Below are 72,089 nucleotides of genomic sequence, written 5' to 3'. Positions count from 1 at the left end.
TGAAACTGAGGAAAAACTGGGAAGCGCATTTGCAAATCCTGCAGCAGGAACAAAAAGAGCACCTGCCTCTCCCAGGTCTGCTGGCAGCTCGTACCACCAGGGGACTTTGCCTCCACCAGCAGAAGGTTAACTTTCAGCCTGAAAAATAAAAAAAGTGCCTCTCAGGCTTTTAAGAGAAAGAAGTTTAAATCCCAGACCGGAAGCCTTAATTATAAAGGATTTGTGTGAAAGTTGCCAGATCTCTCCCTGCTCTGTGATCAGGGCTGCGCCAAGGGTCTGCTTTGTGTCTCACTAGCAACTGTGTTAAGTTCAGCAGAGCAACTAGGTCAAAGATGTAAAGGCAGAACAGAGATCAGTGATTAGCCCTAATGAGCCCCTGCGCTGCAGAACGACAATGCATTCATTTCAAGGTTCTTGCTGCAACTAAAGGTAGCACACTTGCATCCAGTGTGTGCTGCTCAGAACGCATCATTTTGCATTTCACATTTTATGCCGTAGAAAGTCTCTTCATGTCACCATGACCTGAAGACAGCAGATGAGAGGAAACAGTGAGAACTGCTGTTCTCACTGGGAGAACTGAAAGTAGCTTGCAGAAAATGAAGGAACGATTAGAACATCCCAGGAGCAGCCCTTCTAAATATGCAGCCCTATTGCTCTCAATCAGTGAATTCTATCTACTGCAAGCATGAGGTTACAAAGAATACTGATCTTGTGTTCAAGAATGTACAGGTACGTTTGCACACAAATGTAACACCAGGCTTTCTGAAGTTCACCCAACCTTCAAAGAAAACAGCAGAAACAAAGACAATTACTTTGTTTTTCTTCGTGTCTTAGACTTCCTCTAGGACGAGAAAGTGAAAATACAGAGAGTCAGTCCTAGGCTTCCAGCTAGCTTTACCTCATTCAGAATCAGTTTGTTTCCAGCTGATAAAGACAACACAGCAATTCACCTGGAGCCCACTATGACTGATAACAGGCAAATGTCTGCTGTCAGCCTATGGATAGGGGGAGCATGAGCAGTTGCACAAAGGATGATCTTATGCAAGATAAGAACATTCAGTTCAAACATTACAATATATCACAATACAAAAATTACTAGATAGATTGATAATCAAGGAGAGAGGGGAAAAAACATTTCTACCACATCCTTCTACTCTCTAGCCAAATGCAAAAGTGACAAGACACAGCTGATCTTCTCAAAAATTACACACCAACCCTGGGCCACTGACTATCCAATGACACAGTGGGCATGGAGCCACTGTCAGCAAAGCAGTGGATGCTTGGCACCAGCAAAGGAGTTCTATGTCAAGAGCACAGGATAAAACATCTCTCTTCAGGATACAACTCTAATACATGCAAATTTCATCTGGAAACACTCAGAACATTAGGACATATGAAAATTATATTAAAGTGCTGTGAAAATGATGCCTTGTAAGAAACACCAAGTAACAGCTAAATACTGCAACACAGGCCATTATGAGAAAGACCACTCTGCCAGAAACACTGGGACAAAACTCACTGTGCTTCCCACTGCATCACTCAACAGAAAAGGCAGACTCCAAAAAAGCAGCTGCTGCCTATGGAATGCCCAACTTGCAACACCAGGCAGAGATCTCTCAGGTGTTTCAAACTGTTCATTTGTAAAACATAAGCACTTGAAGGCTGTGGTTTAGATTTTGAAAATAGTGTTCAGCCTCAGAAATTTCAGGTACTAATAATATTTTTTTCTTTTTTTTATTATTTCTTTAATATTAATATATTAATTTCTTTAATTTAATTTAAAATTAATTTAATATATAAATTTCTTTAATATTAATATATTAATATTCTACTATTTCTTTTTTTTATTATTTTATTAATTTTTTTCCTTAAATTTAAGTAATTCTCATACATCAGCTATTACATTTATATTCAAGAATGGCACAAGAATTTTTTGTTAAAGCACTCTCAACATTCAAACAGATGAAAAAATCAGTAATTTTTCAATAGTTTAACCAGGCTATTAATTGATATTTACTAAGAGCAGTATTTATTTACAGCATCATGACGGTCAAATCTGATGGGAAAAGAGGACCCAAAATGCTAAGCTATACCACGCAGCCATGATTTCACAGAAGACAGCTGCCAGTTCTATATCTGCACTGTAGAAAGATTGCCTTCTTCTCCCTCACGTGTACTCTACTGAGAGATCACAGTAATAGCAGTGTTTTCCCATTAATGCCTTCCCAGAAATCCTCCTTTGAAGCACAGCTGATACCTAAAAAAGGGTGGCTCCTTAATAAAGGAGCTCTTTGCACTCACACGCTCAGAAATAATGGTGAAGAGGAGAGGTGGAATAGGCGTCCATTCATTGCACTTTTCCCCCTCTAGAAGGATGGCAGCAGAAAGCAGAAATAAGCATCATCGTTATCTCCAGCGTGCGTTAGCAGCCACACGGAAGCCAGTCAGCAGTGTCCGGCATTGTTTGGTGGAATACAAAAGACTCTCTGTTTGGAAAGTTCAGGAAAGAAAACGGAGAGTCTGTGGCTTGGTCCTACAGTCAAAAGGCTGAAACAGAGGCAGAGAAGTTCTCAAGCAGAGGCTGATCTGAAGCCCTTTGAAGTTGATGGGAAAACTCCCATGGACTCCAGCACACTTTGAATCACATCTGAAGTGCACAGAAGGGTGCAAAGCGACAGAAAAGGAGAACCAAACATCTGCTAGAGGAGAGGGTTTTAAATAATGTAGGAGTGACCTAACCTCTCCACTGTTATTGGTATGGTGCATTTTTTGTGATGTTCAAGAAAGTAGAACTTTATTGATTTTCTAAGTCTTTTCATTAGGACATAGCAGTGGCACATATATATTAATCATTATTTTTCACCTAAAACACTACGCATGCTGCTCTAATATTTACCAAGGACTACAGCATTTAACAAACATCTCTGAGGAAAGGGGGGAAAAAGCTTCTTTCAAGTGTTGCACTTTAATTAATGTTTTCTACTTTACTTTACCCCCAGCCACTCCCAAAAGGACTAGTTGAAAACCACAAAAAACACAATCCAGGACCGAAAACCTTATTAAGAACAATGCTGTCAGCATCATCTATTCAGAAGCAGCAGATTGAGACAGAGCCCAAACCAGAAGCAGCACATTCTCAAAACAAATGCTAGGGGATCCCAAGAGCGCAGAGATCCTAAATCCTATTTTCAGTTAAGATACAATTAATTTTTTCATTAGAGTAGAACATAGCATCATCCAAGAAAAAAAAAGTATGCCGAATTCTGTAACACTTCCATAATTACTTTCTTGTGTATAGCTGTAATTTGTTGCAATGGTTTTTTGGTGTTTTGTAGGTCCTGATAATGTTTTCTGGGAATCAATTTGTTAGAAAATTTTTCTTGAACGCTTCTTGCAGCCTTTGCATAAGATTCAACAAAGAGCCAAAGCTACTCTTTTTTTTTCCCTCCCAAAAAAATGCAGGATGTTTCCTCTTTTCCTGGCTAATAGAATCCAACTGTTGCTGCATGACATCATTCCCCAGAGTTAGGGAATCCAAGCTAGCACAGACACTCGGCTAGGAGTAAACACCACAGAGGGGGAAACAAAAGCACTTTAAAACTGAAGGAAGTAACATTAAAAAAGCAGTTTTTGTTACCTGAAATTTGGAGCATTTCCCTTTCCACTCCATTCTCAGATTTGTATTTCCCAGACAAAACTCTGCCTTATTATGTGAAGCAATCAGCAAAACCGGTCGCTGAACGCCTAATACCTGCTGTGCTTCCCAGAACTCCTTCATATGACCTTTCGCAGCACTGATTCCAGCTAAAATGATTGCAAAGAACACAGACTGGCCAGGCCAGTTGTCATGGAGATCTCTCTCTCTCCTTTTTCATACACACGCGTGCGCACACAGATTTAAACAATTCTGGGGAGACATCCACAAAACAGCATGCCTTTTCATCAGCTAAGTTTGTGAAGCATTCCACCCCTCCTCCAAGCCCTCCCTTGAGTCAGCCCAGGAAGCTGAGATTTGGTCATGAATCGATTGCTGAAAATCAGAGATGTCGCCTTTAAGAAGAAAATAATAATTCAGGGGGAAAGAAAAGAAAGAAAGAAAGAAATCACAACACAGAACTTGTTTTTGTCCTGGGAAGGAAAAGAGAGATTTTCTGCTTTTCAAAGCTTTGAACTAAAAGCAAATCTTGCATTCGAACCTGCAGGCTATTTGCCTTTACCCAACTTGCTATGAATTTGATATCTGAAAGCACTAAGACTTTGTTGAAGCACAATCACGCAGATTACATGAAATGCTGCTGGCATTGCCTGACTGCTTACCTTGCTCTCACCCAGTACCCAGCCAGTGATTTAATTAGCACAGGTATTCATTGCGGTCACTCAGGACTTCCTGCATCCTTTCATGTTTCTGTAATTAAGAACAAAATTCTGCTGGTCAGGAACACGCAACTATTTTTTAACAAAGCAAACAGAAAACAATCCCCCATCCAAACAAGATAAAACAGACGCACTGGAAATTTTCTCATACTGACTGTAAGTTCACATGCCTCTTAACTAAAACTCACTAACTTCAAGTTTAAGGAGAAACCCACTTCAATGACATTTGAGAATTAATTAATTTACCAAATTCATTGCCACCGTGGTTGCAAAAACAAAGCTAATTCCACACATAAACAAAGAGAGGCAACATTTTTACTTTGACAAAGGAATCCTAAAATAATCCCCAGCAACGTCATATAGAAAAGCCTGGTCTGATTAGCTGAAAGAGAAAAAGAAAGCTTTAGAAAGAAAAGAAAGAAGAAGAACATTAAGAAAATTCAGGAGAGTTATTTGGGCTCAGAAGAAAAGCACTGTGCCCGAAGCTTTTCCACTCTGACAAATAGTGGGGAGACTTACTCTTTAGAGGATTTAACTGGAATCAGTCATTCAAAGCTTTAAAGTTGCTTAAAAAGTACTCAAGGGACTGCATGACTGCTTTCTGCAATGAGTAGTATAAGCAACAGTCCCTCTAGTGGGCGTAAAAACGTAAAGCTGACTGCAGCACAAAATAGGAACTCAATATATTTATTCTCTCTCAACTACTTCTCTTTGCTGCTTTGTTATTTCTCATCTAAATTACATATTTAGAATAAAACTAGCATTTGCAGCCATTTAAATGTTATTGATGGGGCTCAACAAAAGGAGACACATTCATACATTACATACCAGCACACCTAGGTTTATGCACAGAGATCTAAAAAGTTCCAACGTATTTCTGTTCTGCTTGTGCTTTTATCCCAAGGTGGGATAAGAAAAACTCCATACAGCCTGAGATAGTCAAGATGTCTTAAAGGATCACCTGTCTCTACATATCACTACTGTAAAGTATAAAGTAGACTGGAACATAGCATTGACTACACTTCTGAAAACCCTACATTTTATGAATGACAGAATGAATGGATTGCAGACTAAATCTACCTCTCTTTCTACCAGAAACACTACACAAAAGCTACATGAGGCATATTTTACCCTAAGAACTGCATGCAGACATATTCACAGGTAGATGAATACAAAAAAAAAGCTGCTTAAGCTGTCAAGAATCCAGAAGATGCTGAAATTACATCACATTAAGTAGTTTTTCTAGTCATAAAAGCGGCATAGGCTAAGCTTGCAAGTTCATGCTAAGTTCCCTCATGAATACACCAGTGAAGCTCAGCAGAACCTTAGGAATCAAATATGAAATATTATGACACACTTTTGGCTTAGAAAGTTTTCTTTGGTTTTTGATTGAGTTAAACTCACCGCACACTGCAAGCGGGTAAAGATTCAGCATTGTAACTGGGAAAAAGGGGAGGCAGGTAATTCCTCCCAAGACATGAATGTTTTACTTCACATTAATACAAAGGCGTTGCTCAAAGACATGAAAGCAATTTAAAAAGCAAAAACGACCTATGTGTTGACCAATGAGCAGGTGAAATGATTGAGTCTTGTCCATCAGTCTCAGAATTTCTATAAAGCCTACTGATGGTAACCCCATGAGTGTCCATCAATGATGTACATCATGTCCTATTCCAGAATTTATCACAAGGCTCTGTAGCACTTCATTGTGAGACCACTCTGCATATATGGCAGGTATCTAAGGGAAGTATGTGCAATAGCATTTATAAACAATTGAAAATGCTTGTAGCATTACATATCTACTCAGTTACAGTCAACAGTTTCATACTAAATAAAGTAGTTAAAATATAAAATATATTATGCATGTACAACTATGCAAGTACAAAGCACAGCATTAAAACTATGGCCTAAGCTTTGGTCTTAGGAAGATAACTTCCTCCAAAGACCCCAGACAAGCAACTTTCTGTTCTGCGTCTCATGAATACACTTGCCAAGAAGAGGTTTTCGTTCACGTTGGCCTAGGTGAAACAACAACCATTTTTAACCTTTCCCTCTTTTTGGCTGGACTTTCCACGAACGCATCAATATCCCAAAACAAAATCTGGGGTCATGGAGGACATAATGAACAGCTTATACTAGGTTAGTTACAAAATAAAGAAATCAACGTCATGGCTACACTATAATTGGAAAGTGTTAGAATATGCATCCCCCTCCCTTGCAGCAGACAAACAATCCATTACTCACATATGACTGATGTTTAGTTTCTCATTTCAAATACACTTCCCATTTCTCACTGGTTGAACATGCTCCTTGTACGCTCCATGGTCACAAGCACAAGATGCGGGAGCCACATGACATCAGCAGGAGCAGACATGCACTACAGAGGACGAGTGTACAGCCAGAGTCCTCAGTAGGGCACAACTGAGGTCTGTGCCCTTAGGATTGGGAATGGAAATATGAGCGGCTCACTGCAAGCTGCATGGCCTGAGTTTATCAAATGCTTTTCAAACCAAGCAGTCATCATTAGCAACAGGAGAGAAAATAAACATCAGCTTTGTTCCTAAACGACTCATGAAGTTTTATCGCTGTCAGTAGGTAAAGTCACAAATTCAAGGTTTAAAAAGACAAAAAAAAATTAAGCTGCCTACAAAAACTGCTCAGATCTCCAACAAGTGTAAACAGAGATCCATCGCTGAATATTTTTCTTTTCATTTTTTTTTAAATAGAACTAAACTCCATATAAAATTACTTGTGTACAATGATTTACGATTATCCCCCTTCTCACCATAACTTCCTGCCTTCCAGAAGGATGAATCTCTCAGCTCTACACCATCTTTCCAGTGACCTCAACTAATAACAAAAAATGGATCAAATTGAACTTAAATAATCACAAGACACAACAGCAAAAAGCAAAGAACAAGTACGCTGACCCAGTATGTTTTTAACTCAATGCCATGGAAAGGCAAGTGCTTGCAGCTCCTGCTGACCTCACAGGGAGAGGCAGGGAACCAGGTGACACTTCCTCATCACTTGGCAGTGACTTACAAAGGTAAGGAAATAAGGGAAAAGGCCCCAACTGTCTAATAATACAAATATGAATGCACAAGATAAACTGTGCCCTTTACTCTCTAGTTAGAGCACAGCACTCAATACGTTCTCTTAAGACATTCAGGCATTCTCAGGTAGGGCAAGAGTACAACACCCAGTGCAGCAAGTCATACTTAGTGGGACTTGTCCAAAGAGTAGGTTCTCGAAATTAGGTCTGCAACTAGCCTTTACCTTTCAACACAACAACATAACAGCACAGCAACAAAGCAAGTCGAAACACCTTTTGTAGGCAGCAAAGCTGTAGCACCTTAGAGTCCCTACTGGGGATCTCCATAGTGAATAAAGCTTCCCCTGACTTCACTGACACATTACTATCAATTTGGCCTCACTAAATCATGCTTTGATGCAACTAGTCCTATCAGTACTCTATAGTACTTACTACCATAGTAATAATACAATGCCCCTGCAAGCAATAACACAACAGATTTGACCCAACACACAAGACCCTTTGGTTTTGTGGGACTGCATATGTCTAAGATCAGTGAGCTATGGACTTGGTTTTCTTCCCCATTTCAGTGTCAGAATCATTACTCATCGTGTTTCCACAACTCTCTCTCCAAGCAGAATTAAAAATTTCCATGACTTCTTTAACAGCCCAACAAGGATCTTGTTTGAAGCACTGTACTGATTTCACTGATCCAGGAGAAAAAAACATACATATATATATATATATATATATATATATAGACATACACACACACCATATGTAACTAGGAAATGACTAATCATAGTTGAGCACACTTTGAGATGTTGCCAAACCCTTTATGGCTCCATATCCCAATTCAGTTTGATCTCTTTCTGCATATGAAAGCCTGCCATACTTTGGTCTGACTATGGCCTCTCATCTGGGTGCCAGATAATTTGCCAAAGTTTCTAAGTGATTCAGTGAAATTAAGATGATGTCTGTACCTGGGAGGTCATGACAAGAACCTGACACACACTTAACTCCTGTGTGAACACTCATCCAGAACTACAGCATATTTACATTATGGCTATTATTGCTTTAGGACCTGATTCAGCAAAGTACTCAAACACTGACTTCAAAAGAACTTAAAAATACGCCAAACACGTGCTACAATATTTTACCAAAGTAGTGCTTTATTTGTATATTCTAGAGAGGACAGATGGAAATAGTTTTTATTTTGCCATTAAAGCTTTAAGATGCTGATTGATTACATAATCAGGACACGCTCTCCATGCTATATGTACTGATGAGGTTGAAAAACTGCTGAGCAACAAGCTGAATAAGTCCTTAATAAAACAACATTAACAATGTAGAGTTAACTCACGTAAAAGCCTGGTTTGAGAATTATCCATACCTACAACCTGATTCTTGACAAGAGACACATATTACAGCTCACCCTGCTAGGAAAGTGGTGCTAAGCCAAACCAGCCATACAACCTGGCTCCAGGCCCAGCCAGCCAGTTCAGCCAGCCCGCAACATCACAGTACTGTAAACTGTTTCAGATGGCATCAGGCCAAGCCATAGGGATAGCCAAAAGGTGGGAAGCTCATGTAAGTAAGCCCTTCTCCTTAATTCTCCTGAGCCAACTCTGTCTCCAACTCATGCACTCCAGCCAACATCCTTCCTGTGTGAGGCTGTGCCGTATCCCAGGAATGCCTGAAAAGGGAAAGCAGGAAGCAGTAGGACACAAACTGATGGGTGGAGGAAGCTCCCAAGGAGAGACTACTTGTTCTATCTGGACACAAGAAAAATTTGCGCTTTGTAGGTGTTAGTTTCCTCCTGCACCACTTTTTACTACATATATATACCCATCAAACACGGATTTATATCCCAAGAAGGACAAATGAGACAAGCAGACATTCCCCTGGGAATAAGTCACATCAGGAGAGATGTCAATGGGTTGCTTGAAATTCCAATGAAATTCTGACTTGACCCTACATGAATGCAAGATACCTTAATTTGTCTTCACTACTGCCTCTTTTAAGTAAAAGCCAAAGGCCAAGTTTCTACTGCCCTTGTTCATGGTGCAATAAAACATGCTGTGCAAGGGACTAGAAGGTAACTGAAAAAACAGATCCCCACACATTTGGAATTGCAACTCAAGCAGGACTCACAAGAATACAAATTGGAAGAGCTAAATCGTGTGCACAGATGACCAACTCTGACTTAATGCAACCAATGGGGCAAAATCCTTCTCAGAACACATAAACAATGGGAAAATATAGATCCTTTAAACTAACCCCCCAGTCAAAGAGGCGTTCTTCAAACTGCTGTGTGTTCCTGTACCAATGACTTTCACTCAAGTAGTGCCACAAAGATCAAAGAAGCTTGTTAGGAACAATCTCTGTTACATTGGCTCTACAAAGCTTGTAAAGTGAAGAGCATCTTTCAGCTTTAGCCAAGTAAGCAAAGGACACAAGAACATATATATTCAACAGCGCAGTGATTGCTTCTGAAGCAAACATGTGTGGTGGGTGGCTTTTGTGTGTGTTTTTCCAATCCCTGTGAAAAAGCTTTTAATTCAAATTCAAAATAGGAAATAAGAGGGCCAACTGACTGAGCATCCAGTGCAATTCACCTTGTTTATATTAGAAAAATCACAACCAATACTGCTGTGCTGTCTGAGAACTTCAAAATAAATAAATAAACTGACAAATAACAGCAACATGTTTTCGGATTTCTTTTGATCATAAGCTATTCACAGTTCACAGGAAGTTTATGCAACCCCCTCTGACTTATCTTCTAAGGCCTATTAGCCAAGAGACTCTAAGAAGAAAATGTCAGCCTGACATTCCTTTGGACAAAAAGCAATGGCTTAGCTGTGGGATAACTTCGGTAGTTCAATCATGACTTGAACAGTCAAGTTGGCTTGGAGACTCTATGAAATGCTGATAACTTGCTGGGGGGGTGCCTGTGAGCCCTGCTGCGTAGTGTTGGGAAGGAAGGGAGTTGTGAGCACTACCCAGCACTCACTCCTCCAATCACCTACATCTCACAGAAACCAAAGCCAGCAATGGCACATGTTCTCATAGGCATATAATGAGTTTGTCTTGCTTACTGCCATAAGCATAACAGCATGCAGATTTTACAAGCTGAAAACGATAAAGCTATTTTCTTCTCTATTTTGTATAGAACAGATAAACAAAATATTGCTTTGAATATATACACTTCCTTTCATTCTTGGCCCTCAGTGTGCTCTACAGAGCTGGGTAAATGTCACTGCTGTCCAGCTGCTTGGAATAAAGGAGTTAAGGATCTGTGTGTGAGACTGCACACTGATCCCGTAAGAAAGACTGCATGACTGAGCTCTGCCCACAAGGGTCTACTGCCTCCTATGAGATTGTATTTAGGCCCTTCAAGGCAATCAGGATCAGCCCGATTCCAAGGAGCACTGAAACATTTTCCTCCCCGGAAAACATTTTACTTGGGCATGGGAAACTGCTGAGTTTAAGTCTTTCTTCTACCTCATTTCCACTGCCATGCAAGAAAAGAAAGTCAGCGAAAGCTGAGCGACTAGGACCAGCTTGAGACCAAAAAAAAATAATTCCAAAACCAGAATACACAGTTCAAAAACATTTGGTGAATCTTCCAAGCACCTCAGTGCTTCTTGGGTTAAGCAATGAAGAGACATCCCAATGAGCCACAACCACAAGAGCAGCCCGGGGCTTGAGCTAGCACAGCTGAATTGTTTTCAGAAAGGAGGCCGTATCTCCACACAGTGCCCCATCACACTGTGGGGCTGTGCAGACCTCCTAGAGTCAGCTCCATGGCTCTCTGTGACAAGTTCCATTGTGCAGCACACACATCCCCTGAGCAAAATGCTGCAGACCACAGAGGAAGTAAATATGTCCCATCACTGGGAATTCAGCTCCAAGTGCTCGAGCTCCAGATGAATGCCTTAAAAGCAAGGTCATTCTTCCTCCTCCAGCTCAGTGAACTCTTCCAAAAGGAGGTGGGGGATGCCTCTGAAGACAGCTTCACATCCAAGGAAGGACTCACTTGAATCCCTGGGTTAGCCTGCTAGTAGTTACACACCCACCAGTCTCCTCTTTCACCATTAAGAGTAGAAGTTAATACTTAAGAAAAAAATAAAAAGTTAGAAGTAGTCATTTTGCTTTACTCTCATCAACACAGAAGGTTCAGAAATAAGATTTTGCTTTCTGCCATTAAGCAGAATAATTTCTTATTTTAATTATATTCTTTCCCTTCCCATTTTAAGACAAAAGAAAAGCAAGAATCAACTGTTGTTTTTTTTTTTAAACATCTGACTGAAAAGGGTGGAACTTGGGAAAGTACCAGTATTTTTCTTCCAAGTCTGGGAAAACTATACAGCCTATATAAGCCAGGACACTGTTATGGATATTCTTCTTTAAAAACACTGGATTAGGTCAATGTAGTCACACGATGTTCCCCATTGCTGTATACATTGCTTTAAGGGGACAGACAACTCCCCGGAACCACTGCTCCTGACAACTGATACTATGAAAATGGTGACATCTTGCAATGCCAGCTGAGAGGTGGTAATTCAGTGGGCAAAGAGCACATGGAGCACATGACTGTTCCCAATTCATCACACAGTTGTGCCAAGATTTAAACACATAAGTATGAGCTGTGACACTCGCAGCTGGGCATGTGTAAGCTCATTGCAAACACAGGCTAGCGCCTACCATGCTGGAAGCAGCCTATGGAAAATCTGAACCAGAAGATGCAAATCATTAATAGCACGCATCAACACTTGCTTTGGGGAAAATTCCCCATTCAAGAACAGACATGCTGATTATGACACCAGTTTTCTCATTTCCTGATGTATGAAAGTCCCATCAGTAAATATGAGATCCGTGTGCTTACCGAAAGCACAAAGCAGTGCTCTCAGTTTGCCAGAAAGATCTGAAAGGGCCTTTTTTCATGTTTACATATGGGTGAAATCTACACTGAAGGAAGCAGAGCAGGGACCCAACAAGGAGTCAGAAGAATCCAATTGGATTCCTCTTACTCCAATGCTGTTCTTGATTTTAACCCCATTCTGTTACATGACCTTGGACAACTTTCTTTACCTAGTAACAGAATACATGTTTGGTTTTCTGAAGCTCTGACAAATGACAAGCTAGCATTACTGAAGCAACACAGTAAGCTGCAATCTCACTGTAGATGTCAAACCATATGTACAGTTCCTCGTGTTATACAATTCTGGACATAAACCAACCTCCAAGGCTATTTCCAGTTTTTTAACCCACTCCGCATCTATTTTTTATATTCCCTCCAAGGGTCAAGCACATAGTTTTCTTCATCATCCCTACCACCTAAATCCGAAACTTTGCTCCCACTTCCCACAGCACAACAAAAGCAAAGGTAATCCGGAGGGAAAGATTTAGACCATGCTTTCTCCTTCTTGCTTATGAAATGAAATCACAGATTTGCACCATTTTTCTTAGACAGAAGTATCTGATCACACTCTAAAGTATTAGATAGTTACACTGCAAGATTAAAAAAAATAAATCTACAGTATAGATTTTTAAAATCCCTTCCATCCAGCTGCATTCAGAATAAGCTCTACTGCACCTGCCTTACACAGTGGTTAAAAAGTTCCTACACAGACTGGTGTTTTATCACCAGTGTCATCTCTGATTTACTGCACTGTGACCTGGCGCAAATCTTAGCAATCCTTATAACTCATCTCTTTTAGAGCAACTTCCATGTGTAACACTCATAACTTGCAAACCACCTGTAAGTTGTTCAAATCAGGAGTTTGCCTTCTCCATCCCCAGACATCGAGGACACTCGTGGAAAGCCAGAAAGCCAACAAGATATACACTAAGACTATTTTTAAAACACCGTGCCATTTTACATTCATTTGGAATGGTATCTAAAATACATTAGGAAACGTAGCCCTCCCCTGCAAGCTGCCATAAGCCACAGGTAACTGAATACACCTTGGTTTTGTCATCTCTAAAGATGTGGTAATAAATGAAGTTTATTAGAAATACTGTTAATATGAATGTATTAAACTTCATAGAGTGGCCAGAGAATGCTGGAAGGAAAGCATTGCTGTTCTGAGAAAGAGGCTGATTTTATCTCTTTGTTTAACCACATGCTAAATACTAACCCCATTTAAGAGAATGTATTGCCATAATTCCCTAATGTTTTCACTATACAGTTCTAACAACCTCAATTTGGGCCAGGGTACAGAAAAGACATCTCATGCACACACAGTGAATGAAAGTCAACTGCTTGAACACCATCTCCTGAAAGAAGGAGCAAGCCCATTAACAAAAGAGGGTGATCAGCCAGCCACCCCATATGCAGCACTGCACCTCAAGGACAACATCAACAGCAGGCATGCGAGGTGGAGAACGGAGCAGACCGCTATGACTCATGCTTTAAGTCTAGTCAGTGAAAAATCTGGCAGAAATGTATTGTTTGACTATGTCTGCACATTCCCAGGAGATTTATAGCTGCTTATTAAATCATCTGTTCCTGTTGAAACCAAAGAAATTGTATATGTTTCACTGAATTTTACATCTGGTAGAAAGACCTCTTAAGCATTAATATAGAATAGAGGTTTTTCTATTGGGTGAGCCACACAAAAGGTTTTAAAGACCTTATTTGTGACAGGAAATAAAACCTGCCAAGGGATGGGCTGGAGAGGAGACTGGAACCTGCTGCATCAGCAGATGGGTCTCCCTGCTTGCTTCTCTGCTCTGCTACATTAACTCTCAAAGTCAGGTGGGTCTTTTGAGTGAAAAGCAGTTTCTACTGAAGATAGGAATCAAGTAATTTCTACAGAGGAAACGGTCTCATCTTAAAACCCAATGAAACAGTCAAGGAACTGCCTTCAGCCCTGCTCTACACATGGACACGGCGACCTGAGCTCTTGCTGGCTTTTGTACAAGTGACAGAGAAGGAAAGAGCATTTCCTTCTGTGTAGGGAGGGATATGTAGACAGCCATCTTAATCCATCCTGTTCAACTAAAGCAGGCTATTTTGTTATTTCAAAATGCTATATAGAGCATCTCCACCCCCTACCTTTCACACACATTATCCGCTGAAGAAACCTGCACAAACAAGCACTTTCCTTATCCCATCTTCCCTCCTCTGTTCTCACTTTTTTGGGGGTTTTTTTTGCCCTTGGGTGCATCTACAGCTTAGCTCCCTGAGATAGCCATCTCTCAGCATTATTTAATGTTATTAAGTAGAAGCTAATGTACATTAATGTTCTGAATTCCCAGAAGGTAGGAAAAATGTGCTCATTCTATATTAACCCCTTAAAAATAAACAAAAGTCTAGGCACATTTGCTGAACACCCAAGAATGTAGAAATATTGTATCCATGGCTACTTCCGTGCTGACATTGGAGCAGGGACGTACTTTAAAAACACAGAAAAAGCCTTTCTGGGTGAAGCCAGCAGCACATCTAGCTCAAACTCCACCTCCGAAGGTGGTGAAAGGCAATGCTGGTCAGGGCAAGCCCCTGACCATAGCTGCTTTCTATCTACTTTTCTTTGTTTGAGACTGCAGACCATGGATAAGCAGGGCCGAATAGCAGAAAAATTTGCAACATTTTTCTACAGTGCATTTGTTGCTCTCCCTGAATAAACAAAATGCTCCTAAGCCTTTAAAGTGAAACACAACAGAGAGCCATGTCTGAACTGCTATACTTAGCATAAAAGTCAGCAACTTGGGAGTTTTGGAGCGTAATAATAAGGTCAAGACCCACACCAGTTCACACACACAAAATGCCCAAAGCCTACAAAGCAAGGTAGCCAAGAACCACCATGCCCATGGGTGCCACTGTGGCAGATGTGCTAGCACACACTGGATGCAGGGAACAAGGGATGGGTTTTCAGCACGTTTCTCTTTCATGTTTTTGAAATGCTGGCTTGTTTTCTAGCAAGCTGCCTTTTACGTGACCCAGATGAAGGTAGCTTGTAGATTCAGCAAGACCTATGCCATGCCAAACTGATTTATGCAGTAAATCAGGTGTACTCTCAGAGCACAAAGGCAGAGCTCTACAAACTGTTTTATACTGTTTATTTTTTTGTCAAAAAGACAAAAACTCTCTGCCCTCATTTTCTCTCTCTTCTGTCTCTTTTGGACTGTCTTCACTCTAGCACTCTTGTTCAATGAAAAAGGAACAAACACACATGGCAAATCTGAAATCCCAGCAGCCTGTGTGAAAGCGGGAGTCAGCACTTTTATGTTCAGTAGGGTACAGTCAGCCTACAACCCTACAGACCCCAACCATCACTTCATTCCTGCTTGTCACAGTAACTGACTTTCTAGGGTGTCAATCAGTTGTTAATTAAAAGAATTATCAAGTGATTTGTTAACAAACTGATTTACAGACTTGATCCATAATCAGGATAACAACACCACGCTTGAGCCCATTCCAGGTGAGACATCATGACTAAGGCAGACCATCACTGCAACTGACTGCCCAGTAAGCTTTGGACTGGTCACATGTGACAAGTCTCACTTGGTGCTGTTGGAAAATCAAGAGCGTCACTTGATCCTGAATAATCTTCCTCATATCTTTTGATTTGGTTCTTTTTCCTTAAGAGGGAGGCAGTTACGCTAATTAACGTAACTTTGACCTCTGTGCCACGCACACAGTCACACCGTAACACACAGCCAGTGAACCTGGAGCAAACATGAACCCAGGTCAACTCCTTCTCTATGGTATCAGTGGGTGTCACCCCACAGACACACATCCTCAGTGATCCAGCTACATAATACGTGATTTCATAGCACTGCAAAAGAGAGATTTGTACTGCTGAGGAAGAGAATGGGTCATTTTATTTCACGGAAAACACACAAAAACTGCTGTCCACTTTCACTGGGGAACATTAAATGAGAAGTGATGAGACCTGGGACCATTTTCAAGTGTGAGGTGCAGAATCCCACTCAATGGTTGCTCCAATAAGAGGCTACAGAAATAATTTATGGGGGCAAATGCTCTCTTTGCCAGAACCCTTCTGTTCTTCTCAAGCAATTGTTTCATAAGGAGTGTTTCTGTGCCTTGCATCTGCAAACACTGAGAACAGCTGCCAGCCACAATAGGAAGTGGTTGACACTGACTGAGCGTATTTCTGAAACCCCACCAATTCTATTCCACAAGAAGAAAAAAAAGAAAAAAAAGATATACCAGTAACAAGAAAACCCAAGAGAATTTGATTGTCTTTATTCTGTGCCTTTGCTGAGAAGTAAAGATCTTTGTTTTCTCTCTCAGCCCTTCCTGTTATTCACAAAGGGAATTACAGACCAACCAGTTCTATAAGTGGTTGTTCCCTGAGCCTTGTGGTTTAAGTCTTGGTCAAAGTAAGGTCATTCACACAGGAAGTATGACTCTTAGGTGGCAAAGCAAAGCTGTTCTGATTCCCAACAATCTAACATTTAGCTTATTTTAACTGTACTCATCTGCTGCCTCATCAGCACCTGTTCCTCTAAATGATTGAGAGGCAGACACCAGAAGAAAAAATTAGCAAAAATCCTTAGAAAGAAAGATGACCTACAGGCCAGCACAGAGCTGGGGACCGGGCATTTCCACCCCACTCACACCCCTCACCTGTACTTACCACATCCATACAGGCACAGCCTACGGCCCACTGATGAGCAGGTGGCCAGGATAAGACCTTCCAAGCCCTAGACACTTGAGGGCAAAAGTTATTAAAAAAGAATTAAAAGTTCCTGTTATTAGTGTGTTCCACAAAAATGCAACCAACATACCAGCAGCTGGGTTCCAAAGCTGACCCACAGAGCATTCAGTAGTGTGAATACAGACAGCACACTGGTAACCTGCCCAGTTTTAAAGCTGGAATGAAGCAGTCAAATAAGTAACAGAACATTCAAAAACCACCAGCAGTGACCAACTACACTCAACTTATTTGGTTATCACTGATGCAAAGAGCTTCTATGTCTAATTATTTAAACATGCAGTTTTCCCTCAACTCCAAATCCTGGAAGCCTTGGCTTTTTGCGGGGCAATAATTTTTTTGGGTGATGTTTTTGTTTCTTTTGGGGTGGAACTTCTTTGGTAAGTTCAGTGATTTCAACTCCAGCTTACATTCCATAAAACAAAACTGGGTAGGCATTGAAAGGTATCAAGGAGTAATCAAAGCTTAATGTGTCAGAACATAAAATCTCTCCCCAGTTATAAAACTCTGAAAGCAAATTGGTCTAATCTCATATGAATGGCTGGCATTAAAAAAAGAAGCTCTCTATGCACAATCCAGCTCACCTTCATCACAAACCTCAGAGCTTTTACTGGAACAGGAGCAAAGTAAAGAGCACCGTCATAAAGTTTTATTACTCTGATGCAGGAAAAAACTTTCAGCTTTTGAGTTAGCAGATCATTTTAAGTGGAAAACGAAATCAGTATGAGAATCCCTATTTCTTCTTCTTGTTTTGTATTCCTTCTAGTAAAGTATTTTTTAGTCAAAGAGTGTACAGTATACGCTTTTGCCTATTACTAAAATCAAACTCAAAACAAACACACAACATCAATTTTTTGAAAGGTTTACTTGTCATGCTAAGGCCCACAGCTTCCATTCTCAGGGATTTTCTCAAGTATTTATTTGTTCACATGGAACTATCGTTCTGAACCATCCTCTCCTCTGGCAGAATCTTTGGTCTTGCTGAGGCAAGCAATATTAAAATATTTCCAGTGACATCAGTAGGAAAAGAACTATGCAATAAATAATGTTATTAATGTTATAAATGTGTGTTTGACTGTCCCTTATAGATACTCATCTATATCAAGAATAATGAAAGAGAACACCTCACTCTCTCAGAAGACAAGGTGCAGGTTGCTTGTCATTCAGCGGATGTCACTGCTTCTCCACACTGTATGGATGCAGTTATTCTTCTCTAGTGCCCATCAGACAGCTGGGAGAGAGGCTGAGTCTTATCGCCTATTTTCTCTCCAACAACAAAATAGGAAGCGGACAGAGAGAAGAAAAAGAAACTTGTACTACTGGGCTTAAGCATTTCCATGCCTTGAGACAGTTCCTTGGCATACTGCAAGATATCCTAAACAAATCTCAGAAGTTTAAAAACGAGTAAAGACAAACTCCTCCTCCTATTATCTCTCTACATTTCAAATCTTTGGGATTCATGTTTCCAAGCTTTCCTGTATTGGTATGAAAGACAGACAAGGCCAAGGTTCACTGATAATGATTGAACTTCAGGAAAACAAGCCTTACAGAACAAAAAAATCACCATAAAACCAGTGTAGTTGGCAAGAGTAAAAAAGATTTTTTTTTGCATTTATCACTCACCATCTCCCCCAAAACCATACTATAAGGGCACACTGTGACAAAACAATCCTAGCTCTATCTTTAAATGTTCTTAATCATGATAATTATATACAGAGCAGACATGAACTGCTTCACTTGCCAGCAAAACACAGCAGCAAGGGGACTACAACATGGCAGTCCTTAAAGGATGAGGAGTGAAAAAATAAATCAGCTAGCCTGGAATTCGAATACTAGAGGGCCAGACCAGCACACTCCAATGCCAGTGTCTGTACTTCCATACTTCACGACACAAATGAGAGACTTCTATTAACTGTGGTTTCAATGACAGCTTTCTCTTCCTGACTGAAAGCTGGCAATGACTTCTTGCAGGCTACTGACACCATCCTGAGAGCATGACGCAGCTGTAGTCTCCCAGGGGGAGATGGGCATTCAGGATATGACACATTCTGCAGACACCACAACCTACTTACCCCAACTCCCACTCCTCTTCCCATCATTCCTGGAGATGAATATCAATAATTTAGAAGGGATCCACCAACTTAGTACATGAGGTTTCACACTACCAAAATTTTCTGTTACCATTTCAGAGCAAATATCAGCACATTCATCTACACATCAGTCTTCCCTCGCTAGGCTACTGTGTTGGGGAACAGTCTTTCTTTTCAGTAGTTCTACTTACAACCCACTTCATAGCCATTCCTGCAATAAGTTTCCAACTAAATCTTCACGTGCTATCTGTATTTCGTTCCCTAACAATATCCCTCAATTGCAAAAAGCACACGCTACCAAAAGCCTTTCTTCCAGATCAAACTGCAAGCAAACAAGCTGCTGTATGCTCTTGACCTAAACAGTCTGATCAGGACACTTACAAAATAAATACACAAAACCCCCAAATGCAGTGGCTTCATCCCAGTCCCCAGGGAACATCTGTGTACATCTCATAATCCTGAGAGAGAAGGGTGTATCTGATGTTCCCTTCTCTGGAGAGGCCCCAAGCTACAGATGGTGGCTGTGTGAAAGTACACTGTTGAGGCACAGCTCAGCCTGTGATTATTTCTCGTTGGATGTACAGCTCCCTTTGAATTCTCTCATAATTACAACAGCCTTGTGCACACATGTTCATTGCCCAAACTGTGGGTGGGAGACGCATCTGGCTCCAGCTCCCTGAAAACGTTATAAGTCTTAGTTCTCAAGACCACTGAAAACAAGCATGGGCTTTTCTATTGGCTTCACCAGACTCATATTCTTCCATTTAAAGAGCACCAGAACCACACTGAATATTTCTATTCAAATGTAGAGTCCACCAGGCTAATATTGCAAGACTGGGAGAATAAACTGCTCAGCCAGCTTTTTCCACATGCTGGCAAGGCAGATCTCACTCACTGCACTCGGTGTTAATTTCCTCCTGATTGACTCAAGAGCAATTTAGACAGAAACTAGTTGTGAGTAAATCCTAGATTGGAAATTAGAATATTTCTAACCAATATACTGGCAAAGAATTGGAACAGCTTTCCAACAGGCAGAACCACAAGTTTAAAATGCTATGTGCTGTGTAGTTTGTAAGGGATACGTTCACCTCCCAAGCTTTGGCACTAATGGCCCAAAAGGACTCTCCTGGGGTTGCCGGCATATGGGGCACCAGTGGTGAAGGGCAAGCATGTAACCTCCCCACAGCAGGGACATGCATGCACAGCAATCCTTGGCAGCACTTCAGCCTCACGTTACTCTGCCTGCTGAGGCAAAAGCCAGAAATATCAGCCAAAACTGGAGTCCGGTTTTGAAAATGTTCTATTTTGTTTTTTGGAAATTCACTCTTCATTCTTATAAACCATCTTTTCAAACAGGAGAAAAATACATTTTTTCTTTCTTTTCTCTTCTTAGCTAGAGATTGAAATATTCTGGGAGTTGCTTTCAGCTAAAGAGAGACACCAATAATCAGGCGCATTGTATGAAGTTTCAGAAGTTATTGCAGACTCTGCAGATTAACACATGGATGCACAAGCCAGAAGCCAGACATATATATATATATAGCCAGACTGCAAGCCAGAAGCGAGACATATAGTAAACTGAAATCAAGCATTCAACTTCCAAATACAGTTTCTCAAAATGGTATAAAACTCACAGTCAGCTGTATAAAGGTAATGGGGAACTGGCTTCCTCAGACATAGAAAAAGCTAAGGTAATCAGTGAGTGTTTTGCCTCGGTCTTCACAGGTGGTCAGGCTTCCTGTGCCTGCCAGGACCATGAGCCTCTAGGTGACGGTGTGGAGAGTGGTTTCTGTCCCACTGTAACGGTGGAACAAGTCCAAGTCCTCCTTGTGAAACTGAACGTGCATAAATCCATGGGGCCAGATGATATCCATCCTAGGGTTCTGAAAGAGATGGCTGATGTGGTTGCTGAGTCGCTTTCCATCATATCTGAAAAATCATGGCTGTCTGGTGAAGTCTCTGGTGACTGGAAAAAGGGAAACGTTACTCCCATTTTTAAGAAAGGGAGAAAGAAAGATCCAGGGAACTACCAGCCAGTAAGCCTCACCTCCGTGCCTGGAAAGAACATGGAGCAGATCCTCCTAGAAGCCATGTTAAGGCACAGACGAGACAAGGAGGTGATTTGAGACAGCCAACATGGTTTCACCAATGGCAGATCGTGCCTGAGGAATCTGATGGCCTTCTATGATGGAGTGACAGCTTGGGTGGATGGGGTAAGGGCGGTGAATGTCATCTACCTGGACTTCTGCAAAGTCTTTGACATGGTCCCTCACCACATCCTTCCTTTAAATTGGAGAGGTGTGGATTTGAAGGATGGACTGTTTGATGGATTAGGAATTGGCTGGATGGACGCAGCCAAAGGGTTGTGATCAATGGCTCTGTGTCAGGATGGAGGTTGGTGTCTCTCAGGGGTCTGTCTTGGGACCAGTGCTTTTGAACATCTTCATCAATGACATAGATGATGGCATCGAGTGAACCCTCAGCAAGTTTGTGGATGACACCAAGCTGAGGGGTGCAGTTGGAAGGATGGGACCTGGACAAGCTGGAAAAGTGAGCACATGAAAACCTAATGAGGTTCAGTAAGGCCAAGTGCAGGGTGCTGCACATGGGTTGGGGCAATACCAGGTATTCATACAAACACTGGGGGAAGATCTCCTCGAGAGCAGCCCTGCAGAGAAGGACTTGGGGGTCCTGGTGGATGAGAAGCTGGACATGAGCCGGCAGTGTGTGCTTGCAGCCCAGAAGGCCAACTATGGTTCTATGATATAGTTGGCATATATTATATGAGAGATCAGAAAACCAAGATACTGTTTCTAGAGAAAAATCAGTCTGTTTCAGGAGAGATGATAGCTTATACACAGCCCTTTGTTTTCTAAAGAACTCACAGCATTGTTTGTTTCAATTTTCAGAAATCAGAGATTCTCTAGAAAATAACAGTGCCACCAATGTCTAGTGGAGATGGAGAATAGATGATCTAGATATTTCCATGGATGTCAAAATGGAGAAGAATAGTGGAGCAACTTGTATTGCTTCCAACATTTTGTTCATTGCTGAAATATTTTGCTTGTAAATAATAAAGGACATTTTTCTACAACATTTTATGAAATAAAACGTATTGAGATTTCATCTCAAAACTGAAACCGTACTTTGAAATTTAGTTGCAGTTTAATTTCAAGATTAAAAAAAAAAAAACACATTAGTCCATTTTATATTTCAAGAAGAAATATATATTGCATGTCATCCTAAAGTGAATCTTCTGTTTTCCAATTCAGATAGGGAAACTCCCAAAATATCAGAGAAATTCATGTCTCTTACCAAAGTATACAAGTGCAACCTCACCACTTTTCCTGTGCTTGGCAAGACCGTGTACATATAGAGTCCAAATTCTACCTTTCACTTAGGTTTTTTTTTAATATAAATTTTTCAGGGGGACACTCTATCTCATTAAGTATCTTATGCCAGTAACAATCTTTTACTTGCTCAGTCAATTGAAGAAGCAGCACGTTTAAAAACAAAGGAACTGGTCCCTCTGCAGAGATTCATAGCCTGCACAGCAAACCTTGCTTTTCAAAATGAAAGGCCAAAGAAAAAATCTATTTCATTAAAAGAAAAACTACACATCACAGACAGGTGCCCTGGGAGTCCTACAGATAGACCTGGTTTCCAGTAAGGAAATATTAAGGAAGAAGAGATCGTGTATGTTTTCTTAATGAAGAAGCCTTCAGGTTCCAAATTCTGTCTACACTGATCAGGTTCAACACTACCTGTTTCCTTCAAAAACCTAAACTCAGTTTCCCCAAAGGCATTCTGATCTTCAAATACCTGTACATAATACTTAACACATTCAAAAAGTCTAAAGCATAATAAAGAAAAGCAATGCTCAGCAAAGCACACACGCCATATGGGAATGTAGGTGATTTGGATCGGAATCCAGAAGTTTAAATCTTCAGATTTCTGGGCATATAGAAATTAGCCAGGGCCTGTCACACACAAAAACAAATGCAAGGAGACAGTGTATATCTGAAACTAATCAGGTACTAACCGTCTGAGAAAGATCAACTTCCTACACATGGGTTCTTTACCAGAAAGGGTAAAGCACCGTACTCTCAAATAACAGATGCGAGCGGCACATCAATTAAGATTTAAGACATCTTTGAGTATTCGGCTCGTTTTCTTCATACATTCAATTCATGCATGTTCCACCTTCCATACTGAAACAAAACCAAGTGCTTTGCTATGAGCTTCTCCATTGGAGCAGCAAGATTCAGGTACTCCCTTAATTTAAAAATAATAACAATTAAATAAAATAATCAGTAAGTCACTGTATTAAAAAACACCATGTCTAGAGCAAGTGCTTGAAACAACTGAAATGGGAGGACGTGAAGACAAAAGTGTTCTTCAGAAGAGAGTGAAGCCAAAAGCAAAAAGAAAGATGACAAAAAATACAAACACAGGAGCAGAGACCAACCGCATCTATAAGACTGTGAGATAAGGCATAATCTTACATGCCAATTTCTTCTCAAACAACTTGTGATTTGGGAGCATGTAATAATACTCAGCAACGCTGAAAGCAGCCTGCTGCACTTCAGAATATTCCACAGTATTCTCTATTGCTTCCTGCAGATATTCTGATTTGCTGGCTGTAACTCAGGATCTTGGGATTTTGCTCTTGATGCTAATTCTTACTGAAGTATTAGCTTTTCAGGTGCTCTCTGATACATCCCTGACAGAATTCCCAGTGTCTGCTAAACACATTCTCTCTCAAGTTACATCTCTAACAGGTTAGTTTGTGCTGCAAAGCCACAGAACAGCTCCAATTCAGAGCAGTTTTGCTGGAGGCATTACCTGCATAGCCAAAAGCTGTGCTGATTGCTTCCCAATAGAAAAAATGAAAGTATTTCAAGTCCACAAGGGTGAAATGCCATTCATCCAAGTCATTGCACCATGTGTAGCCTGGGAAGAACACAGGGATGCCATTAGACTCCCAAAGAAGTTATGGATGACCCCTTCTTGGAGGCCAGACCGTATGTGTGCCTGGGCAGACTCATCTAGTGGTTGGCAAGCCCATGGCAGGGGAACTGAAACTGGATGAATTTTAGGGTCCCTTCTAACCCAAGCCATTCTATGAAGTTGCTGAAAGTAGTTTGCACTGAAATTTGAAAGGTAAAAACTTCCGATGCAATCAGTTCAGAGCCAACTCCACTCAAGGAATAATGGCCAGCTCCATCCGGGAGCGGAATTTCTTCAGTTGGAAAGGCCAACAGATCTCCCATTGCCAGGATTCTGATAGGCAAGCTCCCAAAAAACTCTCAAAAACCTGTTCAACATCACTACATTTTCTCAGAGACAACTACAGAACAGGTATTTCAGCTGCTGGAGAGCAACTACAAAATACCCACCAAGATAAAATTTGAACAAAATAAATATAGCTCACTGTACAGTTATTTCCAGCTTCAGTCAGAATAACACAGCTGCACGTGGAAAAATCACTTGGGTGCTGGGAGTGCACAAGCCCTAAGCCTTTTCTCTCTTTTTTTGTTTGTTATTTTTTCCTTTCTCCTTAGTTCTGAACAATGAAGTATGTCCTTTATATGCCATAGATTTGCTACCAGCTCCTCTGGCTTGTGCTTGTAGTATCAGCTATCAGATTCAATTTCACTAATGACATTTGTAATGCTCTTCTTCCAGCTCTATATAACACACCCCAACAGCCTTTCACAGTCACACTTCAGATAACGATACCAGCAGTATTCTACCTATCACTACAACTCTGAATAATAGAATCACTTCAAATTCTTCTCATCTTTCTTCTGGTCATTTTGCTGACGTCAAGTTTTGGGGACCCATTCTACACAATACTGTCTTTGCCATATACCAAAGTTAGTAAAATTCCTCGTCTGCTTTATACATTTCCCCTGCAAGCATGTATGATTTTGCCTCTTGCCCTTGATGATTTTTTTTTCAAAAATAGTTCATTATCTTTTTTTGAATTACTCCTTTAAAGATATGCATTTGTCATGGTGATAACATTTGCAGCTGGATTACTGGATTACCATGAATCTTCATGTTGCCCAGTATTTTCCTTTCACGATTCTCTCCTCAGTTTGGCCAATTTTGTAGAGTTATCATAGCAGGGAACAATTTTCATTCTACATTTTCCTCAGCATTTAGAATGGCAGGCCTGGAGATGAAAACACAGATGCAGGAAGAACGCATTTTTGCATCTTCTGCACATATCATCCTTCCACAAAATGAAACATAAATGTTTGCACTGGGCACAAGGATGAGAATTATTAAAAAAAAAAAAAAGCTGAAGCAGGTTTTGCTCTATGCCCATAGACCTCACACACAGCAGCTGAGACACGCTAGATATAAACTCCTTAAAACTATTGCTGTTAATGTGGTTTCCTCTGACCAAGAAGGTCAGGGATCTTTTTTGGCCAAGAACCTTAACGACCTAAAAGCACTAAAGACAAACCTTTTTCAGCTATTTGTCTGCATTCTTCAGGCATGAGGAAATGAAGGGGAAGCACTGAATTATGTAAAGCTATGGAAGAAAAAAAAAAAAAAAAAAAAAAAAAAAAAAAAAAAAAAAAGACATTCCATGCTACAAAACTATTGAAGTTAGCATTTTGTTTATATTCTGGGATACAAAAAATGTTGTCTCCCATGCGTGTTGAGGATTCCCATATATAATTTTTCCAAGATCAATGCCATGATGTTCAAGTCCCATCACTCCATGACCTTTGAGAATTACTAGGGGGTTGTATTTTTGACCACCTTCTAGCATACTGTGCATGAATGAGGGTTAACATGTATTTCTCCCCCACTTGTTCAGTTTTTACAGCTGGCTTTTTCCAAAGGAAAAGGTACTTTTGTTATTTCTTCCCCCCACGCACTATTAATGTGTGTAAAATGACCAAGAAATCAGGCACCAAATACTAATTGGTACATGTAGGCAATGCTGGAGTATGTATAAAGGTAATAAAAGTCAGCCATTGGAAAATACTTCCATAGAGACCATGGACTTGGCTAGCAAACAGCATGGCACAGCAGCAAAATGCAAGGAAAAGCAGACGATGATGTGGTTTGCCATGTCATCTAGACTCCTTCCAGTGCCACTAATGGGCAGGGCGATAGGTCTAGATATAGCCAGGCCTGTTTCCAAGCTAAAATCCCCAAAGTTCCTGAAATAAAATAGGAGCGCATTTCTCTCTCTTACTCATGCATACTTCACAAACCTCTGGAGACTGCTCTGCAAACTGGAACAATAAAACAAAATGTCAAGACAATAAATGGAGCATTGGAGCTCTGCTATTTGTTAGAGGAAGGGTTTTTTTGTTTGTGTTTTTAACTTGAAGGCCGTAACTTCTTTCCCTTTAACAAACAGCAAAGCGATGCAAAGTATCATCTTTTGGAATGACCTAAAAGAAGAAAATGGAGCAGAACGACATTTCTTGATTGGATCAGTTCCTTTCAAAAACTTCAAAAGGAAATCCATCCAGCTACAGGTATATCTTAATATTTTCATGACTATGATTCTGTAGCGTCACAGGAAATACTACTCTTACATTAGTTTAGAAATAGCAGGAATCTGTTGTTTGTTCTGTTGTTTTTGTTTTTTTAATAATCTGAAGAAACTTATCATAGTTAGACCTCTGCTCCTCAACTCCTATTATAATCCTAGAAAGCCCAACTTTTGCAGTACATCAGCAGTGAAATGGTTAAAGCTTTGTTCTCATTTACACAGTAACAGGTCTACCCTTTATCTTATTCTCCCTTTTCTTCGAGCTAAAGAATTTCGCTACTATTTACCTACAGACTTTGCTTAGAATTGCAAGTTTTATTTCTGAAAGAAAATAACAGTGCTTATGCAAAAGTAGAAAAGCAAAGACCTTATTAAAGTACAGTAAAAGTATCACAGAGTTAGCTCTGGTAGAGACTCAGAAATCTAGCTTCATCTTTGGCGTAGGCAAGTAACTTCACTCATACAAGTTATTTGATTACCTTCTGCTTTGACTTTTTAATCTACAAAATGAAGATAGTAACTAAAGTTATCCAAGGACAAGACAATACTCAGAGCTTCATTCTTTGCTTTTAACCGATGCTTGGATGAAACAAAAATCTTCACATTACACAATGTAATGCAATGGAAAGTGCAACAATGACAGCAGAGCAGCAAGGTTCTTGGCTGCAGCAAGTGAGGAGTTGCTCAAACACAACAGCCATGGGTGCAGAAACAGAGAGCTGCTTACCTGCAGAAGGCCTCAAGGGATCTCCACAGAGACACCCTTCCCTCCATTGCCAACCCTTAAATGACATCTGGAAGGGTTGCATCCTGGCTCCACCCCTTCCAGTCACTCAACTGCATTGCAAACATCTGAGCTCCCTTGGGTTGGCCCTGCTTTCCCACCAGGTGCTCCATCACTGCTTCAAGCCATTACTTAGCATTTCCACTACACAATAAGGGTAACGATATATCCATAGAAAAAGCAGTTGCTGAGTTTGTTTCTCCTTCATTTAGGCCTCTCTACTGCTTCAATCACTTCAGAAACTTTTCTGGCATAAACTTAATTCCACAAAGTTTCGATGGCTCTGATCAGCTTTGTAAAGCACTTTGGAGCGATAAAAAGCACTGTAGTGAAACCATGAGTTACTGCTTGTACTATAACAATCTGAAGACTTCAGAACACACACGAAACATCTAAAGCTTTCATTGACTTGACCACTGCTGTCATATGATATTCTTCATATTTCAAAGTCTTTACAATTAATAACTAAGGGCCTTGCAACACCTTTGAAAAACAAATAGTGAAAAGTGGGCTGTGACACAAATTGCTTCATCTACTGCTTGAAATACAGCTGTCTCCGGAGCAAAGAAAAATATCCATTTAACATTAAAAAGCCACACAAGTACAGAGGGAGTAGGGGAAAAAAATATTATTGTAGCCATTTAGAGCAAGAGGGGAAATTTGTGGAGGCAAAAGTGTAGTTAACCAAACCAGAATTTAAATAGTACCCTGTGCTTAATGCCAAATTGGACAGAAATATCCCATGTTTCCAAATTTGGTAATCTTCCAGTATAAGCCAAAAGCGTTGTGTCCAACAAGTCCCTATACAGGCTGATAAGGATGGAAAGGAAGTTTTTTTTGGTTTAATTTATGAGCTAACTTAATCTGTACTGTTCACAATTGCTTAGTAGCATTGGTGGCCTGAGATCACATTGTCTTTAGATGACGTTTAACGTTGCAGGACAATCACTATTACATTTTCTTAAGCTCAGAGTTGCAAGAATTATTGCTTAAATCTAGGAAATGCACTAACTCCACATGCAGAAAGGCACATGTATTCAGTCACTAAGTCCAGACCTGATCTACGTTGTCTGCAAACCATGGTCTCCAACAGGGCTACGCCTTTAGCTGCTTGTTGGACAACTGATAGATATCTTCTTAATTTAGGGTACATATGCCATACACTGAAACACAGAACTGAACATGCCCTTGTGAGGTCTCCTACCCACATAGGGAGCCTATCGCAGTGCTTTTTAGCACATGAAAAACTGTTTAGCCAGAAAGTCTTAGAGGACCTTACAAAAACTAGTTTCACATCACACCTTTTGCTTTGCCAAACCCACCAGTCCTAACTCAAAGCCAGATTTCACACCGTTTCATATTTTTAAGTTAAAACATTCCGATGCTGGAATTTTCTAGCTCTTTTATATACGGCAAAGTAAGAAAATTTGTGAGAAGGGTGCTTTCCTTTATCAGTCTTACAAACAATACAGCAAAAAAGACTGAGGCTCAACCTGACGGTAAGGAAGAGCACTGTAGGTGGTCATTCACAAATTCCATCCAAGACCACACTCCCCCTGTTTCCCCAGGAACAGCCTGCAGCACAAATGGAGCAGAAACCAAATCAGTACGGGTACTTAGGACTGCACTCTCAGCTGAACAGCAAGCGGGCATCACTCAGCCTTAAAAAGGAATGTATCAATCCCAATCTTTGAAGTAGCAACCGTGCAAGAATGCACGTCCGTCTCTGTTTTTCAATTCACTTGGTGTTACTGTTGAACAAAGCACAGAAAACTATCAGTGGATCAGATTTCCAAATAGTTGACAGAGACCCTCGGAAGATTTAACTTCACTTTCACTGTCTTGCTGTGGTGGTTTTTTCCGTCCCCACTTCTTCATTATCCTTGTCTAAAAAACACAATATCATGTTCTTTGCAGGCACTTGCATTTTGCTGAAATAATGCAAATACTCACAGAGCTCAAGGTTCAAACTTCTATTTCTCCTATTTTGAACAACAAACCCTATAAAAAATAAGTGCAAGTCACATTTTCAGGATTATAGATGGGATTTTGGTCCCAAATATGCAGTTGGCATTTGGCTTGGTGTAAAGGCATGCACAAACCACCTGAGGGTGGAGCAGCTGTGGGGGTAGGGGCAGGTCACAAACTGTCCAAACTAAGGAGACTTTTCAGGAGCAATTGCCCCAGGTCAGAGAACAGCTCTGAGGAAAACAAGTGGTGCACTAAAACCATTCCCATTCAGTCTCACAACTCACAAGTTGAGACCTCTTTCAAAGTTCTCTCTCCCTCTAGCATACCTTCTTCCTCCATTTGAATTAAGAAATGCCACCAGGCCTGGCCTCTTGGTTAAACCATCGCCTACCATCAGCTAACACGGAAAGGAGAACTTCCAGAGTAGCAACAAATCTAGTATGATGCTGAAAGAAGCACAATAAAACATTTGCATGATAGGCTGTGTAGAAGCGCCTACAAGAAGGCAGAAAAGGCCCAGAAAAATTACTGGGGGAGAAAACCAGCAGCTTACTTTGCCAACCCACATCCCCTTCACAACAGAGAGGCAGCTCACACGCTGTGCTACTGACCCTAAATAGAAGAGCCATTGCAGAAATGAAAGCATGGCTGAGGATGTAAATAAGGCTCCCGCTACCTTCTCATTTTTCTTCTTCTGTCTGTATTTCATCCACATGGGTAAAAATATTTGACCTAAGTGAAACCCATTTACACTATAAAAAAGTGGATTTTGCAAATGTTGTGGCTAGATTTCCTCAAGGGCACTAACATCACTCCAGAAAGTCAAACAGGAGGCATACGTAAAAAGCTAACAGAATCCAAGGGAGTGAGAAAGAAATAACATAATTTGAAAGGTTCTTCCAGAGAAACTGTTATCTAAAACCTAATTTAACCTGAAACCTTGAGAGCACAGTAAACGTGCATGTGAGACCAATGCACCGTTTCCTATTAGGTAGCTGCCAAACAGATTTGTTTCACATTTAATATAGAAGTGAAATAAGGTACTCACACAGCGTGATTAACTATAAACATATTTGTACTCTTTTCTTTAAATTAAAGTGTAACCTGATAGAAGCTACAATTACTAGGCAATAAGAAACATGGTGAGAAAAAGTCAGAACTTCTGCTGCATCACAAAAATAATATAACAGTGCCCTTGTGTAGTGTTGCTTTAACAGGCCTATAAAGCCCACGGGCTTTGAGCCTCTAACAACAGTGCCAAGCTGGCAGTCAGTGAATTGAAGGCGAATTGGAGGGTCCAGAAACTCTGAGGGAGTAGTTGTCAGTACTCTTTGCTGGGTCATATGTTGTTGCCATTCCTTTCCTTTAAGGTTTCACCTCATGTTTGGCAGAGCCACGTGGTTGCAGCTCTTTCCAATGTCAACACCTTTTCTTTGCTTGGCTAGAGGTGTCAGCGCTGACCAAACATGAGGTACTGCCTTCCTAAGTTCAGAGCTCCCTGAGTCACATGCAGTCCTCAGGCTCAATCTTCTGCTGACTGCAGCTTCACAGTAGAACTGCCATCAGCCTTCGGAGTACTATTTCAGGCCGCCACACCTTTTTCAGGTCAGGAAAGAAATGCAACAGGCTGAAAAGGTACATCTCAGAGAAGGTAGCTTACTATGAGCATTTAGGAGCTTTTGTTCCTTTCATGTGCAGATCCCAGGAATATGTGGAGAGACATCAATTACCTCTTCAAAATCACAGACATCCTGAGGTTACAGGTAATTGACTCGCTAAGTCTCTCCAGTGAGCCAGTAACAAAGTGGGTCATAGAACACAAGAGTCACAAGTTAGTATCTCTTTACCAGGGTTTATATCTTTCTATAGACATTGTACTTGATAGTAGATGCATCTGGAAAAGAAGACAGAATCAAGATTCTCTTCTGAGGAAGGATGGGTGGTTATTCCCAGAGTGGATAAAAATCAAAGGGATAAGAGTATAACACTGACATTACAGAATAAAGATGTTCTTTTCTGAATGAGTATGAGAACAAAAGGAAAGCAGATATTTAGGAGTAAAATTGTTCTAAGAAAGAGGTATTTTTCTCTTTTAGTAGGCATACACAGGTATGTATAAATGGGTAACCAACATTGAAAGGAAAACACCGATATTGCTGAGTTTTGCTTGCAATGCTTGATCATACTCCTAATGTGAAGATCCTGAGTTCTCTTTAAGAAAATCACATGGATATTTTATTGTTAATCAAGCCTAAGCCACTCTGAGGACTTCTGTATCCGGTTCAAGCTGACTTTAATGGAAAATGAACATATAACTCTCATAAGTGACTTAGATAATCTCAGCAGGGTTGTACAAAAAGCCCAAGCATTTTTTCAACTGTTTGAATCCAGCCCAGTTAAGGCTTCGCAGAGAGATGAGAATTCATAATTAAAGATAGGAGAGTGTGAAGATGGAATCTTTATCTCCCAACTCCCTGGTCAGAATGAATTATAGGGATAACCGAAACACCTGCATGTTAACTTGTGCATCAAAATTAACCGTTATTTACGCCAATAAAAAGGAGCTTACATCTAATTTAGTACAGAAAATGCTGCTTGGACACATTATCTTTTGAATAATAATAAAGATACATAGAAGGTAAACCTGGGCTGCATGCTGACATCTACAAGTGCATCTTTACTTCTTGGCATAATTTTATAAATGGAGGTGAGAGTAGTAGATACAAAACAACTGCTGATTTTTTACCAGAGAGAATGGCTACAATTAAGTCTCAAAATATCAAACATAAAAAGATACAGAAGAATTCACACATTGAAGAAAAAAATGGACTATTAATATATTTCTATATATAATTTAGCCTGTTATTATATATTTGAGATTTAGTAGTTAAGAAATATTTAGAAATATTAAGAGTGTAAACTATTCTGTTAATCTCACCACCTAACCATACAAATCTTGAAATCAAGTCACATTACTTTCTGGCTGAAAACAAGCATCCATGTATTTTTAAGCACTGAAGGGCAGGCTCTATCGCAGGCTAAAAGGAACTATTCTGGGTAGGTACTTACAGTTCACGATGAAAGAAAATAATTCACCCCACAGTATATTTCCTTAAATTGCAATTAAAATTAAAAGGTTTAATCAGTTTCCAGGATTACTTTCCTGAACTTTCTCATCTGCATTTGTCCTTTCCCACCAGAGTTAGCTGGAATCTTCTATTCATTAACGCTGTTAGGTGCTTTAAGATTTACAAGTAAAGATGCTACGTTACATCTTTAAAAGATGCATGCATTGTGTGAATGAAACGTGCCATCTCATCATCTTTTTGCCACTTCAAATGTGTCTGAACTCAGCTTCCGATTGTTGTTTTGCTGTTGTTTGTAAGTCATTTGTCCTACACCAGAAACCACTAATCTTCGTTTGCTTCAGAAGTCCTATAACTCCAATTAAAATCCACATGCTAAATCCTAGAGATTAAAATAACACATCCTCATTAGTGCTGAGTGTTGGGTGTGTGCATCCAGATTTTAGAAGTTGTGGAGGTAAGTCCCTTTCTTGTGTATTAAAAATATGTCCATCCTACGTATGTCAACGAGTCTTGGATAAAAAAGAAAAGCGTCATGCTGGCATTTAGTGTCATGCTAAGCTTCTATAAAAAATTTCCTTCAAAACAACGGACACATTCTTGCCTTTTACTTTTCAGCTAACGAAGAGGAAGGGGACTGGGAGGAAAGGCCTGGTCTCAGAAACAATTTGAAAAGTTATAGCAAAAAAATAATGTGCCAGGCAATTAAGGGTTGAGTAGATAGTGCCTAGATGCTGGGATAATTCACCTAGTCCACATCGCACTGCTTTGTGTGGTCTCCACCCCAGCTAACCTTGTGACTACATGTTTATCTGGGCTGGACAAAAAGATGTGTTTGCCAACCTGTTCTGCTGCATAGCATAAGGGAAAGGGAAAAGGAAATTTTGGTCCAAGACAAAGCATTAAACTATCCAGGACTGGATTCCTGCTGTTTTATTCATTATCTATAGGCTCATTAATGTGTATGCTCCTTGAAATTCATCACGTATTTTAAATTCTCACATGAATATGTCACTGAATTTAATTGTTGTGTTTATGCATCATACTTGAAAGCTCAGATTCACTTTTAGGGGGCAAAAATCCCTATCACCTCTCAAAATTTAAGAACAGGCCAGATTCTTTCTTCCACCACATCTCAGCCTACCCACAGTAGTTCTGAGTAGACACTTGTATGCCAAAAATTGCAGTAAAAAAAAAAAAAAAAAAAAAAAGACAAGGGATTGAAATATTGATCTAAAACAAAAAAAAAAAAAAGAGAGAAAGAGTCCTCTCTATCTTAGATGCTATGCTTTGATGCTAGGTACCGTCCTCTTCACTATTTCTGTTGGCAGATATACCACAATATACAGTGATACACCTAACTGAAAAGATGAGACAGTCACTTCCCCTCACCCATATATTCTGTCTTCCTGTCTCTGTGCCAGGGAACAGTCTACTCTCATGGAAATGGATGGATGAAAAACAATTTTTTTTTCTTTTGATTTTTTTTTTTTCTCATAATTTTACCCTTCACTGTTACTCTCTCTCTGAAAAGTTATTGGCACTGTTTCATTTGGGAAATATCATCTTAACTCCACATCCATCAGCTTCTCTTTTAGTTCCTTCAACTCAAAAGATAATTTCCTCAGTGGGAGAGAACTCAATAGCAAACAAAGACAGAACTAAAGCTGAATCTTGATTACATCTTATGTGATGCTGGCGTTAAAGAGTACAGTACAGTGACATCTCCCTTAGTGTTCTTGTAAATACAAATCTGAACATCAGAACCAATCATATAATAAGCTGAGGACTATGTCACCAACTGAGGGCTTGCAGCACAAACATCTGATTCCAGGGAATACTGAGGATGAACGAGATAGCCCAATGTTCATAGCAGACTGAAGAATCTTCCTGTTACCATTTATCCTCTTTGTAGGTCCCAATGAACCTCAAACAAAAAGTCAAAATGCGATCCACAAAATCTAGATCACACAACCACACGCAGCCTAGATGCAGTGGCAGCACAACTAGAGAGGGAGGATTAAGGACTTGAAGGAAAAATAAGAAACACATTAAGAAAGTAAAAGAGAAAGAAAGAACAAATGCTTTCCTGGGAGTTGGCAGGCAAGCTTCCCTGAAGCACAAGGCTTTAAATGAAGCTGAAGTTGCATGCAAAGACATAACTTGTGGCCACAGGAGAAGCAGGACAGTCCAACGATGCAGAGCCCCCAGCTCACTGTGGCACTGGATAAGATAGCCCTGTCACCTGGCAATGATATCTCCCTTTGCTTCCCAGACCTGGGGATGTCTCCAGGGAGCAAGAGCAATTATTCTATGGGCTGCTTTGCTACTATGGCAGCAAAAGCCTCAAAGTGTCCTTCTTCCAAGTTGTTGTCAAACAATACCAGCTAAGGGCAGCTATGGCAGCCCAGGTGCAGTCACAGACTTCCTATTCACACAGTCCACGCGAGGTCTTAACTTCTACTTGTCCTGGGGATAGAGGAACAGAACTTGGAGCACCTCTCTCAGAGCAGAGCAACAAGAGAAGCTATCCAGACCTTGCAAATGAAGCAGAAAGATAGTTTCCAAAGAAGCAGGCCAGACTATTATTTACAACAAACAAACAGCAAGGAGCTACTAAGCAGGCAAAAAAACTCACAGCAGAGAAATGCTCTGTCTCAACAGAAGCAAAAGGCTGAAACAGCAGCATGCCTTGTACTTGTCCCAAGTATTAAATGAGTGGTTCCTTATATGCACAGCAACAAACAAAAGAACTCTCTGGTTTCATGCAACAGGGAACAGGCACCTGCACAGTTTTTGTGCACTCAACCATCACTCAGTGTCCCTTATTTCCTAAGCAACAGGGTAATGGCTCTCTTCAGCCACCCACACTAAGCCAGAGCAGCCATCTTGCTAGTGCCTTTCAATCTGGTGTAACTGGGAATTAAACATGAAACCAGAGATCAGAGCACAACATACTACAGAAGTATTCATGGAATTACTGCTTGCATGAACTATTTTTTTAAAACATCACAATTAAATAGTTCAGGATTTTTAGACTGGCAAAAGATACATCCATCCAATAGTAACAGAGGAACACACATTCAAACCTAATGGTGCATGAATTGTATCCACAAGTACTGAACACCGTTTAACAATTTTGTAAATTGTTATGTAATACTTGCAGTCAGCCTGTGGAGTATTTCAGACTGTTTTAGGCCTCTTTTCTTTCTGATCCCCTTCTTTCCTTCCCTGCTCTGAACTCACGTCTTTCCCAAGCCAGCCATTTCTTACACAGTCTTGGTCAAATGGGGGATTTTCTGCTCAAAGACTAAGGTTAACCATTTGGCAGGGATACAGCAGGCAGCAAAACACAAGCAGCGATGTGGAACTGCTCACAGCCTGCCACCACACAGGTGATTTTGGCAAGCTTTTACACTCTGCTGATCTGCCATACCTTCAAAACAGCATTCCCAGTTAATGCTCATTTAAACAACACTGGCTAAGGGGAGCTCGTGAGCCTTGAGAGGATTAAGAGGTGAGGCATACTGAAAACTCTGACCATTAAGATCTTGTAGCACAAATGAGAGAAGCCCTTTCCTACTCGCTGAGTCAATAATCTAATTGAGATTTTCATTAGCACACTGTGCCCACTCAGAGTGCAATATGACATCAGGCCGGATATGTTTCCCCTTCCAGTGACCTTGAGCGATAACAGTTTCCACCAGGACAAAGCATCAGCATCATTCAAACCTTTTGAATGCAAAAACTGTCTGTACTCCCTCCAAGTAGTAACAGTGCTGAAAGCAAGAATGTCAGGGGGCAGATCTATCTCCCAACTTGAAGGACATCTCAGAACAGCAATAAGAGTCCATGTCTGAATCATCTGCTCCTCGCTGAAGAAAGACTGTGAGATCTGCCAGGGGAGCTCTCCTAAAGCACTTTAGTCTCTGCACCAGTCCTTAGAGCAGGCCAAGCAGGGCCCTTGGCATCACGCTGGTCAGTTAGCATCTGTCCCCTGCAACTCAGACTGGATGTTGCATAAAGACAAATAATCCCCTTTTTTTTTCAGGGGGAGGAGTGGAATGTAAAGCATTAACTTAGTGTGATGACCCTGTCAAAACAATTAAATGAATAACAGTATTAGTACTTTATACAGTGAGTGTTTTTAATGACATGGGAGTTAGGAAATAACGTTAAATGTTTCAGCTCAAAGACCTGGTTTCCTGTGTTGGCACCAGCACTAACTCTAAATGTTCATACATCAAGCATTTCCACAGCTTCATTTTAAAGAGAAATTGGGAGACTGATACACTTAAGTCAAAGCTACATCCTGTTCTTATGTGTGTGAACACAGGGTGCATTTCTGACAAAAAAACCACTGTGCTTTCAGTGTCTTTAGGGACTTTTCCATTTGCACAAACTCCCTGAAATCTCAACTGCACTGCTACGGATGGCATACTTTCAACAGAAGGATATGGCTTCAAAAAAATGGAGAAAGGTAGTGTTAAAAATGAACATCTCCTCTTACCCTATTTTCCTCAACCCTAACAAATGCATCTTCAAGGTTAGAAGCTCACTGCAGAGTGTATAAAAAACACTGATCATATGATTTAGCATCCATTTACCTAAACAGTTCTAATGATCTGTGCACATGCTCCAGGAATAGGATTGCTCTAAAGATATTCACTGTGGATTAAACTAATGCAACCTCCTTCAAAACCAGGTTGGCTAAGGATATAAAGTTATGAACCTCAACTGATGAATAGGAACTCTTACAGTAACCCAGTGCAACTCAGTCACATCTATAGTCTCAGGCTTTCCACTACAAAGCTATCATTTCAAATTTCAAACCCAAGTTGAAAGGCATTCCCAAGCAATAGGATGAGCTGGCCATGAAGCATTGCCCATTTGATCCTTATCTCTCGGGTGTGTGGTAAGGTGGATCAAAAAGTTCAATTGCTAATGCAGAACAAAACTTAAAGGGTTGGTGATTATGAAATTTCTACTGAAGTGACAGCTGTTTATATTTATAGCCTATCACAGAATGGCCTGGGTTGGAAGGGACCTCGAGGATCATGAATCTCCAACCCCCTCCCATCACAGGCAGGGCCACCAAAACCTACATGAATGAAAAGAGGGCTTAGGTCTGGTTCTCCACAAGCAAACGTCCTCATTGTTCAAATCAGGCCTCTATCTCTTTTTGTGCCCACCTAAAAAGTAAGGACCAGGAAAATGGTAGCTATGGAGGGAAGAGGGTCTTCACTATGGCTCTACTCCATTGGGTCAGAGCTCTGGAGCAGCGCAACAGACAAGGATTTCCAAAGATTGTGCCATACCTTCTATGCTGGCACAACAGCTCTTCTGTGACATTTTGAACTTGATGAATCTCACCAGGAAAAAAAAAAAAGGGGGGGGGGGGAAAACAAAGAAGAAAAAAGAAAGCAAGGTGCAGGGAAAGATTCTGCAGTCAGATCGAGAGTGACAAACACTAATTCTCAGCTGAAGTATACACCTGAAAAATTCACGCAAAACTCTTCCTAAAAGGGGAAATTTCAGGTCTTGCAGGGTATGACTCCCTAAGGCCTGACAAAGCCACTTATAACCTCACCAAAGTTCAGTATGACCATGAGTGTTTACAAGTATAAAGACTAGGCCAAATCAAGAATGTAAATATTTGGATTCAGTTCCCCAAACTTGCCTCCATCTGCACTGCCAACTAAATCTCAACTGCAGACCAAAAAAATCTGAAAAGCAGCAGTTGTTCATAGACAGCAAAATGACACACATGGCATTCAACATTAAAGGAGGGGAAACAAACAAGCAAACAACTTGCAATCTGAATTGAACCCGTGTTAAACAAGAAATCGGTGAAGTCTGCACTGAAACCTGATTTGACTCAGCTATCATTTGGCACATTTTGAAAGTTGAACAGTGCAGATTTTGGTCCACTACCCTACCCTGGAAGAGACCACTTAACCCTGTCTAGGTTGCTCAAAACACACTATACATGACACAAAGGGTCTAGAACACATAGAAACTTTGACATAAACCACATTCTCTTAAACCATGAAAAGCAAGTGCTTCTGTTTTCCGGGCAGAGGAGCTCATCCAAAGTAATTTGTGTGGCAACCACAGTCCTATACTCAGAATTGACTGAGGATCCCAAATTGACTCAAGTTCTCAAGCATCCGTAATTTTCGTAACCCCAGCTCATTTAGCTGTAGGTGAAGATGGTAGCCAGAATCACAGAATCACAGAATCACAGAATTGTAGGGGTTGGAAGGGACCTCCAGAGATCATCGAGTCCAACCCCCCTGCCAAAGCAGGTTCCCTACAGCAGGTCGCACAGGTCGGCATCCAGGCAGGTCTTGAACATCTCCAGAGAAGGAGACTCCACCACCTCCCTGGGCAGCCTGTTCCAGTGCTCCGTCACCTCACTGTAAAGAAGTTCTTGCGCATGTTTGTACGGAACTTCCTATGCTGCAGTTTCCAGACGTTTCCCCTTGTCCTGTCTCCACTCACCACTGAAAACAGTCTGGCCTCGCCATTCTGCCTCCCACACCTTAGATATTTATAGACCTGGATCAGATCCCCTCTCAGTCTTCTCTTCTCAAGGCTGAACAGACCCAGTTCACTCAGCCTTTCCTCATAGGAGAGATGCTCCAGGCCCTTCACCATCTTCGTGGCCCTCCGCTGGACTCTTTCCAAGAGATCCTTGTCTTTTTTGTACTGGGGAGCCCAGAACTGGACACAGTACTCCAGATGAGGCCTCACCAGGGCAGAGTAGAGGGGGAGGATCACCTCCCTTGACCTGCTGGCCACGCTCTTTTTAATGCACCCCAGTAAGCCATTGGCCTTTTTGGCTACAAGGGCATACTGATGGCTCATGGCCAACCTGTCATCCACCAGGACACCCAGGTCCCTTTCCGCAGAGCTCCCCTCCAGCAGGTCATCCCCCAGGAATGCATTCAAGAGAGTTGTGACACATCCTGAGGGTTAATACACAGTACCCTCAGCTGCCAGTTCCCAGACCTCCTCAGAAAGCCTTTCAATCCCACACCTCCACCACAGACATCGGTTGAAAGAAGCAGAAAGCTAAGCATTTCCCCAAGACCAAGGAATCTTTTTATATGTGTACAAAGTAAGAATCCAAGCCTCCTCACTCCCACTACTGTAAACTAACAAGAAGTCCATCCTCCCTGTTTATCTAAGTGGGAAAAGCACAAATCTGGTTCTTCAGCTCTACTGAGCTGTGGGAAACTCGGTTTTGCTCAGCAGCTGAAAGCAGGCTCTTCAGCACACTTAGCAGTGACCTCTTCACAAGGGGCAAGTACCATTCCTTTAAATGCCCCTACACTAAAAATAGTTGTGCTTCCTAAACATGAATGTTTAACAGTTCCAGGCATTCTGAAATCCTGCATACCACTTCTTTTTTTCCTTTTTTTTTTCTTTTAAACTGGCAACATTTATTTAACCAGCAATTAAAAAAAGGAGGCCCAGCCACCCCAGTGATTCTTCCCAGAGGGTCTTAGATGTTTATGAAACACAATGAAAACAATAAACTGGATAAAATCGTGCTATTCCATCAAGTCCTTGGCAAGACTTCCCAACAGAGAATAAACTGGCATGGTACATTACAGTCAACAGATTACACAATGGTTTGCAGGGTCACAAATAATGAAGGGTCACATGCTCCTCTAAAGTGCTACAGTACAGTATATGTTAAAAGTCAGTTGATTACAGGGAAATCATGAGAGTCAGTTCTGAGCTCCTTGGAGCAAGTCCTGGAAGCAACAGCACAAAAATGCAGGCTAAGAAAGGTCAGGAGGTACTTCTTCACAGCACTAGGAAACACAGTGACTATGCTGAGCAAGCTGGCTTTGGAAGTTTAACATTCTAAACCAAACCAGGCAGAATTCCTGCATTTCTGCATACAAGAAACAAATGTGGAAGGTTGACAGCGTCTGGTCCCTAGCGAAGCCCAGCACCACTCACCCCACCACACACACCCAAGGAGCTCTGCTCACACTCCTCTGTTCTCCAAGAGGAACCAGTCCCATCTCAAGAGGAGAACTGCAGCTCCACTCACTCTTGAGAGTACACAGGCTGCAAGCAGTTTCAAAAGAAGCTTTTGATATTATACTCTTGGGTAATTTGCTAAAAGTAATCGTAATTGCTTCAATGTGTTGCTTTTCCTTTAAATAACTGGTGTTAAAGCAAAAAGGAAATGAATGGCCAAAGGTATGAATCTTATCTTCATCCTTCAGACTGGCAAAAGATTTGCATTATGCCACCTGTACAAACTGATAGTGAAAACGAATGTTGTATTTTGACATTTCTGAAACATACATGATTTTCTCAAATCTGGTCTTAAACATAAGACGCTTCTACTCCATTATGCTTTCACTATATGGATTTTTTCATCTACTGAGTATAAATCATGAATAAACAAAACATCGCTGATTCTTGAAGGCAAGTCAGTCTCACTTCAGTTCACCCTGCTCTGACTCTGCATTACCAGCAATGAGACTACAGCTAACACTTTTGTTCTTTGTTTGCCACAAGTTTTGATCATTCTAGGTGGCCCTTACTGGAACACTCTTTATCTGGCTGAAGTTAAAGACTGGTTACACGCAATGAACTGAAAGAAAATCTATTACCCAAAGTCAGCGCAACGCTAAAACAAGGGGGATAACAAACATTGCTATGGACCTATTCCACGCTATTACAGAATGCATCCGGCTTCATTTGGCTCACTGTTATGACTGAAAATACACTGCAGCGATAAAAATGAAGTAAACATAAGAGGCTCTCTCATATGCAGCCACTACTCTTTGATTGCAGTGACCCCTTGCTCTTCAGTAAAGCAAATGTTTGGTAGCAAGCCAAGAGAACTACATCTCATTTTCCCACCAAGTGAACTGCTGAAGCAGCTCCCTTAGCTCTTCAGCTGCATCTGCCTTGGGATCCTAAAGTCTTCCGATGGAGTCCAGGTGGCTCTGACTCTTTTCAACGAGCGTGCAAACATTACAGCCAGCCGGACGGCCGACGCGAGCCGACACTAGGGGAGAAGCATCGGGCTCCCCTTCTCTACTCACTCCCGAGCCCCAGATCCGGAGAGCTGCTTCGCCGGCCCTCGCCGTCAGCTCGATCCCACCACCGTGAGAGGACCCGGCCCCGGGGCACGACGGTGCCGAGCTCAGGCTGCTCCCGGAGCCCCCGCCGGTCCGCCGCGTATCCCGGCCCGCCCCGCAACGGGAGGCGGGCGGCCGTCGGCGCGCCGAGCCCGGCGCCGGGCGGCGGCTTCTCCCCCCGCCCCGCTCCCCTGCCCGCGGCTCCCTGGGACCCGTCCGAGCCGGCGGCGCGGCTCCCGGCTCTTACCGAGGCGCGCAGGGGAAAGCTCCCGACGCCCGCAATCCTCGCTCCGCAGCACGGGCTGTTGTAGCTTTTTTGGAAGAGCCGAGAAGAGGGAAAGAAGGGGAGGGGGCAGGGAGGAAGGGAAGGAGGAGGGAAGGGATTGAGATCGAGGGAGAGAGAAGTATGCGAAGGCAGGAAGTGGGGACGGCCACGGCCAGTGCGGGAGATTAATGGGAAGCAGCCGGCCGGCCGCCAACAAAGAACCCCGGCGCGGGGCTGCGGCAGCGAGCCGCGTCCAAAGCGGGTGGCAGCGGAGCGAAGCGGCGCTGAGGGGAGGCACGGCGGGCAGCGGGAGGAGGGGAGAGCCGGGAGCCCGCGGGACGGCCTCGCCTGAGGAGAGCGCCGGTTTTGTCTTTCAGACACTGACAGCGCTCGGGCTCTCTCCGGGAAGGACGGGGGAAGGAAAGCTCCTGCCGGGCCCGGCAGCCCACGTGCTTCCAACGCGCGCCCTGCACGGCGGGCTGCACGCACGCAGAGATGAGTGTGCACAGTGTCTGGGAGCAGCGCTTCAGCGCTAAGCACGTGCTCACTGTCCCCTTGGGCTGATCAGCCTTCCCGCACCCCGAGCCGCCGCACACAAACGAAGATAACTCGGCTGACCCGCCGCCCCCGCCACAACGGAGAAACCTGGTGCGAGCGCCCCGCGTTTCGCGAGCCACCATTCTATTTCAAGAGACTGAGCACGAGGGGAGCTCATCCGTCTCCTCGGGCGAAGGCGCGGTTCCGAGCACCATCTGCCCGCGCCGCCCGCCCGCCGGCTGCGGACGCGTTTATCTCAGCCGGGAGCTGCGTTTGAACCTCCCGCTCCGGCCTCTCCGCGGAGCGGGGCGGCGCGCCCCCTCGCGGCGTTAGGGCGGAACGATGGACTGCGGCGCATGCGCACACTGTGACGGCGCGCGGCGGCGGCGGCGGGATGGACGGGGCGCGCGCGGGGCGTACGGCGGGGCTGGCGCGCGCCGTGCTGGAGCGGGCGCGGCGGCGGCGGGAGCGGGAGCGGGAGCGCGCGGCCTCGGCCCCGGTCAGTGCTGCGGGTGGGGCGGGGCGGGGCGCGCAGCCACCCTAGTGACCGCGTTCTGTCGCGCGGCCGCACCGCGCTTCGTTAAGCGTGCCCTTAATGGCAGGAGGAAGACTCGGAGCGGCTTAGCGCTGCGTTCGCTTCCGTCATGAGTTTCATGGCCCAAGCCACGCGGGAATGCGAGGTAAAAGCCCTGCGGCTCAGCCGGCGGCACCGCGGTAACACCGAAGGCGAGCGAGACGGCGTTGGTATTGGGGAGCCGTTGCGCCCTCCGATCAGAGCGGTGCGGGGCGCTCCGTGTGCCGGCAGGTGGCAGCACCGCGCGGCAGGGCGGCAGCGGGAACCTGATTGTGATGCCTCTTAGGTAACGCTTTCTGTTCCCACCGTTGTCCAGAAGTACTACAGCCTTGTGCCGGCCTGCAGGTGCGGAGAGCACGAAGTGAGACACATCTGCAGGTACCACGGCCGGCAAGCGGGAGAGGAAGAGCTGCAGTCCGCCGAAGACAAGGTGAGGAGGGTTTGGTGTCCTCGGGAAGGTTGTTCCTTCCATCAGCGTGGGACAGCTGCGGTGTCAGTGGCACCGGTTTGCCATGCGTTTGTGTGTTTGACAGCAGAGGCAGGTGAAGACTTGGACTGGTTGGGCAGGGCCACTGCTGGCGGCAACAGCCAGCATGGTTTCAGTCCTGTCGCAGAGGGGAAACTGAAATGGACTCAGAGCATCCCCTCTCTGATGGCCTGAATTTACCTTTGTATGGTTATAATCAGAAAACTATCCTTTTCTTTCCAGAAAAGTGCAGCTTCTGCAGCATCCAGTCAAGCTAGAACTTGCCAGCAACGTGTAAGTCTACAGCATAATTTGTTTTCAAATGTACAACATTTCTTTATCAGTTTAGTCAGACGTGGAGATCTTGTGACAGCACAAATCAATGAATGGTGTGTTCACCATCCCACAGTATAGATGGTCAGTAGAACAGGCAGAGACTGACACAATTAATTATAGAATCACCAAGATTGGAAAAGACCTCCAAGATCATCCAGTCCAACCATCCACCTACTACCAATATTTCCCCACTGAACCATGTCCCTCAGTACAACATCTGAACATCTCTTGAGCATCTCCAGGGATGGTGACTCCACCACCTCCCTGGGCAGCACATTCCAGTGCCTGACCACTCTTTCTGAGAAGAAATTGTAAACCAGACCCCGGTCATCCAGTGCAGAACTAGTCAAGAGTCTCCCATATTTCGGGCTGATACAGACTTTCAAAACATTGTGAATGATCCGTGGACTGCTGTGATTTGCACCAGCAGCAATAATCCATCAGTCTTCTGCTCTTGCCTCATTTGTGTTTCTGCCACATTCCCTGTGCTGAACAAAGCACGCAGCAGCTGCTCGGCCAGTTATGCTTGGCCCTGACACAGTCCTGTCTGAAGACTGCTGTTCCTCCAGGAAAAGAAACCTTAATTGTTTTTTAAAGCCAAACACCTCACCAAATCAATTTCAGGAATTTCTAAGCCACAAAAGATGAGAACCACGGAAACTGTGCCATAGTATGAATTGATGAGATTAACTGGATGTATGGATGACTTCCTTTGTTATGTTCAAAACAGTTTAAGGTGGCAGCTTTCAGTTTTGCAGGTAGAGATTACAGTCTGTTAATTATTTCCATGGATTAAATCTTAAATACTTTGAACGTGACACTTGTGAATATAAACACTTTACAGTTCTGTCTCTATATTGCCCATATATTCTGAACAAAATACACAACATTTAGATAGCAGTTTAAATAACTTTTTTTTAAAATTCAAATTCCAACTTTATATTTCTGTGGGAAATTTAACATGACTAAATAGTAAAGAAATCTATTTATTCCCCCTTCTCTGTCCCCTAAAGACCAAGAAAGCTTCCAAAGACATCTACATCGAAGTCTCTCCTGGCATTTATTCTATCACAGCAACCTCTGAGGACATGGTGAAACAAACCCACGTGGTGGATGTCAGTGCTGGACAAAGCATTGATTTGACTTTTGTGCTATGACATTTATCATTTGCTGGCAATCATGGGAATAAAGTACTAGGATTTTTTAAAGCATATAATGAATTATGTGTAACTATTTCTTATTAGCATTTCAATACAATCCTCTTCTTTGGGAGTCCATTTTTATGGCCTGTATATTTATTTGCTAACTTAGTGCAATTGTGTGCAACCCACTTTGTACACTGATTTTATAAATATTTGTACATTGTGTCTCTTAATTCAAATCATGCGACTATGTAATTCCAGGTTCTTAAGCTTGAAACAATTAAAGATACAATCAGTGGAATAAATACATAGTTTGGTTTTTGTGATGCCTGCTTCTTTTGTATTACCCTCAGGCAGAAAGTCCATGTCATGTTCTTACCCACAGAGAATGAGATCCCAGTGGTGTGAATGCAGACACATACACCATCTCTGGCACTAGTTCTAGAGCAGCTGACCATCCGTCTCAAGTGTATTTCCCTTATCCACATTTTTATAATTCTGATAAAGAAACAAAATGCCATTTGGGGTGCATTTTTTAATGGTCAGCATGGATGATCTTTCCCGCTCTGCTCTGCCCTGGTGAGGCCACAGCTGGGCTCCCCAGTTCAAGAAAGACAGGGATCTCCTAGAGAGAGTCCAGCGCAGGGCCACAAAGATGATGAGGGGCCTGGAGCATCTCCTGTATGAGGAAAGGCTGAGAGACCCGGGGCTGTTCAGCCTGGAGGGGAGAAGACTGAAAGAGGATCTTACCAATGCTTATAAGCATCTGCAGCACAGGAATAAAGAGGGTGGGACCTGGCTCCCTTCAGTGGTGCCCAGCAATGGGCACAAACTGGCACACAGAAGTTTCATCTCAACACGAGGAAAAACTGCTTTACCGTGAGGGTGACAGAGCACTGGAACAGGCTGCCCAGAGGTTGTGGATTCTCCTTCTATGGAGATACTCTAAACTACTGACAAACTTCAAATCCTGTCTCTGCAGGCTCTAAACTAGGCTTAGAATCACCTAGCTACCTTCTTCAGTAGAACACAGTTAATATTAGTGACATGCTCTATATAGTCTGCAATCCTGTTGTAGCTGATGGCATTAAGGTTTCAGTTAATGTTGAGGAGAATATAAAATTCAGTGGCTTGAACACTGCACACAGAACTGTGTTAAGCCAAATATTCCTTATTCTCTGGTTTGCTTTAATCCTGAAAAAAATAATAATAATAAAAATTGGGGTTGTCAGGTTGTATAATTTCTCTGTTTCTTCTGGTTTCCCACAGAGAAATTGGTGAGCTGAATTCCTCTGGCTAGCACCAGAGGACAGTAGATAAATTGGAGGTTTATTAGATCCTTGCTTTGCATCTGCTCAGGCTTTCAGCACTAATACTAGTTTATCTGATCTCTTCAGAAATGTAAAGAGCTCACAGCCAAATAATTCAATTTAACAGCAGACTAACCATAGAGTAAAGAATGAGGATGCTGAAATGTTATCAGGTTGGAAATCATGTCTGTCATTAAAACGGTACAGTTATCCATAAAGCTCTCCTATGAAGCACCTACATCAGAACTTTATTTGCTTAATAAATGTAACATTGCTAATAATACAAGCAGTTTACCTGAAATTTCAGCTCTTGAACTTCATCAGCTGTAGAGTTACTGAATTCTGATGGATCACATCTCTCCCTGCTTTAGCATGAGCTCTGCTGTTCTTTCCCTCTCTGTTCTCCGCTGTTACGGTCTGTACTGCCAAGTTTGTCCTCTCCTAAGCAAGTTGTTTTATGTTTATTGTCCAACTCTGTTTTCTTTCTTGTATGTCTGTATCTTTGTTTTCATGATGCTACAGAACCTTCCTCCTGGAAGACAGGATAAAAATCCATTGGCAGTCCATGAATGCTCTGTGTTACCACATGTATCCACTGCTATGATTCATGCTGCTGGTTTTGAGCTAGAATGAGGCACCCCTGGTTTCTTTCTAGTTTTACCAAAAGGCAAAGCATGTCAGCAATGTATGGATATGACACTTGGCTAACACAGAGCACACCTGTCTAGAGTTGCATATTGGCATAAAAATTTTGTATAAGCTGTCTTTTCTTGGGTTTTATTTACACTGAAGGCCAGAGATGACTGGTCCCTATTTCTGCAGGACTTAATTGGGTCAATGTCAGTGGACAAGTGGCTAGTTTCTGAGTGTAGAGTCTCTACTGATTGCTCACACTGTTTACTGGCATAACCTTTTCCATTCCAACAAGGAGCTTCAGGCCCTCCTCACTTTTATTTTAGTTAATAATTTTTTTTAAAATTAATGGAAAAGTCCCCTCCATATCATAAAATTGGTGGAAGGCCACAGCAGGCAATTACTATAGAAATGCCAATTTCTGAACTAATAACATGAATACTTGTTCCATTCAAACAGACCGGATCATGTCAGTAAATACAGCATTAATACAAATTACCCCTGATGACAGCTTGAAATCCTGGTATTTCACTATTTCATTCATTGTGAATTGCCTTCTGGGAGGCTGCTCAGTAGTTTCCAACACTGCACTCTGCTCAGGTGGTGCAACATGGGACATGCCTACAACAGAGATGGCTTTGGATTCTAACTTGCCCTTTGCACATATGCTGCTGTGTCTGCCAGTTCCTTGGGGGAAAAAATTGTATCTTAGCCTTAAGCATAGGGAAATCAGAATTGAAACAGATATGTTCACTTAAGAGAGAAAAATGTACTTTAAACACTTTAAGGAATTCTTTTGGGTGATTGATTCTGCATAGACTAGCTATGAAGGTTAATAAAGATGCTGGCATCATTAAATGCATAGAAAATTATGAGTAAGAAACTCAGCAAGGGGCACCTGCCTCCACATGAGATTCTAATAGTTTTCCACTGGATGAGTTGCCGGAAGAAGAGTTAGCATGCAAGACGAGGGGGCAGAAATGCTGGGGAGGAGGAAATAAAGCATTGGCAGCTGACAGGCAAATGTATGGTATTTATACCAACTACAGGTTAAGTGAGAGCCCATATGAAGGGGGGCACAGAACATGCTGGCTATTTCCCTCTGGCTGCTCCTTCCTTTTTAGGGTGTTTGAAGGTACCTGAATTACTGGCATGAGACTTGTAGTGGTTCCTTTTCCAGTATTTCCACTTGGGTCCTGCAGATTCCTCCAGCCTGGGCTTCTCAGGATGACTGGGGTCTGTTTTAACAGTACCGTCCACTACAGCACTCTGAGTGGGGAACACCTCTAGATCACCTACTGAGTCAGAAGGGGAACGTGCTGCCAAAACTGCTAACTCCTCTTGTTTTGGACCTTCCACTTCTAGAATGTGTGGAGAGGATTTGCTGCTGGGCTCTGCCTCTTCAGCTTCTCTCTGAAAGACCTGAGATTTGGGTGGAAGAGGCCGCCAAACATCAAAGCGGCCATGGCAGCAGCAGAAGCAGTGGACACAGGCTGATGAACAGCACATACCACCACAACAACAGTGGAGAAGTGGCCAGCAGGGTGAGCAGAGCAAGCGGTGCTTAGCGTTGCTACATGCAATACAAACAGGAACCCAGGTGGTTTTAGGACTGCAGGAAAAAATGCACAAGTTAGTGTCAGGACTTTCTCTGCTCTTTAACCTGCTGGAGAAAGGCATGTGGATCATCTCCACAATCCTCCCACAAAGGCTAGGCGGGATCCACAGTGCTACACCTCGTGGCAGGTTCACTTTCTTGTCATTCCAGAACTGAACCATAATTTCTTCATCTTCTGAGGCTGTTGGGAGAAAAGGCATGCAGCTGTGAGTAGCCGTTCTGCCTAGGGAGCACATACAGCTCAGGCTCTGCAGCTTGGGACACGCTTTCTAGTCCTGCCAGATGCAGCATCAGTGATCACCTCTCACTGTGACACCTGGCAGCATCTTTCTTCCCAGTTTTTCATCAGGTGAACAAGTCAATGTTGGCTGAGTTTTGTTGTTCCTGCCAAAGGTAGCAGTAACACTCTGGGAGCACGCTACCCATATTTGAGCAGTCAGCAGAGCCTGTCAGACACAGGAAAACGAATAAGCTGCTGAAACATCATGCTTGGGTGATAAGGTCACCCCCAGGATGCATCCTTCAGTAAAAGCATGAGCACTCTAGCACAGATGGATGCTTCCTGAGAGCTGCCACATCTGGATCTACCAGGAAAAGGCCATTGTCCTTCACGCAACAGACACAGCCCCACCTGAGCATACAGGAAACTGCAGATCCGTGGATATGGAAGGTGACGTTTCTGTGGGTCACAGCTTCCTTAGGGTCAGACAGGCAAGGTTACAACCTGATATCCATCTAAGGTCATATCATCCACATCAGCTCCTGGAAGCCTTAAGTAATGCTGCAGTGAGTTCACTGACAGCTCTCTGGCAATAGCACAACAGAGTTCATCCCAAGAGTCTCACTTGTGTTCCCAAGCAAGGCAAGCAAGACAAGGGCAGCATCCTTCTTACCTCGTAAGGGGTCCCTTGTCTCAATGCCCGTGAGGACTGTTCCAGGGCCATACCTCACCAAATCTGGTTCCCAAGGTGCCAATACTTTGTCTCCCGGCAGCAAGGAATGCTTCATGCCATTGGCATACTCCAGGATGTCATCCTTTGCTGTTTTTTGCACACGTACCGAATGCCTTCCATGCAACTGAAGTGGTCTGGTAAACTCTACCAGGAACATTCCCCTTTCATTCTGTTACCAAGAGAAAAACAGTACCTCTGAAAAACACATAGTTATGCATCAAGTCACATAATCACTAGGTACAGTCCCAATGGATTTTACAAGGCACACTGCATGCACCAGGCACACTAAAGCTGTTCTTTAGGCACGCCCAAGTCCTTCCTCATTATACAACATGAACTCACTGCTGGGGAGCTGCTGGAATTTTTTATTTTCTTGTAAGCTAAGGCCTGTCAAGAGGCTTTCAATCAACACTGAAACAAGACACTTCCCTGTTCTTGAGAAAGAATAGACTCTTTTTCCCCCTTAAGTTTGAAGTGCTAACAAACTGACGAATTAAAGCTTTCACTAACATTTCTGAAGACACTGTGCCATTGGTCTGCAGCTGACTCATGCTGGCAGTGTGTACATAACACACCACCAAACACTTTTCCTGCGCTGGTGGCTATGTGTCTATACACAACAGTGGCCAGCACACTGTTCACAACAGCTCTGATGCCATCCAGGCCTGGCACGATGCCGAGCACCAGCAGAGATGAGGCCCTGCTGTGCACACAGAACTCAGGCAGTGCACAAGGACTGCTGCAGACTGCATCCACCACATTCAGTCTTTGCCACAGGCAGAGGGGTGTCCTCCAGCCATGCTGACTTCACCCACCTCACCTGAGTTCATTGGATGGCCCACCTGCAGGTGAACAGATCTGACTGACAGTGTACACCCGCATGACTACAGCACAGAGACTCTTGCTCACCTCCACCTCCTCTTTTACTGTACCACGGTAATAAAATCCATCATGCTCCCCTCTCACCAGAACAGGGACATTTTTGGCTAAGATGGCTGATCTCTGTGACATGCTCAGCCTCTGCCACGCTGGGCCAAGGGAGGGGAAGCAACGCCCAATCCACTGGCACCTTGAATAACAGAAAATTGGTCAGTGGTGAGAGAAATCAGTTTCTGTAGGTCAGGCAAAAGTATATATGTATCCTCTAAGATGTAAGAACAAGGTTACTGCACCTCATTTTGTAGAACTCCCACTTTTTACCCAGTTCTCTTTGGTTTGGGATTAAGAGGAAGAAAGCTAAGAATGTGCTGGAGACCTTGGCCAGGATCACTTGCATTAACACCTTTTCTGACTACATGGCAAGTTAACACGACCCTTAAGATCAGGCAAGAGAAAAAGATGCTCCAGCATAAAGCACAGCTTAGAGGTACTCAAGCACTGTAGCTGACAGTATAAGCTCAAAACAGGGAAATAATACCCTGTCACATAGAATTAGAACCATTTCACAGATCACTGCTCATGCAAAATGCTTTTATTTATCCAAGTAACATTAAGGACTTCTTTTTTTGATAGCAAGTTTACCCCAGGCTTTGCTTTCCGTAATCTCCAGGGTAGCAAATCATTTTAGTTAATGCAATCCAAGAACTGCCAGCACGAGGGTGAGGAAAGCACAAATGATATTCAAGCTGCTAATGTATTAACCTGACACATCCCAGACTTTTTTATCCTATTAGATATCACGCAAAAGAACAAACCACAGATCCAACAAGAACTTAATTTTACCGCAGGGGAGCACGGGTCTTGGTGTTCCAGGCAGGATGCATGGCAAAGGAGCTCCTGCAGCAGGGGTGGATAGCAGGGATGGCACTGGAGCACAGGAACTTGTCCAGAGCTGGCATCATGCTGCAGCACCTGTGGTCCATGGACAGGAATCTTTCCAAATGAGCCATTCTTGCAAAGGCAGCTTCCTGCAAGACTAAAACACAAGCTATCAGTAGTTGAAAAGAGACAACATGCTGGCATTTTTCAAGCCAAGCAAATGTTTTCCAGATTACCCTCAAGATCTCAGTAACTTTTACTAATTGCTCTCATGAAATAAAGACTGAATTCAAAGTATCCAGTCTGGTGTTCTGTCATGTGAACCCATATCACTGACTTCAGTGACTTCCAGTCTTTCAAATTTGTGGTTGGCAACCCTAGCCACAGCAAATGAGTTGGAAATGGATGATCTTTGAGGTCCCTTCCAATCCAAACCAGCCAGTGAGTCTATAAGTCTATATCTAGTAAAGGGACATAAACATCCAGGGAAACACTCTTGCTGTGGAAATCCTAAGGAAAGCAATGTTCTTAACTAGCTGCAGCTTTTGTTCCCCTCTGTAACACACAGCTCTTCTCTCACACCTACAATCTCCTTTAGAGCTTCCTTATACACAGAGCCAGCTCAACCCTCCCCGCTCTACAAGCTAAAACAGAAACTGCAGCTGAAGTTCATAGTTGAGCAGACAGCTTCTGACTGTAGTGCTAGAACAGAATTGCCTATGATATATTAAGAGGAAATATTTTGATCTCCCACTGCTCTGTCGTGTTTTGCAACAGTAGGACTATGGCTTGCCACCAGAAGAATGAGATGCTGGGATTTGATGAGCACTAACTACTCAGAGGTTGTCACATTAGGATTCATGAGGTGATGCTCTCTGATAATCTTACATAAATATATTTTGTTTAGAAATATTCAGCATGCTGAGGGTAAAATTTGTGATAGAGTGAGCAATATATCAACCAAATGCCTAATTTACCTTTATTTCATCTCATAAAAGATACAATTAGTGATTCTATCATCTACAAACGGTATGTAATTTCAAACACAACAAAGGCAAGTAAATAACTGCTGAAAAACGTGTCTTATAAAGAGCAAACCAACACATCAAACTCATACTTACTACACAAGCTCCCCTATTACAAACTGAAACAAGCTGGAATCCATAATGTTTTCTAAAGGAATGCAAATTCCAGTACGTGTTAAAGCCCGCTGTAAAGCTGCTCAGAGCTGTCCTGCCAAGAGCCAAGTATTGCACAGATGTACAAAGCAGGGCTCTGACAAAGGCAACTATGGAGCACTATGAGATTTCCTGAACAGTTCCACACATTTGGACCCAGAAGCATTTCAAACTTACCAGCTACTGATAACACTAAATCTTGACCGTTTGCATTTAGCCTTGAGATAGAAACCTTGTCCTTTTACCCTGCTGGATGCAGGAAGCATTTGTTGCCAGCACTTTCTAGTTGCTAAGGAGGTCAGCAACATGGCTACCACTAGGAATTGACGTGCTGACCTGACCCCGCTGCAGAGACGACCCTTTGCCTGCCATGTACCAGCCCAATTGCTACTAAATGCAGCTCTGGTGATCCAGCTATCGCACTGGGAGACCATGGGGGCAAAGTAAGGATTACAAAAGGGCAAAGCATCCTCCAGCCCTTGGCATAGTAACATAAGGTAAAAGAAATGTATCATCATTCAAAGCTGCAGTTCAGATTTACGATCATAAAGCACCACCACAAATATATTGGTTCAAACAAGGAGAGCCAAAGCTGGGAGGAACTGAGATCGAATCCCTTTGCAAACTTCTCTTTTCCATAATAAAGGGGAAGAATTTCTGAATTCTCCCCCTTTCCTCCAAAGCATGTACAAAACCAAAATCATAGAATGGCCTGGGTTGAAAAGGACCACAACCACCATCGAGTTTCAACCCCCCTGCTATGTGCAGGGTCACAAATCAGCAGACCAGGCTGCCCAGAGCCACATCCAGCCTGGCCTTGAATGCCTCCAGGGATGGGGCACCCACAGCCTCCTCGGGCAACCTGCTCCAAAATGTCAGAGAATCACATAGAAATCTTCCTGCTAATCTCTACTGCGCTCCCTATTCTTCATTTCCTTCTTCACAAATGTACACACCTCGATATGTGATATGTCTGTGTAGTGCAGGCAGGGAAATACTTAATTGCATTTAGTAGGCATTTTTCAATTCACTACTATTAAAACATGAGAACAGAGGGATGGATGACTGTAATTAAGGACTGCCAGCTCTTACAAAGTCTGGAATTGTTTTCTCTACATTTTGCTGTAACCAGAGACGAACTGCTCTCATGTTGCCAGCCGAATTGCTGTTAAATGCCAACCCTGACACGCAGCAAACGTTAAGAACATTTTGCTAATCACAAGATAAAACTCTCTTCACCATCTTGGCATAAATCTGTTCTACACTGATTAGCTGAAATCATCGGATAACACAGAGAAACAGACTAAGGGGAAGAGGATCCCAGAAGAATTTCTTTCACAGGACACAATTCTTCCCAGGCCAGAATCTTGCCAACCCTCTTTGTATTGTGCAACCAGCCCTAATTTTTAAGTGCACAGAGAGATGGAAACGAATTTCCATAGAATTTGGATAGAAATTAGGCAGAATCAACAGTTTTAAAAGAATCAACATTTTTACTCATAGGAATAAAACTGCATTTGCAAGATGTCATGCTCTTCCTACGCCCAGTGACAGTGTTTCAGAGAACTGCTCCCCTTTTCCTTCCACTTTTAAACTAACTTATCCATTTTGTTGTCTTTGAATAACATTCCTGGGAACCTTTATAAAGACTTCCTCGCTTTCTAAGAGAAAAACTGGCAATAAGAACAAAAAAACTTCCGTGAAAGGGCATATGAGAGCAAACCAGTCACAGTACAGAACAATAAAGGAATTTTAGCCTCACCATTGGAAAGACTTTATTTTATTTCAAAGCACAAAGAATGTGATGGCACATGCAATTAATTCACGCTTATAGGTATTGTATTTTTTGTTCAGTTACTATTTTAGATGTGCTTTCCAATTTCCATGAATTATCTGATGCCACTCAGATGTGATTTTCCAGTCACGCTTCTGTAAGCACAGTTACTACCTGCAAAACTAAAATGCTTTTCTGTGGGCTGGTATCGATACGTACTATGGTCTCCTAGATGTTTCAGGAAGGTGCACATCATAAACAACATAGCAGTGGCTACCAGGCTCCCATCCAGGATATCTTTCCCTTGATTTGGAACAGTTTAGATAGCCTTCAAAAATTGGCTTTGTTTGTTAATTGCTTTAGGTGCTTGGCTTGGCTCCATGACATTTTTGTCTGTTGCCAAGGAATCACTGTACAGAACAGACTGTAGGTACCTGATGTATTTTATTGCTGCACGGAGAGTCTCTACTTTGCTGAGCCGTTTCTCTAAGTATTCCTTAGGTAGGTGATGTCTCAATTTAGCATAGCCTTCATTGACACATTTAACTCTCTGCCTTTCCCTCTCATTTCTCTTCCTGATGAAAGCCGGCCCATAGGAGTACTCACTCCTGTTGTAATTGCAGTGGGATATTTGGTAGGAAAAGCCACAGGGCTCAGTGTAGAAGTTCTCTGTGATGAAATGCTCAGACATGAAAGGAAGGAATGACAGATCTTCAGAGCAAGCGACCTGGTTTGGTGTTTCGGGGTACATGTGAAACATGACCAGTGGGTCTGCACAGAAAGGCCGGGGCAGCTGTATGCACTGAGTGTCAGCAGTGATGGACAACTTATCCATGAGATTACAGTAGCTTTTCCCATCCATCAGGTTCTGCATTTAACCTGGAAACGCATAATTACAAAACACTTTAAACAACTCATACTGGACAGGACAAAATACTCACCTGCGCTTACTAACTGGCATTTGCCAGGTGAGACTTCTAATGTATTTGCAACATTTCAGAACAACAGATGGCAGAAAACACCCTCTTTGGAAAAAAAAAAAAAAAACCAAGAGGATGTAAATTGGCTACAGTGATTTTAAAAAATGCACAACAGATCTGAAGAAAACTATTAACACTTTCTAAAGGAAAGAGCAAACATTCTCCTTTCATTTCCGCTTTAGAAATGAGAAAGATCTACCTTTACGAGCCCCACAGAAATCTAGCTTGCTCCAAACTTTCATCTTTACACAAAGCATAAAGCAGGCCAACACTGAAAGTGCTCTCTCCAGCCCACTGACAATTCCAGTGACAGACTCTACTTGTACCAAAAAATCTTCAATGACAAATTACTTCTCTATTCATTTGATATCTCATTCACTGTACTGTTTTGACTCAATGCAAAACTTGTGCAGGGATCCCAGAAGGGATGTCAAATTTATGTCTGCAAAGTATTCAATTTATTCTTCATCTAAGTTTTAGGAAAGGCCTATAGGATGAATTAGGGCTAAACCCGACATCATCTTGGGTCCTGTTGTTTAATACACAGATGAGTGGAGAAACACAGAGATGAAATACTAAATTTCAATTTTAAATTATTTTACATAATAGCTACTTAAAAATGTATCTAAAGCATATTGTTATTTTTTAAAGAATTAAGATCCATCCTTACCAATTGCAAGCAGTACTTCCCAACAAAATCTATCCAAAAATGCTCCTTTAACGTCTTCCTCATCTATACTTGGCTTTCTAAAATACTTAGATTATACCCTCTACAAAAGAAAAAGCACACAACACAAACTAGGTTACCAGAAACATCTAGACTGCACTACTCACAACAACCTTGAAAAGTTTCAAATATACAGAGCACAGTTCCATAGCAAACTGGATTATCTTAATCCCTCACAAGGATAGAGATATTTTAATGTTTTCTAATCTTTTCACACCTGCCACTTTCAACAGTAAGAGAATTTTCACTCAATAACCCAATCTAACAACATATTCCATCAACATACATCTGTATTCAGTGCTGTTTGTTATTTTCTTATCAAAATGGATCTCAGTACAGAAATCTTGGGAGTTCAGAGTTCCTTTATAGCATGCTGTTAGATAAGAGAGACAGTCACATGCATCTTAAATGGATCTTTGTATAGGCACACTGACGGCATGCAGACACATTCATTTTGAATTAATAGAGATACTGAAAGATTAGAAATGAATATACACATTCATAAAACAAAAGCAGTAGATAATCATCTTTCTCTTTTTTTAACACAAGTTGTGTTATTCTAAAAATATTTTCAAGATGTCACAGTAGAAAATTGTCAGAACGAAATAAAATCACTGAATAGCAAAAAGTGAATAGTAAAGTATCTACATACAGCAAGAAACCACAAAACACAGCCCCCTGTGATACTTGCAGTGTTTGTTTTGCACCGACACTTCTGCTGTATGACAGCATTCCATACAACAGTTGTCTGTTGCCTTACTGTCTGCACTGAGCACATGTTAGAATCCTCTTCCCATCAGAGCAGAGACTCACCAATCTTCAGAGCAAAGTGAAATCCAAGGAAACAAGACGCGCTAATTTTAAGACTGCTGAGTAATACCTGAAAATATCTAAACAATATTGAAGAAAAAGTTAATGTTCCAGTTTCCTTGCATCTTATGTGATGTAGTAATTGATCGTATTAAACACAACAAATTAAAAAGCTACAGAAGCATTGTTACTGACTGGCTGATAGAAGTGGTTTAGAGAAACATGGATATTCAGTGCAGACCTGTAGCTAGATACAGCAATACACAGTTCTCTTACCTGAATGCACTTTGTTCCACTGAGTCAATGACTCCTGCAATTTATAGCCAATTGACAACATGCAAAGTAGCTTACAGTTAGATCTGCTCATTTCTGGTTTGCCTTTTCCACCCACACCACAGCTATGATGGCAACAAGACTTGGCATTAAGGACTAGAAATTTTAAAACCGTATTAAACACAACTGGATCACCTGAAAAAGTATATCAGGAACATACTTTGCTTATGCCCTGTTACAGTTTACTAAAGCAGTATTTTCCTTTACTGGAGCTTCATACACTAACATCTATTTAATTATCAGCTAGAACTTAGTTAAAATGAACACACATTTGAATAAGAGCATGGATGAAATTAATATTACATTTTATGGTCATCTCACAAGATCTGCTTTGTTTCAAGTTCTTTTAAGTTCTATTCCACTTTGCTGTCTCAAAGCCTCAACACTAAACTCAAATATCAGCCCTAATTCCCTTCCCCCCAACCTCCTCCCATCTGGAGAAAAGTTCTGCATCTTCCTTCTACTCCAGCTTCAGACCTGATCAGAAATGCAGCCAAGATGTAGAGCACCTATTAGAACTGATAGGTAGGCACAAATGCAACAAACAAGTTATTTTTCCTTAGGGCATCCTATATACATCGCTGTCATAACCGATCATTGACTCATCAGGGTTAGATGCCAAACACAACTGTGTTTTTGTTTGTTTGCTTTTATCCCGTGAATACACCCTGTGCTGTTCTGAACTTAGAGGGAGAACCCTACGTCTCCACTAATTAGGTGCCTGTTATAATTACACCCAGATTAATTGTGGTTTCGGAAGCCTACAGGACTGACAAGACAATGAAGACCTGCATCTGCCAAAAACATGTAGTCACTGCAAATGTTATGGGACAACTTATGTTTCCACTCAAGGTACTGAAGAGATAAGTATACAGGTACAGTTATTTTCCACACTATTTTGCTCCCACTCTGGCAATTATGAAAGCCAAAACTGTACCTGCCAATATATAATACTGTTCCACGGTACCATTTCCTTCAGCACTGGAAATGAAAATCATTCCAACATGATAATATAACTAAACATGCCTAGACAAATTTCAGGGATTAAAACCTTCCTTCAATCAGCAATTTGGTGTGCCATTCTTTCCCTTATCTGAGCACTAAACAACTGCATATTTCCATTCAGAAGCATTTTCAGTTAACTGTTTTTATAAATGCAATTTGCACGCAAGTGTAATGAGGGAGAAAATGATGACATCTAGATAATGTGCATCTGTTTTTCAAAAATCAGTTTTAATTGTTACATTCCAAAGAGGATATATGAAAGTTAGTCATCTAGCAACTGTATACCTCTTAAGAGAGATGAACACAGAATCACAGATAGAAAAATACACCTAACTCCCAGGATGACAGGTGCTCAAGAAATTATGTGCCTTATACCATCAATCCAAACAAATGCAGAAAGATTTCTTATAATAAATATTTCATCATATACTAGCTCCTGAGACTTTACCCATGAGAAGAAAGGAAGATTTCTTTTAAAAGATATCATACACATACAATATATTAAGCTTTTAAAGCAAAATAGAACAAAATGTCAACACTGCCTTGAAGTGCATTTGAGTTTATCTACATCACAGTAGTTCAAGTGTGCAGCTCAAAGAGTCAGTGTCCATTTAAGTTCAGCCTCATTTCTGCGACCACCTGACATACAAGCACTTTGAAAGTACAAGTGCAAGCAACCAAATGATGAATACAGCCAATCAAAATTCTGCTCTCTGACATGACAACTGCACTGCAAGATTTCAATTTCCAATGTGACATCAGCCTGAAGAAAAATCCAAATATATTTACAAAAGGTCTTTACATAAAGAGAGTAGTGAGTTGTAAGTAGTAACTGTGTTCTTACTGTGTTCCCAGGTACTTTTAACCACATAAATAATAAAGAGAAATATATAGTTAAAAATCACAAAGTAAAGTCACAACTGTAAATAAAGTATCACAGTAGCAAAGCAAGCTATCTCAGGGTTTGTTTTCTTTTCAGTTTTATTAGTAAGAGACAACTGAAACTGTAAAGATTTCTAGCTTTTGGTTAACTAATTTCTTTTATCTGCTTCCTGCTCAGTACATTCTTTCAAATTTTAAATACTTCATATATATATGTTTGGTGGTTTGTTTTTTTTTTTTCAAATCAGAAAAGAACAATTGCAGAAAACCCTTTTGAAGCGGTAGGTTCAGGGAAACAGAAGTCAGTTTTTTCGGTTTGCCTGCTTTACTTCTTGGAGTTGCTGCTGAGAGAATTAACTCAGCACAACGTGACGGTCGAAAACAGACTTGCGTTGCTCTTGGACCTGCAACTTCCAGCGCTGCTGGGCATACTCCACTTTGTTCAGCACGTTGGCACGGCTCCGAGATCGAGCTAGCACGTCATGAGCATTTGCAAACGGCTGGTGATCCTGGAACAGCAAAGATCCTTAGTTAGATCTCAATAATTCCATCAAGCAATTGAATTAACTGTTTGATTTTGTTGGTGATTTTAAGGTGAAATGAGCTATTTTAGCCGATTAGTCAGTCATAATGACAAAGCAAGTTTTCAGACAGTTAAAACGATACTTTTCATCCCAAGTAACTGCCAAATATTTTCCAAATAGACCCAATTGTATCACTGCAATTTCATAGAACAGCTTAGGTTGGAAGGGACCTTAGAGATCACTGAGCTCCAACTCTCTAACACAGCCAGGGTCGCCAATCACTGGATCAAGTTGCCCAGGACCCCATCCAACCCAGCCTTGAAAGTCTCCAGAGACGGAACATCCAAGCCTCCATGGACAACTTGTTCCAGTGTCTCACTACCCAAATGAGACTTGCATCCATTAGTAGCTGCTGGAATCAAATCTAAGACAGACTATGATGCCAGGACCCTCCTGTTATTGTCATGAACATACTTTGTTTAATGTCACTTAAAGAGTGAATTAGTCAGTTTTCTGCCAGCTCTCAGCCTGATACTGTATGACAGTTCAGGATGTTCATATAAAGATTGTATGTAAAACCAACACACTCCACTGTTTACCAAACCAAACCTATTGTACCAAGCTGTCTGAAAGCAAAGTGTAAATACAGCTGTTTAAGTGACAGAGCTCAACAATAACTGAGAGCTTATTTAATATTTACTCTGCCTGTTTTCCATCAATACCCGCAAAGCTTTGTTTTCTTCTAATAAATAAAAGCAGGTTATAAACAGTAAGGGTTGGAATTGAACTTCTTTGGCTGTCAAATTGTTTTGGACAAAGTCATGTTCCTAAAGTTACATCAGAAAGCATCGTGTGTAAACTTCATAATAAAAAAAATAACATAACTACATCCCATATTAAATAGTTATTTGCCCTTTTATATGTATACACCTCACAGTACTTGTGTTATTGCTGCTGTTCCTGAATGCTTTTAAAAGACATTGATATGTATCTGTGACATAATTCTGTACAGAATACCTCAGTGATGGTTCTTAACAGTAGAATGATTCACATTAAAGATCTCAGGGGATGTCTACAATGGCACATATGGGCATCACTGAGCTAAGAAATATGCTAAAAACAAGACAGTCCAGACTAAAGGGCTATGAACTTATATAAAAGATTATGCAGTTGGACTTATCTAGAACAGTAAGTTCAAAGATCACACATCACTTCATTTGTACAGAAGCAAAATCACAATAGAAGTACGTTTCCTCCATAAAATAAATGGAGAAAGGGACAGCATAAGATAAGTTGGATGGTGCTGGCAAGCTAGCTACCCTCAATTTCAGTGGGAAAGGCGGAGGAAAGGCGGAGGAAAGGCGGAGGAAAGGCGGAGGAAAGGCGGAGGAAAGGCGGAGGAAAGGCGGAGGAAAGGCGGAGGAAAGGCGGAGGAAAGGCGGAGGAAAGGCGGAGGAAAGGCGGAGGAAAGGCGGAGGAAAGGCGGAGGAAAGGCGGAGGAAAGGCGGAGGAAAGGCGGAGGAAAGGCGGAGGAAAGGCGGAGGAAAGGCGGAGGAAAGGCGGAGGAAAGGCGGAGGAAAGGCGGAGGAAAGGCGGAGGAAAGGCGGAGGAAAGGCGGAGGAAAGGCGGAGGAAAGGCGGAGGAAAGGCGGAGGAAAGGCGGAGGAAAGGCGGAGGAAAGGCGGAGGAAAGGCGGAGGAAAGGCGGAGGAAAGGCGGAGGAAAGGCGGAGGAAAGGCGGAGGAAAAAGCAAGCACACTGTAGCAACTAACAGAAGCAATCCTCATCTTAATACTTTCTAGACAAGTGAAAAATGAAAGCATGGCTTCACAGAATCACCACGTGGTTTTCTGACTACAGCGAAGATCATCCTCTCCCTTCAGGAAAAGAATTTAAATTGCCTTGCAAAACAATCTTCCCAAATAATCGCTTAAGAATTAACCCACGCATACAAGCGGTTGGATGAACTCACCCCAATGTCTTCATCACTCTGTATGAGCTGTGAATGTCCAAAGAGACGTCTCTTCAGAATGGGTTCCACTAGTGTAAGGTACACCATGTACAGAAGAAGTAGCCCCAAAATAGACAGGTATATGATGATTGTAACCTGCACAACACAAACATTATTTATCCCAGAGTTATGACATTACCTCAGCCACCTCTCACCAGGCAGTGATGAACAAAAGAACTGTACAGTCAAAGTTTTTGATGAGCCTGACACAGTAGTGTCACTATGACTTAAAACTCATGAACAGCAAAAAGCCATCATCTATTAAATTGGTATTACAAGGTTTAAGGGCAGACAGATAAATTAGCTGGAAACAAAGTCTCTCTTAGTGAGGCCTTGCTGAAGTCCTATGCTATCCTTCTTGAAACAACCTGGTGTTCTCTCACCTTAATCAAGACTACTAATCCACAGCAATTAAACTGGTCACAAATTTTGGGGTTCCTGCATGGTCTCTATTCTCTAGCATAGATCCACATTCAGTCACAGAGCCCACAATGAAACAGGAGAAGGGGAAAAACGCAAAATCCAGAAAAGCCTCCTAAAAAAGGAATCAGTATAATAGAAGAAAAAACGCACTATATAATCTATTCACTCCAGGGGCTCAATGGTGGTTACAGGATAAGTATGAAGAATCATCAGATAAAGCAAGCAGGATCAATTTTGCTCTTCTTAGCTTGCCAAGATAGAAAGTAAATTTACATCAAGAGAGCAAGAGTGAATAACGAGAGAACACTGAGAAAAATATGAAGTCCAAAGCTTGACAAAATACCATAGCACACTCAAAATCCCAGCCAAGTATAAAGCTTAATCTCAAAACAGGAGAACTTAAACTTCTTAAGCTCACCCCTTCAGTTATAACATGATTCTACTATTACTATTCAAGAAAAGTTATGAACAACTAACAAAAAGAAATAATAATCTTAAGACTGCTTTAGAAGAGCTCTCCCTTTAAAAAGAGTTTCTCTAAAAAGTTACATTTACTATTCAGTTGAGGAATTTAATATATAACAACAAATTCCATGGTTTACCTTAATTGTGACGGAGCTTCTCTCTTCATATTTGCACTCACAACGTAAACAATATGCTTCTACATCAGGTCCAGGGACAGGCATGGGCTCAACCACATGAAGACAATCACTGAAGAAAGACAGGATCAGTTCACACGGTGCAGCTGGTTTTAGACATCTCTAACTCAATTCTAGCTATTACATATCTTTTCCTCCTACTACTTAAAGAGCTTTATTCTGTTTTTTTCCTGTATCTGAAGGAAGATTGACCTCTCTTTGGTGTTTGTGAACAATAGCTCGTTTTTTCTTACCATCACATGTTTATAGGCATAAGGAAAAAAAGCAGACATTGGCTGAGTCGTTTATTAAAGCAACAAGATTATGAATAAACAGCATTCACTTCAAAGCACTGGAACCAGAAAGGAAAACATACTTCAACTTGAAAGATTACAAACTCTTAGATGGTTCCCATACCAAAAAACATGGTTGACAATGCTATGAACACTCTACACCACAGTACTAAAATCCAGCTGCCATGATATAACAACTTGCACCACTACTTCCACCAATAACTTAAATAATTTGAGTTTTTTGCTGACTCAGTTTGGTTATTCAGTTAACATCCCAAGCTCCTTGCAGAGCACTTATAGAACAAATTTCACTTTGATCCCTGTCAACTCAGCGTTAATGGAGGCAGAAGCAGGTAACAAAACAAAGTCTCTGACGTGATAGCAGCAGCTAACAATTCAACTCTGTATTGGGCTAGCTGAAAATGTTGCCAAGCCACGTGGCCAGGCATCAGTTTTTCTCTCTTCTGTTTTGTTGGTATTACTCCTTTATAACTAGAACTGTTGAGTGTCACATCACAATCTCTGGAGAGGCATGGAGGGATCATTTTTTCCATTTATTTGACATGAGAATTACAAACTCCTCTGCAAAAGAGTGCTACACTTAATATGCAAAATCAGAAATACATAGAAGTAATTAACTAGGAAGTTTCTGTAAAGGTTATGTCAATATGCTGCTCAAGTAGAGAAGAAAGCCAGCATGTTGCTTGGCTACAGCAGGACATCTGTTACTGTAAACATATCAAATAATATCAGCAAGTTTTTTCTCTAGTTCAGTTTCACACTGCTACAGAGGGTAAAAGCTCTCAGAATCTTACAGTTTTGATTATATGTTTCCTTGGACTGTGATTCCATGGCAATTTAAGAAGATATACGTGGAAAAGGTTAATCCTTTCCTAAAGGGTGCTGCCACTCAACTTCCCCTATATTAGCACCTTTCTCCCTTGCACTCACCAAGGAAACTTTCCTTCCTAGGGAATCTAGGAAGTCAAAAGCACAGTTTCTGCTCAGCTTTCAGTTTATCCTTCAAAGCAGACAGGGCATCTTCCCTCCCACCATGTCTGTGACTATTAAAGCAATTGGCCTCTGGACATGAAATACCAATGCATTTCTTCCACAGTGGGTTATTTAACTGAATGCCATGTACGTGCTTAGGCTTATACAGCACAATGTTTGCCTATCCAAACATTGCGTGTTGTTTGTCAGGACTGAATTGCCGGCAGTAGCTCCAAACTCTCAAATGGAGAACACTTTTATTGGTGCTGGAGCACTGTCAGCTCATACTGATATTAACTAAAGGTATTGTTTGACAGTCTGTGAGGATGAAAAAAAAAGGGACCGATCCTGTGAAAGAAGTGATACACCTAAATAAGGGTATCATAATGCAGGCTACAAGATTAAAGATTAAACTTTCATTTTATGTCCAGATAAGGGGGCAGTAAGTGGCCATACTGAATGTAAGTCATAAAGACACTAAGAATTGTTCTGGCTCCTGCCTCAGACAAGATCTAAATGCCTGAAGGAAAGAGCATGACACTTTGTTCTATACAGTAACAAGCCACCCACACAGATGCAAAAGCCCAGGTGTGACACTAGAATTGTCTACTTTGTTGCACATGACCTAGCAATGAAGCCTTTATAAAGTAGCAAGAAGGCAACTGGAACAAGAAGACATGAAACATTCCCAGGTAGTCTCACAAGAAACAATCTCAACACAATGAAATTTAAGATTGGAAAACGGGTTTTTGAGATTCTGTAAGCACCATTTATCTGTCACCATGAAAAGAGCAAAGTCCACAAAGTTAACTTTTCCTTCAATCACTGTCAATATGATTTAAAGCAAGGTCTTTTCTGACAGTAAGGCAAATGCAAAGCAATATCCACTGAAAAAAATCCACTTCATTCGCAGGGGCAACACAGCTATTAACAGTGTTGCTCTGAGATCCCAGCTGCAGCTGGAGCTCTCTCAGTATGTCTCACTGCTGCACTATGACTAATTTGTCATAGCAGGCCTAATAACATTAAGTTAACCACATGGGACAAAGCAGTAATTTAGATTAGACAGTATGTTTTACGTTCATTAACACAGGTTGAAATTTACACTGTTGTTTCTCACCGTTCTTCTGCAAATAAGTCAGTAAATCAAGGCAAAGCTCTTAATACATATCTGTATCACTAACTTCAATCCTGTAATTATTTTGGTGGGTCTGCTAAGGGGCATGGAATGTTCACAATCAAGTAGCTAGCAGGCTGCTATTCTACAGACTTAAAAAGTCTACTAATAATTCTTGACATATAAGAATAAGAGTCAATGTATCAAATTGTATTTCATATTTTTATAGGTTGATCCAAGAATTCCTGAGCACTTTGGATATCAGAGCAACTCCAAAGTATGCTGTTTTAAATCACTGCTATCTCCCCTTTCTTCCCCAGCTGCTCATCCCCCCGCTCATGCAGACAGGTCCTCGACTCAGCTGAAACCTGACAGATGCCATGGCTAGCCCAAAATACAGCACACTGCTGAGACACAGAAGATTTTTCTCTATATATATATAGGAGAGAGAATGTACTGCGTTCTCTGACTGTGATTTTTGAGGAACAGATCTCCAAAACAATCTCTAAACATCAGGACTGGTTTCAAGAGCAGAGAAGGAGGAGAGAATGATCCCTGTCCTGTTCAACAGACAACGCTGCTTCACCACGATACCATTTCTGGTCCCTGAATTCAAATTACAACACCCCTTTTCCTTCTACTACTTCTAAGTCTTATGCAACAGAAGAACATGCGAACAAGCAATCCAAAATAGAAGATGGAGACACGTTAGGGGTTTCGAGCCTCATCTCTTCCGACAGCTGAATTCTGAAATGCCCAGTAAGTTGTGCAAGAGATGTTTTTGTCATCGTTACAGAACACTTACAGACAACCCCGCTCTTTGTACTTCCCCATAATAAACTCACCAGTCCTTCTGCGAAACGTTTTTATTGTAGATACGGCCCGAGTGGTCTTTGTAAGGAGGGCAGATGCATTTACACCGGACGTCCTCGGAATTCTGCAAAGCAAACAACACGCTGAGCCCGTACCGCCGAGCGTACGACCTACACGAAGAGCCGACAGCAAACCACCTCTCAGATTTATTTCAAGAGTTCAACGCAATGAGCGGAATAAAGAAGTAAACAGAACTCTCCACACCCGCTCCTCACCTTAGCCTGAGCGCCCAGCCCCGCCAGCACGGCCAGCAGCCCGCAGAGGCACAGCCAGCCCCCGAGGCCGGCCGCCATGTCGGCCCGGGGCTCCTCGCCGCTGCGCACCGCCTAACCGCGCCGCCGCGCCGCCGCCATCACTTCCGCCTTCCGCCCGTCCGCGTCCGGCGTTTCCGCCCATTATTGCGGCCCCGGGGGAGCTGCGGCAGTGCCGCTTGGTTCCGGGCGGAGGGGGATTGGTGTTGCGTTAAATAAACGGCCTTTTTGTTAAGAGGAAGTACAGCCAGCGTTAAGAAGCATACAAGGTTTAACGAGTTAGTAAAAAAAATAATAATAATGGTGATAAAGAAGTATGAAAGAGAAGCTGGATCTCGTTTGAAACCGTGAATAAACACTCCCCCAGTGCTCGTCTGTCCCATGGGAGTGTAAATGCAACGGCGTCTGTGTCTGTGGGTGCTCAAGGTCTGCCCACGGCCCCTGCTTTCACAAGCACCACAGAACTTCATCATCACACGATAACACAGATGGATACACAACAGTACTTGGGGTTTAGTTTGTCTTTATTAAAAAACAACAACAACAACATGGTGTCCCAGGGCAAGTGAGCCAGCTTGGTCTATCCCATGCCTGCCCCCCATGCCTGTGCCATGGGCAGACGTGTCTGGCAAAGTATCAGGCACCTGGAGGGCAGCGCTGTCATCGGGAGTGATAACAGAACAGCTCTTCTGGCAGCTGTGCTGGAGCTTTCCATGCTCTTCCCCTCCGTACTCCTATGCTGGTTCTAGCAGGGGTTCCCACATCGTGCCCCTTCTGACTTAAGGTGGTGAAGATGGCTGGGGTTGTTGGTTTTTTGCCTCTAAGATGGCAGAAGTCACAGGGGTACACACGCCCAGCTGTCTAATGTAGGAATGGAATGTTGTTTCTGCATTAGATATTAAAAAGGGGGAATTGATCTGAAGAAGTAAAGCACCATGTATTTGTATTTCGTAACCCATATTGTATGGCTATTCTGCTTGGATAAGCGACCCTCAGCAAAAGAAAAGCAGACTTAACAAACATCAAAGAATCCAGGGCCTCTATACAAGGCTGGGTTGCCTTGCTCTGTGGGTAGGTTGGGATGCAACAGGCAGGCATCAAGATACTCCCCCCTGTCCTCCTTCCAAGCTTATCTCTACGCAAGGACAAGCAGATGTTCAAAAGAATGACCAAGTGTCAAATGAGCAAGTGTGAGAAGTTAACTAGTTAGTGATACATGCTTAGCTAGCAACAGGTTCATGTTTAGCCAGTATCCGTATGTTTAGTTCAGCATCGGGAAGATTGTGAACCTGAAGTACTCAGCCAATGTGGAACCAGGGGAGAAATAGATAAGCATCGAGTGATAGGGCATAAAAGATGTAACACGTGCTCTCCTGCTTGCAGGAGGCCTGCCATTGCAATTGTGAATAAAATCTGCTTTATCAGAGATACCGTCCTGATAAATTATTTGGATATTCCCAACACTAAGATGGCAGAGGTAGAAGGAATGGCCATGTTTGCCTCCTATGTTACATAAGAAAACAGAAGTGGCAGGGTTTGCTTTGTTGTCTCGCAGTTGCTTAAGATGGTGGAAGTGGCATCTTTTTACTTAAGATGGCTAGGATTGGTGCTCCTTGCTACTTAAGTAGTGGACTTTGCAGGAGTTGGTGCCCTCTGCTTGAGATGGCAGAAGTGGCAAGGCTTGGTGTGTTATGCATTTAGTTAAGATGGCAGAGGTTGCAGGACTTGGTGCCCCCTGGTACATAAGATGGTGGTGATAGTGTGGTTGCTGTGTTTTGCCTCTTGTTACTTAAGATGGTGGAGGTGAGTTTCAGGGGTGTGTAGTAGGCTGAGGGAGAAGTGAGTGGGGGTGAGGGGCAGGTGACTTCCTTCTCCACAGTGAGGAGCCAGGAAAAACACAGCACACAACCCTTAGGGTTGCCTGTAGTGCATCCTTTTGACCTACCAAGCCCAGCTCCACCCAGGATTATCCAGGCTTTTGGAGCATACCAACGATTTGCCTCTGTTGCTGACAGCAAACCAAACCTGAGCTATGTGGATTGCAACCTCCTGGGCCATACTGTCCCTCAGGATAAGGAGCAAATGATGACTATAAGCCGATATCTAAATACAGTTTATGTATTCTTAACAGGTCCATTGTCAGCTCCACGTGGAGTCTGACAACATCATAGCATGCCAGCAACAAGTTGGGATAATCCCCTCCAACAAACATGCTGGATGCTTTCCAGAGTAAGTAAAGAAACCATTTTGCATAGGTGAAGACACAGTCACATTTTCCATAATGCCTACAGCAGGGCTTTTTTTCAGAAATTTCCCTGTAGTTTGTGAAGTGAATGGTGAAGGAACACAGATCACTTGGTGACAGAGAACATATGGACCACATATAACATAACACATACTCATTATCCTAGCTCTTTTCTCTCTCAAAGCATATAAAGTTTGTTGTATTCACGCATGCCAGTCTGTGGCACAAAGTGTATTTTCTTCATGTAAACAGGCTGTGACAAATTGCAGAAGTTACTCAACTGGTTCTGTTAAAGCTAAACTTAAAATTCATGTTACTCATCCCTGTAAAGCACATTATGGATTGGTCAAAAATACAAAAGTACTGAAACATATTAAAAGCAATAATAAGTGGCATTTTAAATGAGACTTGCAGGTTACAGATAATCAAGTTTACCCATAACTAAACATACAAAAGGGCAACTTATACAAATTTTAACGTTTTATAGACAGGCAGATATGCCTCTGGGAAAATCTCACTGAAACACTGCAGTGTTCCCTATTTTTCATATTCTTGTGAATTATTTCCATCCAAGAAGAGTGTTTACTTTCGATTAGAAGGGCAATAAATGCTCTTCAGAAGGAACGTTTTCAGATGCAGTCTCTCGAGACCTAGAGAATAAGCAATTTTGAAGTTTTCCCTACTTGGGTAGGAAAACTCCAAAAAAACACCTGATACTGCTAGGACTGGATCCAGCTCTCCTCTTGCCGGTGCCAAGCCATGAAAAGTTCTCACAGTTGTTTCAGATTCTTTGGCACATTTCACAGAGGAATATTGGACTGTATGTAGTTGATTTTCATGTCCCCATTTCCTTGCCCGTTTCTTTTATCTTTCTTACATCCATTTGGAATTTGCATACCAATATAAATTGCAACATGGTACATTGTCAAAAGTTGCACTGTTCCCTCTGTCTTTCCTGAGGCTCCATTAAGTGGCTGTAATTTCATAGGAATTAAAAGAATCCTTTACATATAGCTTACTTCTCAATTGTACTATTATACCTTGTTTTAATACAGTGAATTGTGTAACGCTAACAGTGCCTCAGACATCTTAATAAATGAGCTTGTGTTACTATGGAGACACAAAACACCTTTATTTAAAATTCAGGGAAAATTGCCCCTGAAGTCATGTAGGGAGTATACATCAGATTTCAGCCTTAGCTAAACAATTCATCTTTTGAAAGTCTGTATCTGCAGTGAAAGTGTTTTGAAGCATGAAGGTGGCTCAGTGTCTTCGTAGCCACCCACACTCATAGTCTGTGATTGGCAAATCGACTGCTGAGTTGAAAAACATGCTGAATCTTTAGAAAAACATAGATCTGGTTTTAAGCTGATGTAAATAATGTGCAGCTTCACTGTATATGGAACACTTCAGTGTATCTGGTAGACTAATTTTTTTTAATACACTGAAATATTTCTCATACACAGTTAATAAAAATCCAATTTTAGATGGTTGAAGCAGCTTCTGGGACCTTCATACCCTGTCTGGAAGCTTCCTCAAAGCTAGGGATACCAAAACAAAAAGAAACAGGAGCTTGTGGTCCACAGGTTCTTGGCATGGAGGGGGTAAACACCTTTTCTTCTAGAAGAGTCTTTTTTACTCCCCAGAAAATAGTAAGCAGTGATCTCATGAGATAGACTGATTGAGTAATCCTTAAGAAAAAGGCTTTTCTTTGAACAATTGGATTTTTTTTGTCAGGGGGTTATTTATTTATTTTTCAGCAGGCCAATATCAAAAGCAATACTGTGAAATCACTGTAAAATCAAAATTAAAATGTAAAGAGAGTGGTTTTCAGGGGGGGGGAAAAAAAAAGGTTAGTCTGTAAAAGCCATTTTTGCAGCTGTTCCTCCAGCTTTGCAATTTTCCAGAAGAAATGAAGATGGGTTTCTGTCTTCAAGAGAGCTCTGATTATCTGCGGGCTCTGAGCCTTAGTGAACTGCAGTCTGCCTCCTGTACTTCTTACTGAGTCCTCAGGAGATAAACCTCTTCAAATTAATGCATCTGAGCTTTCACATGCTTGTAACGTAGAACGTGCTTTAGTAATAAGAACTCCTTTGAGACTCATGACAATGAGCTGGCCTCTCTAAACCAAATATTACACTTTTCCATTTGTACAACACATTGGACTAGAAGTGTTTTTTGTTGTAATTTTGTAGCTTCTGTCATATTTGTCTTCACCATCAGGACTCAGACAGCTAGTCCCCCTAACAGCTAAAGGCACTCCTTTTGATAGTTCCAAGGCTCTGCTTCAGAGGATTGCCCCAGGGGCATGTCCTTCTGCTCAGTCATCTTACAGATACGTTTTATGCAGAGCTTTGTGTTTCCAGGAACTGTATGTGCAGAGTATTTGTCTGCTCTTCCTTTTCCATTGCAGCATCCTTTCCAGAACTGCCCCATTCCCATGGCAAACAATGCACTAAGCCATGTCTTTATTCCTCTTTATTGCGCTACACTCATTCACATTCAAATAAGAGTATTTTAAAACCTTTTGTCTGTAGAATAACTTCATGCAGCAAGTGGTAACAACACTGGACTCAGCTGTGTCAAGCAATTGGTGCAGCGTTTGCTTTGCACTCTGCAGATAAACGGGCTCTTTGTGTCCCTGGATATCCCTCAGGTCAGGTAGGGCAGGCAATGTTGATGATAATTTTAATCATTTACGGTATGATTATTTCTTACTAATGCAAATGACCATCTTCTCATGTCAGTTTATCCTATGCACACTCAGAGCTGTCCCGCTTGCTCTTCTCAGCTGAGAAAATCTTTTCATTATCGGTGGTTATATAAAAGAGTAATCTGAAGGGATTATGTAAATGAGTAATTGAGTCAGCGCTGTTGCAATCACTGCCAACGGGAGAGCAATGTGACATTTGTACACAAAGAAAAATGAAATAAATATGGATTCTCTTCTGTTTATTTCTTATATTCAGTTAAAAAATTGAAACGATGACAGTACTTTTTATTACAGCAGCCTTTACTCAGCAGTGAAGTGTGGGAAGAAATTAATTACCATGTCAATTGCTCTAGGCTAATGAGAGATTCACCTGCTAGCATGTTGGTAATCAGCATCTATTCGAATACATTCTGTCACCAGTGCTGGGTCTCTTAAATTGCTCAGTGCAAATTTCTCTCATGAGGTTCTGTCTAGGGCCAAAGCCTAAGTGGCTCTGCTCAGGTTAGCTGATATTCTGCTCTAATGGTCATTGGTCTTTGCAGAATGGAAAGGGAAATCGATGCTGGTGGGTGAATGGGGCAGAAGTATGCAGTAAAAGGAAGCTTTCTAAATACATCTCATCTCACAGACCCATTACATTACAGTAATGCAACGTAATGGCTGGTGGCTTCCTTTCATAATGGAGGCATTATTTTGCAATCTGCTGGTAGAAGTTATGTAAAACCTTTCATGACATAAATATATGCATATAGAAAGGACAGGCTGGGCAAATTGTGTTTAACTCTACATTTCTATATTTGAATTGATATTTATGATACGAAGCAAATGGACGGAAGTGCTGAAAGAGCTCTGCATTTACTTTATCTTTCTGTTTCAGTGAATCCACTTGACTTTTCTGTGGGCTGTAAGAGTTCAAGGTCCTTCTCTATTAAAACAAGGTCAGTCTGTCTTCGGGCACACAAAAACATTTTATTAGCAGCAGCTGACTCCCCATATTGCTCACATGGGGAGAAGGCAGTGTTATGTGTATAATTTCAATTAGTGATACGTGTCACGT

General features: G+C 41.9%; 4 protein-coding genes across 4 annotated transcripts; 1 reads left to right on the top strand and 3 right to left on the bottom strand.

The window, feature by feature from the left end:
- Positions 1-42,868: 42,868 nt before the first annotated feature.
- AKIP1 (A-kinase interacting protein 1) lies at positions 42,869-45,007 on the top strand (the record flags this gene model as incomplete). Its single annotated transcript, XM_079537747.1, has 5 exons — positions 42,869-42,973; positions 43,077-43,154; positions 43,365-43,478; positions 43,758-43,808; positions 44,864-45,007. 5 exons carry the CDS (start codon positions 42,869-42,871, stop codon positions 45,005-45,007), a joined length of 492 nt encoding a protein of 163 aa, XP_079393873.1.
- Positions 45,008-47,475: 2,468 nt separating this feature from the next.
- On the bottom strand, positions 47,476-51,395 carry LOC306947741 (uncharacterized protein C11orf16; the record flags this gene model as incomplete). The annotated part of the gene is given in 8 exon segments (XM_079537133.1): positions 47,476-47,556; positions 47,560-47,580; positions 47,584-47,622; positions 48,075-48,128; positions 48,130-48,734; positions 49,447-49,675; positions 50,416-50,575; positions 51,229-51,395. Coding segments are annotated over 8 exon segments (1,356 nt in total).
- A 3,140-nt stretch (positions 51,396-54,535) lies between these two features.
- Positions 54,536-55,090, bottom strand: ASCL3 (achaete-scute family bHLH transcription factor 3; the record flags this gene model as incomplete). Its single annotated transcript, XM_079536868.1, has 1 exon — positions 54,536-55,090. The coding sequence occupies one exon, from the start codon at positions 55,088-55,090 to the stop codon at positions 54,536-54,538; it is 555 nt and encodes a 184-aa protein (XP_079392994.1).
- Positions 55,091-59,306: 4,216 nt separating this feature from the next.
- Positions 59,307-66,116, bottom strand: TMEM9B (TMEM9 domain family member B; the record flags this gene model as incomplete). The annotated part of the gene is made up of 5 exons (XM_079536825.1): positions 59,307-59,462; positions 61,448-61,582; positions 62,512-62,620; positions 65,796-65,887; positions 66,039-66,116. 5 exons carry the CDS (start codon positions 66,114-66,116, stop codon positions 59,307-59,309), a joined length of 570 nt encoding a protein of 189 aa, XP_079392951.1.
- Positions 66,117-72,089: the final 5,973 nt, after the last annotated feature.

Source organism: Tetrao urogallus, assembly GCF_951394365.1.
Source record: "Tetrao urogallus genome assembly, chromosome: 6".
NCBI classification, from domain to species: domain Eukaryota; kingdom Metazoa; phylum Chordata; class Aves; order Galliformes; family Phasianidae; genus Tetrao; species Tetrao urogallus.
Note: the sequence above shows the minus strand (reverse complement) of the source record. Positions and strands in the feature narration are given on the sequence as shown.